Genomic DNA, 70,322 nt, shown 5'->3' with positions numbered 1-70,322 from the left:
GGGTCCCGGGGGGGCAGTCAGGGGACAGGGAGCAAGGGGTGGTTGGATAGGCGTGGGAGTCCCGGGGGGGCCTGTCAGGGAGTGGGGGTGTGGATAGGGGTCAGGGCAGTCAGGGGACAGGGAGCAGGGGGGGTTGGATAGGGGGTGGGGTTCTGGGGCGGGTGGTCAGGGGTGGGGGGTCCCGGGAGGGGGCGGTCAGGGGACAAGAAGCAGGGGGAGTTGGATGGGTCAGGGGTTCTGAGGGGGGCAGTCAGGGGGCGGGAAGTGCGGATAGGTGGCAGGAGCCAGGCTGTTTGAGGAGGCACAGCCTTCCCTACCCGCCCCTCCATACAGTTTTGCAACCCCGATGTTGCCCTCGGGCCAAAAAGTTTGCCCACCCCTGCGTTAGATGCAGTGACAGGAGGCAGAGGAAGGAGTGTAATAGGGCTTATGATTTTTGGTTTTAACCAATAAACACCCATAAAACACCATGATACAAAAAAATTGATACTGGTGTTTAGCCAACAAACACTGGAAATGGTTACTTGTATCTAAGGGCTTGCCTACATGGAGCAGTAATGTCATCTACGGGGGTGTGATTTCTAAAGCACACTAAAGTGTTATGCATTAATTGATACACATAGACCATGCTGGTGTGCACTAAAGGTTCTCTAGTGCTGTGGTTTTCAAACTTCTTTTCTCACGACCCAGTTGAAGACAATTGTTGATGCCCATGACCCAATGGAGCTGGGAATGAGGGGTTTGGGATGTGGGAGGGGCTCAGGGCTGGGTCAGAGGGTTAGGGTGCGGGAGGGGGTCAGGGCTCTGGGCTGGGGGGTGCAGGCTCAGGTGGGGCCGGGGATGAGGGGTTTGGGGTGCAGGAAGGAGCTCTGGGTTTGGAGGTGGGCTCAGGGCTGGGGAAGGGGATTGGGGCGCAGGGCTGGGGCGCAGGCTTACTTCAGGCAGCTCCCAGTCAGCAGCGCAGCGGGGGGGCTAAGGCAGGCTTCCTGCCTGTCCTGGCACCGTGGACTGCGATGCGCCCTGGAAGTGGCCAGAAGCAAGTCCGGTTCCTAGGTGGAGGCACGGAAGCAGCTCCGCATGGCTCTCACCCGCAGGCACCGCCCCCCCCCAGCTCCCATTGGCTGGTTCCTGGCCAATGGGAGTGCGGAGCCGGAGCTCTGGGCGGGGCAGCGCGTGGAGCCCCATGGCCCCCCGCCCAGGAGCCAGACCTGCTGCTAGCCGCTGCCGGGGCGCAGGGCAGTGTCGGAACCCGTAGGCAGTAGCCTGCCTTAGCCGGGCAGTGTGGCTGACGAGACTTTTAACAGCCCAGTCAGCGGTGCTGACCAGAGCTGCCACGACCCAGTGCCTTCCATTCCGTGACCCAGTACTGGGTCACAACCCACAGTTTGAAAACCACAGCTCTAGTGTGCTTTAATATAGCGCCCTTTGAAGTAGTAATATGTTAAAGTGCATTAGGGAATGTTACAAATATTAATCATTACAGCATATACATTATTCATTACAGTACATACAAAGAGAAGCCCTGAACATATTTGGACATCTACACAGTACTCAAAAATAAACCTTGAAAAATGAAATAAACCCTGAAAAACACAAGTCCTAGACTCTAGAGTTTAAGAATGGTGTGGTAATTCAGTCAATTCCAGGGAATGGCCACTAGGTGGTGTCAAAACACCAGAGGCAGCAATGACTTGCTGGGTTTCAAACTGATGCTTCCTGTATCTTGATCCCCTTTTGTTCTCTAAATAGAGAAGCAGGGAGAGGGTTAAACAAAACAATCAAGTCCCTCCCTAGAAATCAACGCTTTCAGGGCAGCAAAGCAGCAGTAAGGTCACTCATGAGTAATCACTGGAAATGTTTCCCATTCCATGTTGGGAGAAAAGAGTTTGATTCGGATCTCTGCAGCTATTTAAACACAAGTCAGATTGTACACGCTCTCTCTCATTTAACACCATTATATCTCTATCTCTTTGAGCTGCAACAACTCAGCAACTGATATTTCAAATAGAACTCAGGCTTGCAATCCAAGAGAAAGGAGCTATGTGACAATATTCTGGGGAAAACACTAAGGAAGTTAGTTGGATTGGTGGGCCATGACCTGATGCAACCTTAACTAACACGGCGGCTACTCGGAAACCTGTCATGATTCAAGGCACTGCATTTAGCCGTATGGAGTGGAAATCTATCAACTTCAAGAAAAAACTCGTACAGATACAGACAGACATCATCTTCCTCTCCAAATGTAAACAGATGGACATCATACCAAAAGGACTGAAGGTAAAAAATCCATTACAATCTACATACCACACAGACTATGCTGACAGCTTGTGCCACACGCTCTCAAAGAAACTGCGGAACCACCTGATCAACATCCTCTACAGCAAACAGGGAAAGATTAAGAATGAGCTCTCAGAACTGGATACTCTCATAAAAAAACAACCTTCCACACAAACTTCCTCGTGGCTGGACTTTACAAAAACTAGACAAGCCATTTACAACACACACTTTGCTTCTCTACAAAAGAAAAAGGACACTAAACTGTCTAAACTACTACATGCCACAAGGGGCCACAACAGTGGTTCCCTTAACCCACCCAGCAATATTGTTAATCTATCCAACTATACTCTTAGCCCAGCAGAAGAATCTATCCCATCTCAGGGCCTCTCCTTCTGCCCCTCCACCCCCACAACATGATACAGTTCTGTGGTGACCTAGAATCCTATTTTCGCTGTCTCCGACTCAAGGAATATTTCCAACACACCTCTGAACAACATACTAACCCACAGAGACCTTCCTACCAACAATACAAAAAGAAGGATTCTAGGTGGACTCCTCCTGAAGTTCGAAACAACAGACTGGACTTCTACATAGAGTGCTTCCGCCGACGTGCACGGGCTGAAATTGTGGAAAAGCAACATCACTTGCCCCATAACCTCAGCCGTGCAGAACACAATGCCATCCACAGCCTCAGAAACAACTCTGACATCATAATCAAAAAGGCTGACAAAGGAGGTGCTGTCGTCATCATGAATAGGTCGGAATATGCACAAGAGGCTGCTAGGCAGCTCTCCAACACCACTTTCTACAAGCCATTACCCTCTGATCCCACTGAGGGTTACCAAAAGAAACTACACCATCTGCTCAAGAAACTCCCTGAAAAAGCACAAGAACAAATCCGCACAGACACACCCCTAGAACCCCGACCAGGGGTCTTCTATCTGCTACCCAAGATCCATAAACCTGAAAATCCTGGACGCCCCATCATCTCAGGCATTGGCACCCTGACAGCAGGATTGTCTGGCTGTATAGACTCCCTCCTCAGGCCCTACGCTACCAGCACTCCCAGCTATCTTCGAGACACCACTAACTTCCTGAGGAAACTACAATCCATCGGTGATCTTCCTGAAAACACCATCCTGGCCACTATGGATGTAGAAGCCCTCTACACCATCATTCCACACAAAGCTGGACTTCAAGCCATCAGGAACAGTATCCCCGATAATGTCACGGCAAACCTGGTGGCTGAACTTTGTGACTTTGTCCTCACCCACAACTATTTTACATTTGGGGACAATGTATACCTTCAAGTCAGCGGCACTGCTATGGGTACCCGCATGGCCCCACAGTATGCCAACATTTTTATGGCTGACTTAGAACAACGCTTCCTCAGCTCTCGTCCCCTAATGCCCCTACTCTACTTGCACTACATTGATGACATCTTCATCATCTGGACCCATGGAAAAGAAGCCCTTGAGGAAATCCACCATGATTTCAACAATTTCCATCCCACCATCATCCTGCCTGGACCAGTCCACACAAGAGGTCCACTTCCTAGACACTACGGTGCTAATAAGCGATGGTCACATAAACACCACCCTATACCGGAAACCTACTGACCACTATTCCTACCTACATGCCTCCAGCTTTCATCCAGACCACACCACACGATCCATTGTCTACAGCCAAGCTCTACGATACAACCGCATTTGCTCCAACCCCTCAGACAGAGACAAACACCTACAAGATCTCTATCAAGCGTTCTTACAACTACAATACCCACCTGCTGAAGTGAAGAAACAGATTGACAGAGCCAGAAGAGTACCCAGAAGTTACCTACTAAAGGACAGACCCAACAAAGAAAACAACAAAACGCCACTAACCATCACCTTCAGCCCCCAACTAAAACCTCTCCAACGCATCATCAAGGATTTACAACCTATCCTGAAGGATGACCCATCACTCTCACAGAACTTGGGAGACAGGCCAGTCCTTGCTTACAGACAGCCCCCCAACCTAAAGCAAATACTCACCAGCAACCACACACCACACAACAGAACCACTAACCCAGGAACCTATCCTTGCAACAAAGCCCGTTGCCAACTGTGTCCACATATCTATTCAGGGGACACCATCATAGGGTATAATCACATCAGCCACACTATCAGAGGCTCGTTCACCTGCACATCTACCAATGTGATATATGCCATCATGTGCCAGCAATGCCCCTCTGCCATGTACATTGGCCAAACTGGACAGTCTTTACGTAAAAGAATAAATGGACACAAATCAGACGTCAAGAATTATAACATTCAAAAACCAGTCAGAGAACACTTCAATCTCTTTGGTCACTCGATTACAGACCTAAAAGTGGCAATTCTTCAACAAAAAGCCTTCAAAAACAGACTCCAACGAGAGACTGCTGAATTGGAATTAATTTTCAAACTAGATACAATTAACTTAGGCTTGAATAGAGACTGGGAGTGGATGGGTCATTACACAAAGTAAAACTATTTCCCCGTGTTTATTTCTCCCCCTCCTCCCCCCCCCCCCGCCCGCATTGTTCCTCAGGCGTTCTTGTCAACTGCTGGAAATGGCCCACCTTGATTATCACTACAAAAGGTTCCCCCCCCCGCCCCCTCGGCCGCTCTCCTGCTGGTAATAGCTCACCTTACCTGATCACTGTGGTTACAGTGTGTATGGTAACACCTATTGTTTCGTGTTCTCTGTGTATATAAATCGCCCCACTGTATTTTCCACTGAATGCATCCGATGAAGTGAACTGTAGCTCACGAAAGCTTGTGCTCTAATAAATTTGTTAGTCTCTAAGGTGCCACAAGTACTCCTTTTCTTTTTACGGATACAGACTAACACGGCTGCTACTCTGAAACCTGTTAATTATAATGTATACATTACAGTAGCACCAGAGGCCAGCCCGATCATGGCCCCCATCGTGTGAGGTGATGTACAAGGAGTGCAGTGAAGGAAATGGGAATGTTGGGAGCAAGGGAAGGGTATGTCCAGCCCATCCATTCCCTTACCTTACAGGGTTAGCTGCAAGTTCATGTGCAGCTATGGAAGGTGTGAGCACATCTGTGGAGCTGGTCAGCTTGGTTCCAAGAGCAGCACAGGGTAAATACCGAGCGGGTCATTTCTGTTACTGATTTCAGGGAAGCAGTTATGATAGGCAGTGACACAATTTTAGAAGTTCAGAGCCCCCAAAACACTTTGTGCAGACACCAGCCGAGAAGCGCTAGAGCTGCTGGGCCCTGCCAACACCACCTTGAAGACAAGGGGCACTCAGAGTGAGAAACCCCAGAGCTCACTACACTGGAGTGGAATGAGGGAGCTAACGACGGGGACCAGATGTCCCGATTTTATAGGGACCGTCGCGATTTTTGGGTCTTTTTCATATATAAGCTCCTGTTACCCCACACCCCCTGTCCTGATTTTTCACACTTGTTGTCTGGTCACCTTAGGGCTAACAAGTGCACCTTCTAATAACCCTAAGAAGCACCAATCGGACCCCTCGCCCGGCTGTTAAATTCTCCCGCATCCCACTGATAACCCTACAGTCCCACACACTGCTGCACATTAAAGTTCAAACTAAACAGAAATATTCCATAACAGCACATACTGTGTGAGCCAATTGGACAAGTTTAACATCTCAAAGAGAGCCCCCTCTTCGGAGCTTCCTGACCCATGGGGTTAAATTCTCCGCCTTAATACTGCAGTGATCGGGGCTTCCCCCCACAGCACCTCCCCACAACTTAATAAAGCTTGTCCCAGTGATGCTGTAACCCCCACCAGTCCTGCTGCGGAAACAAATGGGGCGAGAGGATCCAGGCCAACCAGGCCAGTAACCTCAGAGCAATGAGCAGGGTAGCTGATCTTCACTCAGTGCAGATCAAACACAAGAAACTAGCCTCAGTCCTTTAATCCAAATGTATGTGAAGAAGTCCCCATGTACAAGAGGGAGCAACAGAGTAATACGTCGGCAAGAGTGATTTTGTCCTGGATGACTGGGGCTCAGGAACTCTGGACTCAATTCCAGGCTCTGCATGTGACCTTCGGTAAGCAGACAGAGCTGTAACTACAGATTTTAATGCCTGGGGCGAGCAAACATTTGCACGCCCTAGAGGCAACATGTGCGGGGGGGTGGACGCGGGGGGAGGGGATGAGGGTCACGTGCCTCCCCAAATTCCTACCGCCCATTTAGCACAGGAGTTTTCAAACATTGGGGTGCTGGCAGATTGGAAACTGGCAGGAGCTGACAGGACTGCTTGGGTCCCTGGCTTTCCGCAGTGAGGGAGCAGGGGCTCTGGCTGGCTGCCTAGCAATACTCCCTGCTCTGCTCCCTGAGCCAGCCACCTGTGCAAGGCTGGGTGCTCCCCGGGCAGGACAGGGGGCACAATTCTGAGCTGCACGCCAACACACTCTTGCCGCTGCCCCGAAGGAGCGTGGCGCCAGCAGGCAACACGCTCTAGAGCCTGGCTGCCATGAGATGCTCCCTGCAGTACTCATCCTCCTGGGTGGTGCGTGAACCTCCCATTCGGAGCCCGCCCCTACCCTGGTCCTTCCGGTCTCCCCTTGCCCACAGGAGCCCCGATGGGCCCCCAGAACCAGAGGACCCCTGGCCAAACTGCCCCAAACACCAGCCTGCCCGCCCCAGCTGGCCTGACCCCCAAGCTGGCCCCCGGGCTGCTGCCGGGCCAAATCCTGCTGGGCCACCACCCCAGCCCTGGCGCCCCCCAGACCTCCCCACCTACAGTGGCAGAGGGAGATTTTTTCCGGGGGCCTCAAATCTGCCACTGCCCTCCTGGTGGCATGAGGTTTGGGGAGGCTTAGCCTCCCCCAGCCTCCATTACACACCAACTATGCTGCCATTGCAGCCAGGTCACTCTCCCCACACTCCCTGTGTACAGAGCAGAACAGCCCCTTGCTCCCCTTGGCAGCCCTGTCCCAGCCCCGTGGCTTCCAGGCTCATGGTCACAGCCTGAGCTCTGAACTCGACCACGCAAGCCTGGTGATCAGCCCAGGCACTGGGGGCAGGCAGCTGCTGGCAGGGTGGACTTGCTTCTGCCAGCTCTGGAAACCACGCTGTGAGAACGGAGCGACCTGGATAGTGTTACCATATTTCAAGTTCCCAAATAGAGGACACTGCTGGGGGACAGGGGAAAGAAGAAACTGGAGGGCTATTTAGGGTGTGCTGGAGAGGGTATCTACGTACTTGTAGGGATATCTGGGGGTGCTGGAGGGGGTATTTGGAGGGCACTAGAGTGGGTGCCTGTGGCAGGGGTACCCACTGGAGGTGGGCTGCCAGTGCTGCGGGGATAGGCCAGCTTAATGGGGGAGCCCCAGCTGCTGCCGCAGGGAAGCTGCATGCGAGGCTCCCACTTCCTCCCCATTCCCCTATCTCTTTCTCTTCCCCACTGTCCCCTCCCCATTTCCCTCCCCCCACTCCCACCTCCCCTTCCCCTATCCCATCCCCCTTCCTGCCCCACTGTCTCTTCCCCCACCTCACCCCCCTTCCCCCACATCCTCCTTGACCCCATTGCTCCCCCACAGGGGCACTCACCCTCCTACCAAAAACAGGATGCTAGCCATGCAGGGCACCCAGCACACATAGAAGGGGAAGTTGAACAGCAGTAGGGCCCAGGAGGAGGCATCCAGCTGCAGAGGCACCATTCGCAGGAGGAGCAGCTCCATACCACCACCACTCTGGCCCAAGCCTCTGTTTGGGGGGACAATGCCCCCCCCCACCAATTACACACATGGACTCTGGCTGATGCTGCTAGGCCCAATCCTATGTATGGGGTGGGAGCCTGACACCATTGGGCCCGATCCTGTGCCCCCGCCAGCTCTGCGCCCTGGGTGGCTGCCCCTCTTGCCCCGCCCTAGTTATGGCTCTGCACTTAGGCCCCCATCCAGAAAGGAACGTAGGTATTGTGACACTCAGCATAGCAGCACCTAACTTTGAGGTGCCTAGGACAGGGTCGGGCAAACTTTTTGGCCTGAGGGCCGCATCGGGTTTCGGAAATTGTATGGAGGACCGGTTAGGGAAGGGGGTCGTGCCCCGGCCCCCACCTCCTATCCACCCCCCGCCCCCAGGATTCCTGCCCCATCCACACACCCCCGCTCCCTGTCCCCTGACCACCCCTGGAACCCCTGCCCCTGACTGCCCCCTGCCACCCCATCCAACCCCTCCTCTCATTCCTGACGACCCCCCGCCCCCCGGGACCCCTTCCCCATCCAACCACCCCTTCTCCCTGTCCCCTGACTGCCCCTGGAACCCGTGCCCCTGACTGCCCCATCCAACCCTCCCACCCCCACTCCCTGTCCCCTGACCAACCCTGGAACCCCTGCCCCTGACTGCTGCCCGCCGCCCCATCCAACCCCTCCTCTCATTCCTGACTGCCCCCATTCAACCCCCCTGTTCCCCGCCCTCTGACCGTCCCAACCCCTATCCACACCCCCACCCCCTGACCACCACCCCGAACTCCCCTGCCCTCTATCCAACCCCCCCTGCTCCCTGCCCCCTTACCACGCTGCCTGGAGCACGGGTGGCTGCCGCCCGGCTGGAGACAGCCACATCACCGCGCAGCTCAGAGCACGGGTCAGGCTGGGCTCTGCAGCTGCGCTGCCCCAGGAGTTTCGCAGCCCCGCCGCCCAGAGCATTGCGTCGGCGGCGGGGCAAGGTGAGGCTGCAGACGAGGGGGGAACAGCAGGGGAGGGGCCGGAGGTAGCCTCCCGGGGCAGGAGGGTCCCGCAGGCCGTAGTTTGCCCACCCCTGGCCTAGGAGGTGACTGGAACAACAGTGGTACCCACAAAGCCTGCCTTAGGCGCTCTGGCTCCCCATACAATACAAGCACTACGAACAGACTCCACGAAAGCCAGCATGCTAAGTGGGGAGCTGCCTAAGCCAACCAATGGGAGATGGCAGCCAGAGGGAGATGTGCTAAGCTCCACCCTTCTCATGGAGTTCAGTGCCTAAATCCAGGCTGCAGCAAGGCCCCCAGCTCTGCTAACAATCCACAGCTGGGAACCCCTCTCCTAGAGTTAGGCACCTAAGTCATTTCTTGTGAAAGTGAGTTAGGCAGGCGCGTAAGTCCACACAAAACGGCCCGGGGGAGAGAGAGAAGCTCCCTTGTTACCTTTAGCGCAGTGGTTGTCAGGGCACTCACCTGGGGAGTGGGAGACCACGGCTTCAGTTCCCCCTCTCCCTGATGAGCAGGGATTTGAGAATAGGGGATTCCCACCTCTCAGGTGAGGGCTCTGATCACTGGGCTTTAGAGTGAGTCTAACTCTCTGGTCCAATTAATCGTTAATTATTCAATTAAATATTCAAATCACTGAAATGGAACCACTTCCATCGGAGAGACGGCGGGAGCCCCACATCAGAGTGCCCCAAAGCCCACTGGGCAGAGCGCTCACCTGTTCAAATTCTCTTCTCGGGCAGAGGGGACACTTGAAGTAGGGTCTCCCACATCCCAGGTGAGTGCTCCAAGCACTGCCCTAAGGTTATAAAGGGAGGGGATTGTCCTCCCCCCTATTACCCCACAGCTGTTTGTAAAGGCGGCCGCCTCAGCACACCTACCACATCAGGCCCCCCAGGTAAAACAGGCAACCGGCACCTACAGTGAGGTAGCAGCACGTTCCCAGAGGAAAAAACATAGATGCCAAGGGAACTTTTACAGCAGAGGTGTAATGGCCAAATAAGTTTAGGCACCTACAGGGTCTGGTGGCAGCCAACTTGGAGTTTTGTGGATCACAGTGGTGCCTAAAACTGGGACGTAAATGCCTAAATACCTTTGTGCATCTGGGCGTTGGCTCTCCCTCTACAAAATGAGGATAAAGATACAGAAACCAGGAAAGCCCGGAATGCAGGAAATCTAGAGGGAGGACGCTGTTTCTAGTCCCAATCCAAGTCCAGGAGAGTTAAGCCTTAGCCTGGAGGGCCTGATTGGCACTCAGATTCTCAGATCCAGTGTGGGGAAAGAGGAACTTGCTGCTGTACTTCTAATACCTTCACTGCTTTGCTTTCCTCTAACTAAATCTAGAAGTGTCCTGAGAAAGAACCGTTAGGAAAACGAATGGGTTTGTCCTAGAATCGTTGCCTCTGGGATATCCTGGTATCTCTTCTGGTGACTTATACAAACGCAGCTGTACTGAAGCTGCAAATAAAAATCCTTTGTTTCTCAGACTGGGAAGGGGCTGTGTCCTCCCTGCAAGGGGCATTTTCTCAGATCTTTAGTGTTATTAACCTCAGATCTAGTCTGCTTTTTCTCCTAAGTGAAGCCAAGGGCCGGTCATATGGCTAATACCCCTGACTGGTCTCAGAGCAGCTTGGCTTATAGGAGAGTTGGGTGCAGTTGGGCTTGTGGGCTGTGTGTGGAAGAGTCTGATCCCCTTTGTCCCCCCAGGTAGGGGGCACAGACTGGGCACGGGGCAGAAACTGCAGAGTAACATTGAGGATGAGACACATTCCCCTCCCTTTTGTCGGCTGGGAGCCAGTTGTCTCTGGGACACTCTGGATAATAGCTGCAGGAGAATCTGAGTAGGAGCAATGGGCAGAATTAACTGGCCCTAGTTTCAGAGTAACAGCCGTGTGAGTCTGTATTCGCAAAAAGAAAAGGAGTACTTGTGGCACCTTAGAGACTAACCAATTTATTTGAGCATGAGCTTTCGTGAGCTAGTTGCCCCTTAATAATAGGATCTGTTTAATCAAATTGTAATTGGGCATGCTCATTGATTTGTTGGCACTGGCAGAGCTGATAGCTTTTAGGGCTCTGGACTGTTGCTTTCATTAGTATTTGTCCATATGCCCAGCGTGGACATCTGAGCATTTTAGGGCTTGTTTACACAGACAGTTAGCCCTCTGAAATGGGGTTAGAGCAAAGTGGATTAACAGACAATTAATGTATGTCTGCAAGGTCCACGCAGATTGTTAGGCCGCAGGAGGCTGGTGTGGGGTAAATTCATGCCTCAGATGGCTGCGAACTAAATGTGTAGGCAAGCCCTTAGAAATCAAAATATAAAATGATTTGGCCAGGGGCAGCTCAGAGGTTGATATTGCTAATAACTCTGGTCCCTCCGGCAGCCCCAGGACATTCATGGTTTTCTCTCTTTCAGGGAACGGATTTGGCTGCACCTTAAGATGCTCTGTTATCTGCTTAGTCCTAGTCATAGTTGTCGCTGTTTTAATCATTTTTCTGGCAACAGCTCTGGCAGGTGAGTTCTCAGCCTTCGCTCACACCGTGTGTGTGTCTGTGTCTGCCATTCAACCCTGCTGGTGCTGAAGTCACATGATCTCTACTTCCTGGCCTCTGTGGCTTCACCCGTCAGGTCAAAACAGGTTCTGTCTATTTAGGTTCTCCTGTGGCCCTCATCACCATAGTTATTAGAGTGCCGCACATGCATTAATGGTGTTTTCCTCACTACCTTCCCCCGTGTTACAGATGGGGACCAGAGAAATGAGCTGCCCAAGGTCACACAGGGAGTTTCTGTCAGATCCTTAACCACAAAATTATTGCTCCCAGATTTATAGAAAGGCCAGGTTTTTGTGTGCCTAACTTACTGGTTTCAGTGGGATTTAGGTGCTTCCTTTAAAAATCTGTCCTGAAATTTCTTCTAAACCCTAAACAGTTTTTTTTTTTTAATTAGTTTAGGTCCTACCCCTGAGTCTCTCTACCAGTATTTGTGGGTATGAACTTATATTTCCCTCTTGTTGCTGTTGCTGCATGAAAAGACCCATACAAACAGGAAAAACTATGACACTGACGATGCACGAAAGAGTTGGATTATCAAAAGTGCTTCAAGGAGCAGAAATCCCATTGATATTCAGCAGGACCTTTGCTCCTAAGTCACTTAGCATGGGATTTTAAAAAGAGCCTCAGTGCTGTCAGATGCAACCTTATCAAGTTGAAAACTAAACAGAAATATTTGTTGTTCCCCTCTCCGATATAGTCACTTTGGGAGCTACTTGTATCAATAGTAGGTACAAAATTTTCAGAGAGAAGGGTGATTATTTTAAGTTTCAGGGTGTCTCACTAACCCAACGGACAGTTTGTCACTCAATACAAGCCACCTGTTCAAAGATCAGCTGTTTTAAATTGCGGCAGAACAAAGAGGAGGATAAGAATGGGCTACAATGTAACATGCTGAAATATCTAAAGGAATTTGAATCAAACTCCTTCCTCTTCCCCACACCACTCCAAAATATACAAAGCTAAAATATCCCAAGTGGTGATGATGGGTGACCCCATTGCTGCTCTTACAAACTGGAAAAGATACATTGCAATGAGAGCTTCAGACAGCTCCAGTTTACCCTCTCTCTCTGCTGTATTTGGAGAAAAGTCTCCAAGTAAGAGGCAAATTGAGGTGAAACTGTTCACAAAGCCAGCTGTCATACCAGGCCGCTCCATTTTTGAGATCCTGGTGCCACTCTGTGGCCAGTTCCTGTCCCTGATTTAGAGTGGCCTCTTTTCAGTTTACAAACACCAGAGTTATGAGCTGACTGGTCCACTACACACCAGAAGTACGCAATCAGACAGAAGCAGAGATGGGGGGGGGGGGGGCGGGAGAGGGTGAATATGGTACAGTACTGTGTTAAATGTAAACTATTGGAAAAAATAAAGGGAAAGTTAAAAAAAAGATCTGACAAGGTAAGGAAACTGTTTCTGTGCTTGTTTCATTTAAATTAAGATGTTAAAAGCAGCATTTTTCTTCTGCACAATAAACTTTCAAAGCTCTATTAAGTCAATGTTCAGCTGTACACTTTGGAAAGAACAATAATGTTTTGTTCAGAGTTACGAACATTTCAAAGTTACAAACAACCTCCGTTCCCAAGGTGTTCGGAAGTCTGAGATTCTACTGCATAAGCCAAACTGAAAAAAGCCATTTTAGAAAGGGAATAAGTGTGTCCAAATGTGGGTTATTTACACTGGTTTAAACTCACACCTTAGCTTACACTGAAAAAACTTTCCTGTGTAGACAAGGCCTCAGATTTCATTCACCTGCTCCAACAGACCAACTAATCGTAAAATCAACGGCGGCTGCAGCACCAGTGCAGCAGTCAGATTCCATGGGGAAAATGCCCCCCGCCCAGTTCTGTGCATTCAGTGTTTGTCCCCTGAGGGGAGTCTTGTCCCACCTCCATCTCAGTGCATTTCCTGGAAGAGTAAAGCAAAGAGTACCACTAGCAGGCCAACTGTCCCAGCTGATTATTCCAAAATTGAGCTTATATCAAGTTTCAATATGCTATGTCTGCAGACAATTTGGTAACTGTCCCCTTGAAGCTACCTTAATGCTGCCTCTGGATCGAGCACTGTCCCTACTGAACACTGGTTCATGGGCTGCCTGTTGACTGCATCCTCCCTGAATTCAGTCCCAGGATTAGTCACTGCAATCAGAGGCACGTAAACCTCTCAGTGGCTTTCTTCCCTGGTACTCTCTAGGCCGGGGTGGGCAAACTACGGCCCACGGGCCGGATCTGACCCGCCATCCATTTTAATCCGGCCCTCGAGCTCCCACTGGGGAGTGGGATCTGGGGCTTGCCCCACTCCACTCGGGTAGCAGGGTCAGGGGCTGCTATGCGCGGCTCCAGAAAGCAGCGACATGGCCCCCCTCTGGCTCCTACGCATAGGGGCAGCCAGGGGACTCTGCTCTGCACACTGCCCCCACCTGAAGCGCCACCCCCACAGCTCTCATTGGCCGGGATCCGTGGCCAATGGGAGCTACAGGGGTGGCATCTGTGGATGGGGCAGCACACAGCAGAGCCACCTGGTCATGCCTCCACGTAGGAGCTGGAGAAGGGACAGGCCCCTGCTTCCAGGAACCGCTTGACGTAAGCGCCGCCCGGAGCCTGCACCCCTGAGCCGCACCCCAAACCCCTCATCCCCAGCCCCACCCTGAAACCCGCACCCCCAGCCAGAGCCTTCACCCCCCCTCCTGTACCCCCCTTGCCCCAGCACGGAGCCCCCTCCTGCACCCTGACCTCCTCATTTCTGGCCCCACACTAGAGCCCGCACCTCCATCCAGAGCCCGCACCCTAACCCCAATTTCGTGAGTGTTCATGGCCTGTCATACCATTTCTATCCCCAGATGTGGCCCTCAGGTCAAAAAGTTTGCCCGCCCTTGCTCTAGGCAACTAGCAGAGACTTAAGGAGCCTCTGAAGCTTGGATCTGAAGGAATTATTCCCCTCCATTCCCACCAGATATTGATGTGGGGTTGGGAGGGAAACAGTCTCAGACCTGTATCGTTTTCTTACTTTCAGTACGTAGCTGTAACCCACCAGAGGCTGGACCACTTGCTGCCCACTGCTGCCCAGACGGCTGGATCGGATACCGAGGGAAATGCTACTGTTTCTCAGAGGCCAAAGGGAACTGGACCTTCAGCCTGAGCCACTGCTCTTCACTCAGCGCCTCTCTGGCTGGGATCGACCGTGAGCTGGAAATGGTGAGAGAGATACAGATGCTTTATAGCAGCAATAGATTGGCCCTGACAGGATAGACAGGCTCAGCTTTTCCTGTGCAGAGAGGAGCCCTGCTCTATCATGGGCTGTGTCTACACTGCGCACTGTGGGTGTGATTCCCCTCCTCCGACACACCTGTGTTAGTATAACCCAGGCCTCTGTGGTGCTCTGTCCCCCTCTAGTGGCACCTAGCCCAGATTGAGGAGTCTGCTGCAGCCTTAGCCAAGAGCCATGTGGCTTTTAACTCAGGCAACAGAGGCTCATGCACTAAGCTTCAGAGGTCCCAGATTCAGTCCCGCCTGCTGACGGCAGCGTGAGTGCACTGAACAGTGTAGGTGGGGTAGCACAGGCAGCGGAAGCATGGCTTAGCCATGCCAAGTACCTGCCCACTGGTTTCAGGTGGTGCATTGTTGAATCAGTTTAGAAATCATGTATATCGGTGTAGTTTAAGCCCGTAAGAGTATCCACATGGGGGCTGGCACCTAAGTGTTGCTTAGGCCTCAGGGAAAACGGGGCAGAGCGAACTGGAAGATGCGAGAGAGAGGGGAAACTGTGTGGATGGGGACCATCTGAATTCCGTCCCACGTAAACGTGAGGGGAAGATTTCCCCTACCCTCTGCCCTGGCCCCCGTCTAAAATGTCTCTCTCACACACATACGCACATCCTAATTCGGGGTTCGTCGGGTGCTTTGAATACTCAGGTGCTAGAGACAAATCTTGACTCATGAATAATCCAGCCTGCGCTGTCAGGTCTTGGCATTTGTTACAAGCTCTTTCAGCTCCTTAGAAGGCCTCCCCCTTGGCTGACTTGCACCCGGCTGTTTCCCGCTTTGTGTTAGCACTGCTCACAGCTGGGTGGGAGGGTAAGCAGCAATGGGAGACTGAGGGAGGAAACCAGCTACCCAGAATAGAGGATTAAATGGGAACAGGATGATTGTCTTCTTTCATCCCCACCCCCCTTCTCCTTCTGTTGTCCTGATGCTCCACACTGGTTACTTTCTGTGGCCCTCTTGGGATTCCCACCTGCCAGGGAGGAGCCAGTTGTGGATTCTGTTGCAGGGAGATGAAAGCAGGAGAGCCTGTTCTAGTCTATACAGACAAGGTCTGTGTGTGCAGTAGCTCCCCTAACAGGCACAGCCAGGAGTGTCTCTGATAGTGACCGATGCACGCAACCTCTAGCGCCCTGGCTCTTGTGTTGCAGGTTTCCAATAAGAGGAGGCGGCAACTGCGCATATCTCAATGACGAGAAAGCCATCAGCAGCTGTCAGGGTTCCCTCCCCACTCTGAACTCTGGGGTACAGATGTGGGGACCCGCATGAAAACCCCCTAAGCTTATTTCTACCAGCTTAGGTTCAAAACTTCCCCAAGGCACAAATCCTTTCCTTGTCCTTGGATAGTATCGCTGCCACCACCAAGTGATTTAGACAAAGAGTCAGGAAAAGGCTCACTTGAAGTTCCTATTTCCCAAAAATATCCCCCCAAGCCCCTTCACCCCCTTTCCTGGGGAGGCTTGAGAATAATATACCAACCAATAGGTTAACAAAGTGAGCACAGACAAGACCATTGGGTTTTTAGGACACTAAAAACCAATCAGGTTCTTAAAAGAAGAACTTTATTATAAAGAAAAAAGTAAAAGAAGCACCTCTGTAAAATCAGGATGGAAGGTGATTTTACAGGGTAATAAAAAGATTTAAAACACAGAGGATTCCCCTCTAGGCTCAACTTCAAAGTTACAAAAACAGGAATAAACCTCCCTCTTAGCATAGGGAAAATTCACAAGCTAAAACAAAAGATAAACTAATGCATTTCCTTGCTATTTTACTTACAATTTCTGTAATTTTAGATGTATCATTTTAGTAGGATTTTAGGAGATTTTTTTTTTCTGCCCTGGTCCCTCTCTGTCCAAGAGAGAACAACAAAAAGAGAGCACAAACAAAAACCTCCCCCCACAGATTTGAAAGGATCTTCTTCCCTTATTGGTCCTTTTGGTCAGGTGCCAACCAGGTTATTTGAGCTTCTTAACCCCTTACAGGTAAAGGAGGGATTTTATGCTACCCTTAGCTATATGTTTATGACAAAAATAAATAAATAAATAATGCCCTTTTTTCCTAAAATCAAAGGTTTTGCAAAATCCAAAAGGGTTTTTTGAAACTTTTTGTGTTTCAAACATTTTTTACTTAAACTGTAAATGCAAAAAATAGTCTGTTTTTTCTCCTTTCCCTTTTTTATTTTTGATTCTCTTTTTTTGCTTTTTTGCCCTTCATGCTATGTTGGCGCCGTCCTCAGTCTTTGTGTGCGGTCATCACCATCTTCAGTTATTGTCTTACCTCTTTTCTCTTCTGTGTTCTAGCCGCATTCCTCTCTTGCTCGCTCCCACTCTTGTCATCTATGCCAGTTCCTTTCTTCCCTGTTTACATTCGGTCTTTTTTCTTTGCGTTTGGCTGCTCTAGCTCTTCCTGTGAGTTCCAGGTTTGGTCAGCAGCCTTAGGCTAGGCAGCCCTTCCTGCGGTGCTCAGGTCCCTTGCTCTGGTCACTCTCCCTCATTCTGGATTCTGTGTAGAGTCCTTCAAAGTCAGTGGCCCTCTTGGCAGGAAACCCATTGTTCCAGTATAGGTAGGGAAGAAGCATTCAGCGTTGGTGGCCTTTGATGGGTCTCTCATTGGTGTCCCACACCCAGCAAGAGCAGGACAGGGTCTAGAAAAAACCGACCTTGGTTTTTCAGCACAGGATACAAACTGGCATCTAGGACCCAAAGTAGAAGAGACCAAACAAAAATGGAGTTCGCCAAACAAAACAATGTTCACAATTCGATACAGACTTACTCCCCTCTGTCACAAATACCACTTTTGAACATCATTTATTTCAAAGCTATATAGCAAAAAAAAAAAAAAATAGTTCCAAGGACAGTTTTGAAATATCAGTCTGTTTAGAAAACAAAGTGCACCACAATTATTTTTAAATGCTTTGTGGGGAGGTTTCCCCAACCATCTCTGCTAATTTACTGATACTACTTTTCTGGACGTAGCAGAGAAAGTCCCGGTCCTGAAGGGCTTACAGTCCAGAGACACAGACAAAGGTAACGGAAATGTCTTACAGTTATTGATGAGGTTGGTTATACTCGGGAGAAGTGTGAATTGATTAGGTTAATGTTAAGAAGGATAGAAAGATGGATAATTACATGATCCCATTTTGTGTTAATGGAAAAAATGAGTTTAAAAAGAAAAAGGAACAGACAAGGAAAAGGGGACTAGTCACAGCCCATCCCCTGTCTAGACAGGATCTCAGGCTGAGTTCCGTAGGCCTCACGGCAGAGGTGAGCCTTAAGGAGGGATTTGAAGGAGGATAATTCTAACGTGAATACCGTAGGGGGACACTTTAAATAGATACCTTGGTTTCCTTGGGGATGTGTCAGGGCTGAGTGGTTCCTCTTGCGGAGGTTTAGTACCACGTAACCCTCTTCACCCTCCATTGTCCCGAGCTGCTCTCAGCTTTGATGATCCAGCAGCTGTTCAGAAGAGAAATGACAAAGTGATTAACTGGATTCAGACTCAGCCTGTAGCTTCAGGAGCATGCCTGCGGTAGAAGCTTTATCTTCTCCACAAGAGTGAGTGTGAAACCACATAAGTAAAGACACATGGTCCAGACAGCAGCAGCAGAGTTAGATGTGCATTCTGCACCCATGGTAGTGACCACATAAGCTAAACTTCTTTCCATAATCAACTCTATCTTGTCAGCCCACTCTAACATCTTCAGAAAAGCTGCTTTCTACCAGAAATTTCTCATGCACGTTCTTTAGCCCAAGGAGAATCACCTGCAAAGGTTGAGCTTAACAACTGTAACTTGCCCACAGGGAGTCAGTAACACAGAGGTGGCAATTGAACTCAGAGCTTTGGTGGCCCAGCCCAGTGCCCTAACCACAAGACCAGCCTCCATTGCTGAATTTTTAACTTCATTTTTTTCTCCACACATTGTGTCAAGGTGTAACTGACTCTACAAGGTTCAATATGAACCACACAACTGCAAACTATCCTGATGTGAAGGCAAGGCAGAAAGAAGAGTGAGAGGCCAATATGGCTCCATCAGGAGCTTTTTAATGACCAAAAAAATCAAAAAGGAATCCTACACAAAGTGGAAAAACATGGATGAATTGCTAAGGAGGAATACAAAAGAACAGCACAAGTATGTAGGAACAAAAGTCAGAAAGGCTAAGGCACAAAATGAGTTACACCTAGCAAGGGACATAAAAGGCAGTAAGAAAAGCTTCCTTAAATACATAAGGAACAAGAGAAAGATGAAGAAAAGTATAGGTCTTCTACTGAGTAGGGAAGAAGTGCTACTAACTGATGAAATCAAGAAGGCTGAGGTGTTCAGTGCGTATTTTACTGCAGTCTTCATTAAAAGGGTTAATGGTGACCAGATACTCAACACAATTAATACTAACAACAAAGGGGAAGGAACGCAAGCCAAAATAGGGAAAGAGCAAACTAAAGAATCTTTAGACAAGTCAGATGTATTCAAGTCCAAGAACTTGAGGAAATTAATCCAAGTGTACTTAAGGAACTAGCTGATGCAATCTTGGAACTGTTAGCAATTATCTTTGAGAACTCATGGAGGATGGGTGAGTACCAGACAAATGGAGAAGGACGTAGTACCTATCTGTAAAGAGGGAAACAAGAAAGACCTTGGGGAATTATACCAGTCAGCCTAACCTCAATACCTGGAAAGATACTGAAACCAATTATTAAACATCCGATTTGTAAGCACCTAGAGGATAACAGGGTTACAAGGAATAGTATTTGTCAAGAACAAATCATGCTAAACCAATCTAGTTTCCTTCATTGACAGGGTTACTGGCCTAGTGGATGGGGGTGAAGCTGTAGACATCATATATCTTGATTTTAATAAGGCTTTTGACACAATCCCACCTGACATTCTCATAAGCAAACCAGGAAAATGCTGTCTAGCTGAAATTACTATAAGGTGGGAGCATAACTGATGGAAAGACTGTCCTCAAAGAGTAGTTATTAATGGTTCGCTGTCAAGCTGGGAGAGTGTACCTAATGGAGTCCCACAGGGGGTTGGTTTTGGGCACAGTATTATTCAATATTTTCATTAAAAAGAAATATTTTCAATATTTTCATTAGAAAATGGAGTGGAGAGTATGTTTATAAAATTTGAGGATGATACCAATCTGGGAGGGATTGCAAGCACTTTGGAGGACAGGATTAGTATTCAAAACAGCCTTGACAAACAAGAGAATTGGTCTGGAATCAGCAAGATGAATTCAGTAAAGACAAGTGCCAAGTACTATAATTAGGAAGGAAAAAATCAAATGGGCAACTACAAAATGAGAAATAACTGGCTAGGTGGTAGTACTGCTGAAAAAGAGCTGAGAGTTATAATGGATCATAAATTGAATATGAGTCTACTGTGTGATCAAATCAATCAAACGTACATAATCTATAAAGGACCAGTGCACCAGCCATAGTGACCATGGGTATGGCATCACACCAGATGTTGTATAGGGAAATTCCCACATCTGGCTCAATCCTGCAAATCCACAAAACTCTAGAGCGGGCTCACAGGTGGCTCCACCCCTTCACACATCACTGCAGTGTTTGAGAGCACGGTGTGCTGGAGTGTTTTTATCCATCCTAGCAACATGGCCAAAGAGCATGCAGCCCTGCTTTTGAATGAAATGAGTGACTGGGGGGGAAAGGCAGATCTTTGCAAGATAGTGACATTTTGCACAAAGTCAAACCACTTAATACTCAGGATTTGGTGTTGACAGCACGTATGGAATGCATCCAGCTGCTCCAAGTCTGCCTGTAGGAGGGTCCAGGTGTCTGATCCATATAACACGTACAAGTAGTGCATGGGGTTGGTAAATCCTGAACTTGGCCTCAGCGCAAAGATGTTTTTGCATCCATAAGCGAGATATGGGCTTCATGCAACTGTGTGAGGCAGTTGCAAAAAAAGGGAATATCTTTCTGGGGTGTATTAACAGGAGTAATACACCCCAGATGTCGTATGTAAGACATGAGAGGGCATTGTCCCACTCTACTCAGCACTGCTGAGGCCCCAGCTGGAGTCCTGTGTCCAGTTCTGGGTGCCATGCTTTAGGAAAGATATGGAGAAATTGGAGAGAGAGTCTAAAGGAGAGCAACAAAAATGATGAAAGATTTAGAAAACCTGACCTATGAGGAAAGGTGAAAAAAACTGGGCATTTTAGTCTTGAGAAAACGAAAACTGAGGGGGGACCTGATAACAGTCTGCAGATATGTGAAGGGCTATTATAAAGAGGATGGGGATCAATTGTTCTCCATGCCCACTGAACGTAGGACAAGAAGTAACAGGCTTCATCTGCAGCAAGGGAGATTTGGGTCGGATATTAAGAACAGCTTCCTAACTTGAACCATAGTTAAGCTCTGGAACAGACTTCCAAGCGGGGTTGTGGTATCTCCATCACTGGAAGTGTTTAAGGACAGGTTGGACAAACCCCTGTCAGGGACGGTCTAGGTTTACTTAATCCTGCCTCAGTGCAGGGGCTGAACTAGGTGACCTCTCAAGGTCTCTCCCAGCTCTACCTTTCTATGATTCTGTGATCTTTCCCGCATTGTGTCTGCTGGTTTTTGTTCATGCAGCCGCCGATGTCTGGATTGGCCTTCCTCTCCCAGGGCTCAAAGGAGCCTCTTGAGTCACTGTCAAATCTCTCTTCACACCCCACTTCTCTGGGCCAGCTCCCCACTGCTGGCCTTTGCTCTGCTGCTACCTGCTCTTCCTGCGTTTAATAATCTGCCCTTTCATGTTATACAGCACGTGTTTGGCATCATTTCATCATTACCCTTCTCCCACCCCCATTCCTCTGCAGCCCTCCCTGTCTCACCAGTAGGTGAGGTCTTTGGGACACAGGCAGAGGCCGGGGAGTGGGAGGTGAGAGCATGGCATGGCATGGCAGCACCTAGCTGGACAGGCAGCGCAGACCTGAGCTAGCCCACAGCATGAGAGTATGTTGATGGTGTGAACAACCCCCCCACTCCTACGTGATTTCTTGACCAAAGGCAATTTCCTGTGAGAGCCCGTGGTTCAGGCTCATGCTCATGTGTTTCCAGCTGTTAATCTGACAGTGAGCGCTCTTCTTGTTCTCGTCTGAAATTTTCTCTAGTGTTGAACTGCCTGTATTAATTGTGAAAATCTCTCTATTTACCTGCTGGGTTGTAGCAGCAAAAGCTGGTCAAATACAAAATGTGCTTTGCATGTACATAAGTCACTGATGCATAAACACCCGGGGAATCTCCCCACCCCACCCCACAACACAACCTTAACTCTGCCCTTTTCGGGCAACGTCCCAACACTCAGATAACACACTGTAGCACTTGACCCTCACAGATGCTCCAGGACACCCTAAGCACAAAGCACATGAGCAGTGTAGGACAGAGTATTTTAGGAGTCATGATAGACAATCAGCTGAACATGAGCTCCCAGTGCGACAGTGGCCAAAAGGGCTAGTGCGATCCCTGGATGCATAAACAGGGGAATCTTGAGTAGGAGCCAGGAGGTTATTTTACCTTTGTATTTGACACTGGTGTGACCGCTGCCAGGATCCTGTGTCCAGTTCTAGTGTCCACCGTTCAAGAAGGATGTTGATAACTTGGAGAGGGTTTGGAGAAGAGCTATGAGACTGATTAGAGGATTAGAAAACCTGCCTTGTAGTGATAGACTTTGGATTAATACCCCATCCCTGTGTTACCCACTGTGTTTCCCTTCTTGCCTTGTACACCCTGCAAACTGATTCAAAGCCCAATTACATCAGTTTGATCTATTCCCCTCCCCCGACACTCCAACCCAATGTGCACACCCCCTGTAGCCCAATGCACACCCAGAGGGGCAGGGCTTCCCCAGATTTTGACACACATGGGGGCAGGAGCTGATATGCATACTCAGAGCAGCTCAGAAAGCCCATAGATAGACAAGGCTCTCCAGATCCCAGTATATACACAGGGGGCAGGGAAAGGGGCTCAGGCACCCCAGAGGGGCAAGGCCCCAAGATCCTGGCTCACAGAAGGGGAAGGAGGGTCAGAACTTCATAGATGAGCAGGGATCCCTCCATCCTGGCACACACACAGGGGGTAGGGAGAGGGGCTCAGAACCCTCCCTCCCCCCATGTGACAGCTCCCTCCAGATCCTGGTACAGCCATGGGAGGGGAGAAGGTGGGGATGACAGGAGCCCCACTCCTATTCTCCCCCAGTCCCTCTGCCACTCACCTCCATGTCCCCCCTTCCACTGTCCCACTCCTCTAGCCCCCACCTCTTCCCCCTCACCTGAGCCCCCAACCCCTCTTCCCCTCCTCTACCACCCATCCCCATTTATCCTCCTCCCCATAACCCCCCTTTTCCCTTTTCTCAGCTCCAAACCCCTCTCCCCCTCCTCCCAGCAACCATTTGCATGTGTAATTTATTTTCTTTTCAAAACTAGTTTCAGCACCTTCTGAATGATCTGCCATACTCAGGTTACATTCCCCAAAAGAACAAAACCCCATTGACAGAGGCAGATTTTAGCAACATGGCTCCAGACATATTTCAGATTTCTGCCCTGGGCCTAATTCAACCTGACACTGGCTGGGTTTTGGTCACATTCACTGATTACTGCAGAGTCCCTTGAACCAACCAGCTGCAGTGAGAGCTGGTGGGTGAGAACAGGCTTTCCTGTGGGTCGGGACCCAAAACTGGGGCTCCAGAATGTTTCAAAGGGTCATGTGGCAGCTCCTGTGGCTCCTGTCCCACGGGGCTGGCTGGGTTCACCTCCCTGCTCCAGGCACTGCAACCTCTGGGGTCCCAGCACCACCCAGGTCTGGCCCAGCCATCATGATGACGGGAGTCCCAGTAGGCTGGATTTGAGCGAGTGGCACTGCAACCCCATGAGCCAGGTCACAACTCCACTCCCGCAAATTTGGTCCAGTCTGGGGGCCACGGCCAAACCTCAGTGGTGCTGCAATCCTGGAAGTTGCAAGGTCTGGAGCGGAGAGCCAAGCCCAGCCAGCCCCACAGCACAGGAGCTGCAGGAGCTGCCACTGTGGGGTGAGTGCCGGGCAGGACTCAATCCCCCTGGGGGGGCAGGATCCGACCAAAACCACCCCAGGGCCTCCACCCCCAGGCTATTTACTGAGTCGTGACAGGCCATAAACATTTACAAATGGGTCCTGAGCCCAAAAAGGTTGAGAACCGATGGGCTAGAAAACCCTCTCACCTAGTCTGTCCCACATGGGCAGTGTATCTGCTTAGTGCAGGAGCATTAGGCATGTAGCTATCTATAGAGCTAAACTCCTTCTGCAGTACTGTTTGCAGCACTGCTCCACCGGAGAGGCAGTGGGTGCCGTGCACTAGTTGGGGTAGATGTGCCATGATTCAGACCATGTGGGCCACAATCAGAGCCATGGTTTGATCACTAGTTCAGCGCAAAAAATGTTGATAGAATCGGTCAACCTTAAGAAAAGCTGTTTTTCGGGGGGACTGCATCTCAGGAACCCCTAGCTCAAATGACCCCAAATTTGGATCACTAGCTGTATCCTGCAGCCCCATGAGGCACATCCTATTTCAAATCAATTCGAATATCCATGTGGACTTTAGAGCACTTAGAAGAGTCAACCTTTAAACAGAAAGCTATTCTAGGACTTTGCTATGGAAGAGCTAGCGCTCTGCTGTAATTTCCTTTGTAGGAAACTAACGGCTTGATCCAGCAAACACTTACTGCTACGTACAGGGTTTTCTACTCTAACACCATTGATTTCAGTTCCTACCCTTGAAATGAAAGCTAACTTTTCTGGGACTCGGCAGAAGTTGCAGGAGAGATGCTGGCAGGGTCTAGTGATGGCCTCAGGGGTGTGGGGGAAGGCGGAGGAGTTAGGTGTCACTTGTGTTCAGAGCCTGAACTTCCTGTGGTTTCTCATGAGAAGGGTCAGTGCTGCTGTTGGAGGTGTGAGCCCTGAGTTGCAGAGCCTGGGGGTTAGTTGGTAGCTGGCTCTTTTCCCTTCTCTGAGTAGTTGCTGAAAAGAATTCAAACCCAGGACAAGCCTGGCCAATGGAGGACGAAGAGGGTTACACGGTATTAAACCTTCGTCCAAAGATGACAATATCCGACCGGTCGTGTCAACCTGGGACCCAAGGTATGTGACTTACTGTTGCCCTGTGGTGTCTATTACTGACTGTGCCTTTACATGTTACCTTGCAGGGAGGGGACAAGGGAAAACATCTCGTGTGTGTGGAAATTCTGGATGTGCCATTGTGATACTCTAGTGATGGTGCAGATAACTGCAGAGGGTGGTGGATAGAGATGATGTAGTGAGTGTGGGAGTATATGGGGGAAGAGAGAGCTTGTACAGAAAGGGTGGGCTCTGCCTTAACTAGAGCGGGACCAGACTCTTGGCACATGCAATAAATAGGATTTGGGGTGTTTATTTAACGTAAGAGCTGGGGGAAGCTAACTGGTGCTGAGAAGTCTTCTAAGGTCAGACATCCATCCATGGAAGAAAGCTAGTCATTGCTGAAGAACCTTCTAACATCAGACATCCATCCATTAGGAATGTTAATAATATCGAAGTACAGGTTCCAGTAAACAACAGGACATACATTATAGCTGATCAGGAGGCTGAGCAGGGTAAGATCTAGGGTGACGAGATGTCCCGATAAAATCAGGACTGTCCCGATATTCAGTTGTTTGTCCCGCGTCCTGATGGATGTATGGTCGGGACGCCATTTGTCCCGATATTTTGGCTCGGGGCTGGAGGAGTACACTGGTGAGCCCTTTCTTTTTGCTTCGGCAGTGCTCCGGCTTTTTTTTTTTTCTTTTTTCTTTCTGCCCCCCCATGTGTCCCAATATTTTGTTCTTGTCATCTGGTCACCTTAGTAAGATCACAAAAGTAAATTCTGCAAAAGGGCATCAAAGGAGTTAAATAAAAATAGGCAGATGGTCAAAAATAAAACCTGTACCTGTGTATCTACAAATGCGAGAAGTGTGAAAGCAACAAGCAGGTGAATTGGAATGGATGCTGACAGAAGACCTGACATAGTAGGTGATAGAATTCCCCAAATCAATGGGGTACTGTAGCACCTGACTGTAAACTATACAGGAAGGACAGATTAGATTTGGGAGTCGCATTGTGCCTGTATAATCTGCCTGGCTATAAATCCCAAGTGCTAAGAATACAGATACACTAATATGTACACGACTGTGCCAGCCTCCTGACTTTCAAAGAGCTTTTGACACACTTGTGCATAACAACCTGGACACTTCGTGATCACCAAGATGGAAAAAATACTGCATGAACAATGTAAAGTTTCAGAGTAGCAGCCATGTTAGTCTGTATCTGCAAAAAGAAAAGGAGGACCTGTGGCACCTTAGAGACTAACCAATTTATTTGAGCATAAGCTTTCGTGAGCTACAGCTCACTTCATTGGATGCATCCGATGCATAAATTGGTTAGTCTCTAAGGTGCCACAAGTACTCCTTTTCTTAATGTAATGTTAGAGTTTGATACATGAGCCCCAGGTGATCCAGCTCTCACAACTTCACTATTCAGTATGTGGGGAAAGGAAAACACCTTGTGCTGTCTAAAGAAGAAGATTTTCTCTGTCTCATCCTGTCTTGTTCTATCTCTTTGTCCCAGTTCTGAATTTGATAGCTATGGTGAATAATGGTTTATTGCACACACCCTCATTCTCAGTTTGCTAATCCCTTAGTAGTAGTTTCCGTTCATGCTCATGCACATGCTGTTCTGAAGTTTCTCAGATCAAAGGATCTCTGAATTCACTGGAGAACAAGGATACCAGGGAGAGAATCATCCATCAATCCAACTGCAGCACTGACCTAAAAGATTTCCATTTTTGCTGGAAACAACTTGTGTGTGAATCATTTTACAGCAACTCAGCTGGTAACCTGAGGTCCTTCTCTCTCTCTCTCTCGGCAACTTCCTGCATTGCAGTGACAGCTAGTGGTCAGTTAGGAAAAAGAAAAGGAACACTTGTGGCACCTTAGAGACTAACCAATTTATTTATAAATTTATAAGTCTCTAAGGTGCCACAAGTACTCCTTTTCTTTTTGCGAATACAGACTAACACGGCTGTTACTCTGAAAACTGGTCAGTTAGGGTAACCCTAAGGGGAGAACACAAACCACTTCAATAAGTGCAATAAATACCCAATTTCTACAGCACTTTTCATCCCGAAAGGCTTTACAAACTACTTATAGGGGGAGCTGGTAGTGACCCCCTGTGATTAGGATCCATAATACTTTCCATTGTAAAATGTCCTTGTGACTTTTTTGGGAAGCTCTTGCACTTCCGTTGTTTGCAGCACGCCTTTGAAATATGGCAGGGGAGCTCCTGGGCTGGAGAAGTGCCTTTTCTTTGGCCCATGAAATTTCATTCTGGTTCTGCTGAGATGTGAACTTTGGAAGAGTCGCCATTTCCCTTCTTGCTCATGATACTCAGGAAAACTCTGTAGCATGACAAAATAGTAACATGAAGGAAGTGGGTCTGGAAGAGCGGAGCTCTGTCTGTGGGGGACAGACTGGCAGTTAGTCAGGGACATCGTGGTGGGTCTGGAAGAGCGGGGCTCTGCGGGGCGGGGGACAGACTGGCAGTTAGTCAGGGACATGGTGGTGAGTCAGGAAAAGCGGGGCTCTGTCTGTGGGTTGGACAGGCTGGCGGTTGCGTGTCCCAGTGGCTGGGGTGAAGGAAGCTGCCAGAAGAGCCACTTTCTATGGGGCTGGGCGAGACAGTGTCAGTCAGTCAGAGATGTGAAGGGGGAAGGTTGTGGCAGAGCCGGGGTCTGTTAGTGGGGGACGGCCATGTTCTCAGCAGGGGGGCGCTGGGGGGATGTGTGGAAGTTTTGGGGAACACTGAGTCAGATAGCAATGGAGGAACAGACCCTCGGCTAAAGGGAGACACAAAATGGGTCATGGTGGAAGGTTCCAGCACAGCAGGGTCTGGCAAGTAGAGAATGGCAGTGACCAGGGGTGGAAGGTTCTGGAAGCCCCAGGGTTTCTCTGAGGAGATGGGGGCAGACTGGCAGTTATATAAGGCTGTGAAGTTGGGGTTCTGGCAGGTCTGCGGCAGGTAGTTTTAGGGACCAACCGATGTCCCAGGGAGATGCGGGAAGGCTGTGGAAGAACCAGGGTCTGGCAGTGGGGGGTAGGCATGTTTTCAGCAGGGATGAGTTGGGGTCTGGGAGGAAGGTTTGTTCAGACAGAGCCTGGCACATTGGGGTCCTGGTCCATGCCGAGGGGCCCTAGGTGCTGCAGTGACACAAATAATTACTAATGTTCGTACTAGGTCAGCTAGTGATGTGGGGACCAGACTGCCTGCCAGAGAGACATGGGGCTGATTATTGTGGAGGTTTTGGTAGAGCTGGGGGCTCTGTCTGAGGGGGTACAGAGGCAAAACAGTTACTCAGGATATGGAGGTGGATGGGGTCTGAGGCTCTGGAAGAACCAGGGAAATTACTGTATGTGGGGGTGGGAGGAAGAGTCAGTGGTGACATTACAGGGGCATGTTCTGGAAAACCCAAAGTCAGATAGAGAATGGGAAACAATATTGGGGGGCAGCGGGTTAGGGATGGCAGGTTCAGAGCTGGGACAGCCAGTAAGTAGCAAGGGCAGGGAGGACATCAGAGGATCAGTTATCACATGGGGAGCTCTGGCAATTCACATGCTCAGGATTTAGCGGATTGCCATATATGGGGTCAGGAAAGAATTTTTCCCCAGGTCAGACTGGGAGGGACCTTGTAGGGGTGGGGGGTGTCATTGCCTTCTTCTGCAGCATGAGGAGTGGGTCACTTGTCAGGATTATCTGGGTGTGTCTCACTTAATTATTTCTCTGCCAGCGCGGGGGCCTTGGGCACTGGTGCACCTGGGTCCCTCCTGTTCTGTCTATGGCATAATCGTCTAGTCTCCTAAGGTCTGTAACACTTTGGTCTCATTTCAGCTGTTGGGTGTCGAGAGCGGGTGCTGGGTGGTGTTGGTGGCCTGTGATATACAGGAGGTCAGACTGGATGATCTGGTGGTGCCTCCTGGCCTTGAACTCTCTGACTATGTCTTTGTGAGGGGCAGACAGATTGGCAGTTAGTCCAGGACATCACAGGGGCCTGGGGGAGCAAAGAGGGAGCTGAGGGGAAATTTATAGCAGACTGTGGCAGTTAATTGAGGTGGCAGCCTGGCAGTTTGTCTGGGGATGGTGGGGGAGTTTGTGTCACAACGTTTGTGGAGCAGTTAGTGGGGAGGGGAGGATCAGACTGGCAGTTACTCGAGGGTATTGCAGGGGTCGGGTACTGTGAGAGGGTCCCTATGCCTGTCAGCCCAGCACATAAATCCCAGTTAACTCCCTTGTACCTGGGATGCCCTTCAGGCTGTGGTGACTCTCCCTCCGCTCCCCTCTTTCCGGCCCTGCATCCTTAGGTGACCTCTTTGCCCCCAGCTGTACGTGCACTTCACAGCCGAGAGGGGCAGCTGAAGAGCCGGTCTCTGAACGGCGAGTGGGGAGGGCAGATGGGACCTGGCTCTTGACTGAGGGGTCAGACAGGATCGGGGCTGGGATCTGGAATGGCGCTCGGACTGGCGAGCCAGTATGCAGTGCAGAGTCCCTGAGAAAGCAGAGGGAAGGGACCGTATGCAGCACTGGGGCCCAGTCAGGGATATCAGAAAGAGTGAGGGAAGAGCCAGGAATAGGGTGACCACGTGTCTGGTTTTGGACCAGAACACCCGGTCAAAAAGGGATCCTCGCGGCTCCAGTCAGCACTGCTGACCAGGCCACTGACTGTCCAGTTGGCGGCGCTGCCACGCCGCGCGGCTCCCAGGTCAGGAAGCAGCCGGCATGTCCGGCTCCTAGCCTCAGGGGCGGCCGGGGGGGTCCATGTGCTGCCCCCCCCCCACTGGCAGGCGCAGCTGCCATTGGCTGGGTCAGGGCAGGGGAGGAACTAGCGCGACTCACGAGCGCTCAGCATATTATACTTAGAAAATGAAAACCAGCAGGGTCTTATTCAGGGGATCAGGCAATATGCCGCGTTTATTGTGAATACAGAAAGAATCAGAGTAAGCAATCAGTTATAGCTATAACATCTCATTCACTCACACATTCATTCATTCACACACACACACACAAGTTCTACAAGGTTGTTATTACAGTTACCAGCCTAGGAGTTGCTTGTGCCAAGTCACTGGCCAGGTGGCCTGGACACGAGGGAGGAGCCGGGACTTGTCGGATGCGCATCCGATGCTCTTGGAAGTTGGTTGCAGAACCAGACCCAAAGTCCTCAGTCTTTAGGGTCTGTCTTTATAGGGATCCATCCTCATACAAGTCTATGGGGTTTGCCTCGTCTTGCCGTTCTCACATTTGAAGCGATAATCAATCACGCAGATGGCACAGCAATGACGATTTTCTTCGGTTCTTCGGCCCCCCTGTCCTTGGGACGGTTGGGGGTAGATTCCAGTGTGCCCTCAGGGTTATCGCCCAGCACATTCTTTGGCCAAACGGTCCTATCATTTATTATGATTCTAAGGCTGGCACCTCAACCTTTTATTACCCATCCAAACGTACAGCCGCAATCACACTCTATTTCACTTCACATATTTTCTATCACATCTACAGGCATATTTCAATTAGCACAGACTCAGCAGGCTTAGGGGTGTATTTCTTTCTAATGGTGAGGCCAAATCCAGGGTCTGTTCTGGGCCAATCTTTCTCACATTTTCTCATATCACAGATGTATTAACTATTACTTTAATCCAACAAGCAGGTGGCTGTTGAGGAGTTGCATGGCGCGTGCCTTTCCCGCAGCTGCCTGGCCCTCTTCTCCTCATGCTCATGTGCCTGGGCTCGAGCTGCGGTACATGCCCTGTGGCAAACGGCGGTCTGTCACCCCATCACCAGCACCCAGGAGTTCAAGATATGTGTATCCCCATCTCTGAGTGCTGGGAATTGCATCCCCCGTCATTGCATCCTTCCCTGCCCCAACTCCCCGTATCCCCATCCCCCTTACTGCATCCCTCCCTGTCCCACCCTCTGCACCCCCATCCCCCCATCACTGCATCCCTCCCGTCCCAACCTCCCTGCACTCCCATCCCCCTCAGTACATCCCTCCCCATCCCCCATCCCCCTCACTGCATCCCTCCTCCATCCCATCCTGTCCTGCCCGCCACACTTACCCATCCCAGCCCTGTACCCCTTACAGTGCTCTCCCACCCATCCTCTCCACCTCTCAGAGCCGTTACCCCTGTGTCCCTCACCCCACACAGCCCTGCACCCCATTCACCTCCATACACTGCTGCACTCCCATTATGTCCCTATACACTCCTGTGCCCCTCACATCCTTATGCACCTATAGCCTTCTGCTTCCCCCTGCATCCTCATCCACCCCCACATACCCCTCCACACCCCCTCCGCTCTCCTTCACTGCCCCCTCTCACTCCCACCCTGCTCTCATCCTTGGCCTCTTTCCCGCCCCATCCTCTGTCCTCCACCCCCACCCCATCTTTTCCCCTCCAGCCCACCTTCCTCCCTTCCAGCTGGGTGATTTAGGCAACCCCTGGAAAAGTGTATGAAAAAGTGTCTCTGTGTAGGCAAGTGTGTGCGTGCAGGCATTGTATGTGTGTAAGAGACTGTGTGCCTTTGCCCCATGTGTTCATACCTGTGTGAATAAAATTTGCAGCCTAACTCTTTGACTTTTATTCCTTTTGCTGGCTTGTGCACACAAAAATTAATGACATAAAATATGTGTGTATTCATTTCATAAGAAGTTTTTAAAAGAGAAGGGAACTCTAAAAGAAATGTATTATTTCTTAAAAAGTGACTGTTATTGACTAGTAATTGCAGAAGAGATGATGGATCATACATTTCTCCCCACCTTTGTCTAGCTACATTATAAACTCTTTGTTGAAGACTCTCTCTTTTTATATGTATGTCCAGCACCTACCACCCTGGAGCCCTGATCTTAGTTGGGGTCTCTAGGCACTAAACAACAATTGTAATATTCAATAATGTGGAAGTATCTGTGTTAGTGCATGCTAATGTACACATGAATACACATGTGATCTGCATGTAAGTGTGGGAGTCAGTTTCTACAGATTTATTTATAGAGGTATCTGGACAGGTGCATTTCTGTGGTCGTGCTTCAAGGACTTGTATTTGGGCTTCAGGGATGGGCCTTTAATGGACCTGTTGCAGCTGTGATAATGTGTGGTCCTAATTGCACACATAAAATTACAATAACTTTAGTGAACAAAAAACATGGAGCTGGTTATGAAAAATGGGAAGAGGGGAGGGAAAGAATCATGATTTTTTTTATTTTAAAATGACCCTTTTTTGACTATGTTGCTGCCAGCTCTAGCATCCTGTAACAAATAAAACCTGAACATAGCATAATACATCTGTCAGAACAATAAGTATGGGAAGGAGATAAGAATTGGAGTACTTGTGGCACCTTAGAGACTAACCAATTTATTTGAGCATCAGCTTTCGTGAGCTACAGCTGGTGGGATAAGTCAGAGGGGTAGGGAGCAGGGCATTAGTCAAGTCTTGGGAAGAGTGAACAGAGCAGAAGGAACCTGGGAGGCTCCAGGATCAGGAAGGATTTCATTGTCTCATTAGAGAGGATTAGAAGAAAAGAGGTGGGGAGATATTTAGGTACACTGTGTCATGGAGCCTGTGTCACTAATAAGTGCAGAGTGAAGAAAAGGATTTACTGGCCTCTGGTTAAAGACCCAATGTTTATTTGAGGAGGTTAGGACCTGGGGCTGGAGAAAAAGGGAAATTTGGCTAACAGAGAATTACAGGCAACCAGGTATCATACCAAAACAGTCTAACTTTCTTCTTTGACAAGGTAACTGGCCTGGTGGATGGAGAGAAGCAGTAGACATAATGTATCTGGATTTTAGCAAGGCTTTTGACACAGTCCTACATGACAGCCTCATAAGCAAACAAGGGAAATGTGGCTTAGATGAATTTACTATAAAATGAGTGTACAACTGGTTCCAAGACCATACTCAGAGAGTAGTTAACAATGCTTCACTGTCAAACTGGGAGATCGTATCAAGTGGAATTCCATGGGTGTCTTTTCTGTGTCCAATACTATTCAATATTTTCATTAACGACTTAGACGATGGAGTGGAGACTAGACTAGTAAAATTTGTGAATGACAGTTTCTAGGTAGGAGGGGTGCCAGCATTTTAGAGGACAGGATTAGAATTCAGAACAACCTTGATAAATGGAGAATTGGTCTGAAATCAACAAGATGAAATTCAATAAAGACGTGCAAAGTACTACAGTTAGGAAGGAAAAATCAAATGCACACCTCCAAAATGGCGAATAGCTGGCTAGGCACTAGTACTGCAGAAAAGGATTTGGTGGTTATAGTGGATCACACATTGAATATGAGTCAACAGTGTGATACTGCTGCAAAAACAGGCTAATGTCATTCGGGTTTGTATGAACAGGAGTGTCCTATGTACGAGCTTGTCTACTTGGGATCTTTACAAGCCCTTGTGTGCGTTAAACTAGGGTGTGACTCTACAGAGCACCAGCTTGCTACACACTAATGTCACGTCTGGATGCAGTTTGTCTGTTCTGAAAGTTCTGGCATGTGGTTTGGCTTCACGTTCTTCCAGACACCGGTCAGGGATGGGCTAGGACCTGATATATTTAATCCTGCCTCAGCACAGCTGATAGGCTAGATGATTTGTTAAGGTCCCTTCCATCCCTACATTTCTGTGATTAATCTGTGTTTATACCACCTCCAATGATCAGAAAAAAATAAAATTAAGGGGGAGTATTACCTTTTTTCAGAGCTCTTTTGCAACAAATCTGACTTTCTGAACTTTTTGTTTTGTGTTTTGTGCCTTGCAAATTACTTTCCACATGGCAATTGAATTAATACAATAACAATTATAAATATCTACTTCTGAGCTCAATGTTTTCTTCAAATAGTGGGTGTTACCAAGACAAAAAGAGAACCCTGGAGTCTGATGCTGATAATGTAATGCTTTTTGGCACAAAAGTTCAGAAGACACTCTGTTACCAGCATAGGAGTTGTTCCCACAGAGGATTTTAGGGGTTAAGGTGACACAGTGTTTCAGACATAGCGTTACTGTGGCAGAGGGTTTTCAGCAGAGGATTCACAGGACATGCCTCTTACAAAGAGAACCTGGCACATTTGACTGTCACACAATCCTCACTTGTGTACTACAGACTAGAGGGTAAATGTAAATAAAGGTAAATAAGGGACATCCCTTATTTTTTCATCTCTGTACAAGATCAGGAGTTGCTAAGTTGCAAGAAATACCCCTGGTGAATGCGGTTGAGTGCCAATTATTGTTGTTATTTATTAATAATAACGATAATATTGGGAGGAGGGGTGGGGCGGGAGTGCTAAGAAAACAGTCCCTTATTTTTGAAATACAATTTTGACAACCCTAGACAGAAGAGACATAATGATGGTTGGAGGGGAGTATGAAGGGGACAATGGAGGGGCATGGGGGAAGGAGGTGTGCACACAGCTTCTGGCCTGGGAGGAAAATGGGAGACTCTTGTATGGAGTGTGGGGGGGATGGGGTACAGACCGAGCCCCTGCCATAGAGGGGAGAATGTGAGAAAGGGGGGAAATGGGGGCACATGTAGAGTCCTACATGGAGGGAAATGGGGGTTGCTGGTCTGGGAGGAGAGGGAAAGCAGGTGCACACAGAACTCCTGGCGGGGGTGGGAGATTGGGGAAACATGAGTGGAGAAAGGGGGAAATGGAAGGAGGACAGAGGCCCTGGCATAGATGGAAGTGGGAGGAAGGGGGCATGCGGGTGCACACAACATCCCTGTCATGAGGGGAGAATGGGAATGGGGGGAGGAATGAGGGGAACACAGAACTGCTGACATGGTCGGGGGGAATGGGGGACCCTGGCATGGAAGAAGGACAGCATGGGGGAAAGAAAGGGTATGGGAGATGGGGGAATGGAGGGCACAGATCTCCTGGCAGGGGGAGATTGAGGGAGTTGCAGGAAATCCCTGCAGTACAGGGAGGTGGAAGGGGGCACCCAGGGAGCTTGTGGGGGGAATGGAGGGATGGGAGCTCCTGCCATGTGCAATGAGCTCGGCCGACAGACGCTACAAAGTGTGCGACCCTCTGGTTATATTCAGCTGTTCTATATCACTATGAAAATGCGCAACTATTTGGTATAGATCCAGTGACTCTGACTTCCTTGATATTGTTGCTGTTTTGCCAAGCGTTAGCAGACTTTGGGCCTGGCAGGTCAGTTTCCCATTGGAGGTGAAATTAGTGACCCGGTCTCAAGCTCTTTTCTTAGTGGAGCTTGTTTATTTACAAAACACCGACCTGGCTGTCCTTGAACAGAGGTGGTAACAGACTGAACACAGGTAACTCCTTTGTGCAGAAAGCGGGGAAGGACTTGGAGGTCTACAAGGCTGGATGGGCTCAGTGAGCTGCTCCAGATGTTGTGACTTGCTGCACAGGAGCTAAGCACCACTTAGGCTTGGCCCAGCCTCTCCTCTGTCATGATGATGGGGCTGATGAGGCCAAATTTGCGTGAGTGGCACTACAAGCCCATGTGCCAGGTCACAATGCCACTCACACAAATTTGGCCTACCTGCCCCCCTGTCAGGGAGGCTGGGTCAAAACTGAGCAGTACTTTCAGCCCAGAAGTCACAACACCCAGAGCGGAGAGCTGAGCCCAGCCAGCCCCACGGGACAGGAGCCACAGACGCTGCTGCTCTGGTATGTATGGTTTACTATTTAGTACTTGGTACACTAATGTGTATATTATATGTCGTGGGTAAGATATTTAGTAAGGTGGGTGTTTTTTGCACTCATGCTATATACTAGGTCGTGGCAGGCCATCGAGGTTTACAAATGTGTCCTGACCACAGAAAGGTTAAGAAGCACTGTCCAGGTCAACACAAGGCCTGAAGGGGCTGACTCACAGACTCGCCCTATAGCATGGTCAAATATGCACCATTGTAAGTGGGATATAACTGTGTTGTTAAATAATTGGCAGTAGGGATTTGTTAGTATTGTCTTCACCTTTGCAGTATTTTTCTCTGTTTCATCACAGGGGTGCCCTAAGAGTGACATGGCCCTTAACTGACAGGTTTAAAACTATTCCTGGTATTATATGAGGAGGAACATAACCCCCATTGGAGGAGGCTCCACAGGAACGTCCGTTATTATTTCTTGCACTATGTGCTGAAGGTGTTTCATCAAACACTGCTTCTTACAGCTCACCCTCAGCATCCCCACCGGCATCGGCTCGCTGCAGGCCTTGGAGCAGCTGGGATCCTCGTCCTGCTGGGAGCTGTGATAGCGATGGGGGTTTGGGGTAAGCAGTTTAAAATTAATTCATGCAAAATCCCTGAAATTTCTTCTCCCCCTACATTTCTGATTCCAACACTCTTGTGAATAATATCCTGGACACTTCATTAGCACCACAAAGGGAACAATATTCCATGACCAAGGTGGTGTTAGAGCTTGGTACATGAGCGCCATGTGATCCCGCTCTCTCAATTTCACTGCTCAGTGTGCAGGGAAAAGTGGAAGACACCTTACAATGTGTAATAAATCAGATTTTCTCTCTCTCTCTCTGGCCCGGTTCTGAATTTGATAGCGACAGTATGCAATGATTTGGTGTTGCACACACCCTCGTTCCCAGTTTGCTAATCCCTAAGTGGTAGTTGCTGTTCATGCTCATGCTGTTCTGAAGTTTTTCAGATCAAAGGATATCTGAATTCACGGGAGAACAGTACCAGGGAGAGAGTCATCCATCAATCCAACTGCAGCACTGGCCTAAAAGATTTCCGTTTCCACTTGAAACAATTTGCGTGTGAATCATCTCAGGACAACTCAGCAGGTAACCTCAGCTCCTTCTCTCTCCGCAGCTTCCTGTATTGTAGTGCCATCTAGTGGTCAGTTAGGGTAATGACACAAACCACTTCAATAAGTGCAATAAATAGTCTATTGCTTTACAAACTACTCATAGGGTAGCTGGCAGCAACTACTTTGTTTAGAGTCCCTAACACTTTCTTTGTAAAAGGGTCTTGTGGTATTTCTGAGAAGCTCTCACTCTTCCATTGTTCAAAGCAGACCTCTGAAATAAGGGGCTAGGGGAGTCCTTGGATAAATATTTTCTTTCGCCTATGAAATTTCATCCAGGTTTTGCTGAGATGTGAACTTTGGAAGAGTCGCCATTTCCCTCCTTGCTTGTGATCCTCAGGGAAACTCTGTAGTGTGACAAAATAACAGTCAAAAGTGCTGGGCTTACCTGCCACAGCAACACACCCTGCTCAGGTAGCAGGTGGAGGTGGGAAGGGGGCGAGAGCTGCGCCAGGCTCCCCCTCACCCATTGTTCCCAGGAACACCACACAGGGCAGAAGCTCCTGCTGGAGAGGAGGGGAGAGCTGGCTGGGCTCCCTTGATGACCCAGTCCTATTCCCTGCCTCCGTCTCTCAGAATAACAGACTTTTCCTGTTACCAGCGAGCACAGTTACTCCTGTTGCTGGAGTGGTAGCAGTGTGGTGTGATACTGAAGATCCAGGGTCCAAACCCTGCTGCTGATTCAGGATGGGGAAGTTGTTCCAGTTGCATGTAATAAAATGGTTTTAGATATATTTTTAGAAATAGGACATTACGAGAACAGGAAGGTTACAAAGCCAAGCTCCCAAAAGTTATGAAATGCCAAATTTACAATTACCCACACAACCTTAATTCAGCCCCCATTTGTGTGTGCCTTATGATACGGTCTTTATTGCATGATTACCTACTGTTTTTTCCTCAGGGCTGCTGCCTCATTCAGTGCGCAGGCCTCTTTTGTTCCTATGTCTATGATGGCTCCCCAAACATTCAATGTACAGGATGAACTCGCAATCAGGCTGAAGTCCAGCTGCATGGGCAACCATGAATGTGGCATTTCCAACTTTGACTTTGCAACCTAAATAAAGTTATTTTAACTCTTTTATATGTAGTATTATCTCCCCCCAACTGGAATATAGCCATCTCTAAGAGGAAACGTAATGGCTGTTAAGCAGTGCACACAGGAACAATACAGTAGCTGAGGGGAGGAAATGAAGGAGGATTCCAGTTGAGCCTGACCTGCATTAGCCCATGCTATTTTAGGACTGAGGTACTCACAGCTTCACCAATACCCCTCCCTCCCAGCCTGCAGCACCTGCAGCTACTAGTTGACTATTGGACCTGTCCTCAAACAAAACCAAGACAATAGCTCTACTGGAAATGTTGAGTCTGGAGGTCTGTGCAGGAGTGTAATGAAGTTCAGAACCTTCAGCTCCATTAAATGTTTCCATTTTCCCTCCAGAGGGATCAGGGTGTAAGCTCTGCCCCCCAAACTGGCTGCTGCACAAGGACAAGTGCTACTGGGTGTCAAAAGAAAAACATCCCTGGAACAAGAGCCGCGATGACTGTTCAAGGAGGAGCTCTCGGCTGCTGGTGATCCGGGACCAGGATGAGATGGTAAATAAAACTAGTCCTGGAGATATGAACATCACTAGTAATAATTAATACACAAAACCACTGTGTTGTGTGTCTGTCAGGGTAGCTCTATACATACCCACACAAGCTAAAAAGAAAGGAAATGAAAAGTTAAGGCCAGCAAGAGTACATATCCTGTGCTCTGCCACCCAGCGGTGGACACCTCACCAATAGCATGACCCCCAGACACCACAAAGACTGTACCAAGGCCTTAATTCTGCCCCAGCCAGGACAGAAACTAAACAACTGGCCCATGGTCACAGAGGGAGTCTGGGAAATTGAACCCAGTTCCCAGAGTCTCTAGCGAGCACCTTAACCACTAGCCCCTCCTTCCTGTCACTTCATTCTTCCATGTCATTTACAGACATTCATAAAAAATACTTCCAAAGGCGCAAACCAGATCTGGCTTGGACTCACTGTTACATCCCCCTCGAGGAACTGGACTTGGGTGGACGGCTCCCTGTTCAATCAAACACAGTGAGTGTTTTTATCCTCTGAGTCCATGTAAGATGTGCAGCAGGGGGCACAGGGTTGTTGCTTTCCAGCATTGGTGAGAGCAGAGGCTATGTGTGGGTGTGTCAAGGTTCCTTCCCCACTCTTAACTCTAGGGTACAAATGTGGGGACCTGCATGAAAACCCCCTAAGCTTATTCTTACCAGCTTAGGTTAAAACTTCCTCAAGGTACAAACTTTGTCTTGTCCTTGAACCCTATGCTGCCACCACCAAGCATGTTAAACAAAGAACAGGGGAAAAGCCCACTTGGAGACGTCTCCCCGCCAAAATATCCCCCCAAGCCCTACACCCCCTTTCCTGGGGAAGGCTTGATAAAAATCCTCACCAATTTGCATAGGTGAACACAGACCCAAACCCTTGGATCTTAAGAACAATGAAAAAGCAATCAGGTTCTTAAAAGAAGAATTTTAATTAAAGAAAAAAAGTAAAAGAATCACCTCTGTAAAATCAGGATGGTAAATACCTTAAAGGGTAATCAGATTCAAAACATAGAGAATCCCTCTAGGCAAAACCTTAAGTTTACAAAAAGACACAAAAACAGGAATATACATTCCATCCAGCACAGCTTATTTTACCAGCCATTAAACAAAAGAAAATCTAACGCATTTCTAGCTAGATTACTTACTAACTTAAAGAGTTATGAAGAGCATTCCTGATCTGTTCCCGGCAAAAGCATCACACAGACAGACAGACCCTTTGTTCCCCCTCCCCTCCAGCTTGGAAAGTATCTTGTCTCCTCATTGGTCATTTTGGTCAGGTGCAGCGAGGTTATCTTGGCTTCTTAACCCTTTCCAGGTGAAAGGGTTTTGCCTCCGGCCAGGAGGGATTTTATAGTTCTGTATACAGAAAGGTGGTTACCCTTCCCTTTATATTTATGACAGGGTGCAAGGGATGTTAAGTGCTAGGCACAGTCCTCTGCATAGAGAGGTGAGTCCTGAGCCTCATTCAATGGCTTCCATCAGCAGTTGGGCTAATCCTGAGGGCTGGGTTTTATAAATTGGACAAGTGTTTTCCAAAAATAGACCAAGGCCAACCAGCTGCTACTACAGGATCATGGGCTAGGACGGGGTGGGCAAACGTTTTGGCCTGAGGGCCACATCAGGGTTCCAAAACTGTATGGAGGGCTGGGTAGGGAAGGCTGTGCCTCCACAAATAGCCTGGCCCCCACCCCCTATCCTCCCCCTCCCACTTCCCGCCCCCTGATTGCCCCCCTCAGAACCTCTGACCCATCCAACCCCCCTGCTCCTTGTCCCCTGACCGCCCCCTCCTGGGACCCCTCGCCCCTAACCACACCCCTGGGATCCCATCCCCTATCCAATCCCCCCTGTTCGCCGTCCCCGGACCGCCCCCCCCCAGAGAACCTCCGCCCCATCCAACCACCCCCTGCTCCCTGTCCCCTGACTGCCCCCTGGGATCCCCTACCCCTTATCCAACCCCCCTGCTCCCCAGCCCCTTACCATGCCGCTCAGAGCAGCGGGTCTGCTTTCAGCCCTGCCACCCAGAGCGCTGGCGGCGTGGTGAGCTGAGGCTGCAGGGGAGGGGAGACAGCAGGGATTGGAGCCGGGGGCTAGCCTCCCAGCCAGGAGCTCAAGGGCCAGGGAGGATGGTCCTGCGGGCCAGATGTGGCCCGCGGGCCATAGTTTGCCCACCTCTGGGCTAGGAAGTGTTTTATCATCTAGGGCTCTGTAGGAACAATTCAGCAGTTAAGGAAGAAATTTGAGAAAGGTGTCAGAATGCGGCAAAGCTGCTAAAAATCTTGTTCATAAATTCTAAACAGGGATTCTTTATTTATTTTGTTTCCCAGGTTCAAGGTAGTAGGTCCTCCTAAAGGGAACAGCTGCGGGGTGATAAAAGAAGATGGGATTCATTTTGAAACCTGCAGTGCTGCAGCTAAATGGATTTGTGAAAAAGACACTCTTCAGCTATAGACAGTGACATTTATTATCTGTGTTTTTTATGTGTGAACGAGAAATCTTCTTAAGTTTCAGTATGTCCCATAAATGATGAATATTGAAGGTGAGCTTCAAAGGGAAAAATTGGGCTTGTGCCCTTCCCCCTCCCCCCTGCTTTTATAAGGTGGATAAAGTCGGCACGAAAAGCTTTTCTTGCATTTGAAATTCAGGTCCTGTCTGGGCTGGAAGATTATGGTGAAGGGAGAACTAGTGAAATGACATCACAAGTAGAGCTGGGGGAATATTTTCCACTGAATAGTTTATTTGCCAAAAAAAATGCAATTTTGAGTCGAAGAAGACTATTCACAAACTGATGTTGAATTCACTGAATAGTTTCAGCCAAAATAAAATAATAATAATAATAATAATTAATAAAATTCAGGCTAAGGGTCACAAGGGGACTGGAGAAAACAACAAGGAGTCCGGTGGCACCTTAATGACTAACAGATTTATTTGGGCATAAGCTTTCATGGGTAAAAACCCACTTCTTCAGATGCAAGGGGACTGGAGGAGGAGATAGCAGCTAACCCCACCCAAAAGCCAAGTGGTTAGCGCACCAGGTTTGAATCCTGGCTCTGGAACAGTGCAAATAGATTAACCCTGTATAGTGAGATGGGGCTGTGCTATTTTGAGAGTTTTCTGTCAGCAACAGAATCCATTCCCAGGAAAGAGCTGAACATACCAAATAAACAGATATGAGGAAGACAAATATATTGCAGAGCAGGGTTACACAGTTCAGATACATTCAAGAATCTAAAATGTGGCAGAGAAGGCACATCACTCAAGTAGCAACAAGCTACCCTCTGAAATTTGGAATAATTAGTATTTGTTTAATTAGCAGCCTGGACATTCTAGCACTGCACATTTTTGCACTGCAGTTTCTAATAAAAGACACTTAAGAAAGTCAGTGCCTTACAGAAATCTATCCCTGAAGTGCAGTCTGCGGATGCGAAAATCGGCACTCAGTGACCAGGCGCAGCACAAAAGTTAAAATAAAATAAAGGGGTGGCAAACTGTCTCTAGGGCTACATTTTCCCAAGGAGGCTCCCAGGCTCAGGTTCAGAGGCTGGGTTTGCATGAAGACACCCACACTCTGTCTCTCACAGGGCAGCACAGCTGCATTGCTGGCTGTAGCTAGTGGAGGTGGACAGAACTTGGAAGCACCAACACCACGTGAAACCCAACACCCAGGGGCCCAAGGCCAAAGCCAACCTATGGCACCCAAGGGACTGCAGGGATGGACACCCGTAGACGGGTGAAGAAAAGAACGTGTCAGAGTGTGGATACAGCAAAGAGCCATGAGAACCATGTCCCAGTCTGAAAGGTGCAAACCCCAGAAGGGCAAGAAATCATTAAAGGCACCAGGGAGCAACTGGAGCTAATGGGATGAATTGAGCAAAGGGGATTTATCGGCTGAGAAAGGGCCATGTGCTAGCTTGTAACAGCTGGAACATGCTGGGTATTGGGTTCACAGTGGAAGCAAAGCGCAGGTGCTGGCTTTTAGACAGATTGGCTTGCTGGGGCTATCATGGTGTATGGAAGGCAACAGTTCAGCCTTAAACCCCCGATCACAAGGGAGTGGGACAGGGATCCCTGCCTAGAGACAGGGGGCGGCTGGAGACTCGAGTCCTCACCTGATGGAGGTGGGAAAGAGATGCAGCTATTCTGAAACTGTGACAGTCTCCCCTAGAGAAGGGTCACACACCCCAGCATAGGGTAATTGACAACTAGGACCAGACTGGAGGCAGACTAAGAAACAAGGAACCATGCTGCAGCATCTAGGGGCCATGGAAGGGACCAGAATCAGGCTTTGCCACATCTGGTCTCCAATTCCCTTAATCTTACAAATCCCCTCCCACTACACACTCCTCTTCCTATATAGGGCTATCAGGTTCTGACATTCCCCTCTGGTGTTATCTGGACCTGTGATCTCCTAGGTCACTCCAATCCTTGATCTGGGAGCCAGCCTTACCCTGCTCTGCTGTGAGAACCCCAACTCCTGGGCTGTTCACGCATAGCCTCTGGCATGTAAGCTGCTCCTTGGATTGTGCAACCAAATGACACTAGCCAATATCTCCGGTCCGAGACACAATCCTAGGAAGCTCCGTCTTGCAACGTCCAGTTATGCCCACTGGACGCTGCAAGCTTATAGGAGTTCGTCAATTTAACAAAGAAATTGATATGTACCAGGTTTGTTATCCCAAGGGGCGTCTCTGACACGCTTCAAACCAAACACACTGCTTCAGGTAGAATAAACAAATTTATTAACTACAAAGATAGATTTTAAGTGATTATAGGTCAAAGCCCAAGAAGTCGGATTTGGCCAAATGAAATAAAAGCAAAACGCATTCTAAGCTGATCTTAACGCTTTCAGTGCCCTTACAAACTTAGATACTTCTCACCACAGACTGGCTGGTTGCCCTTCAGCCAGGCTCTCCCCTTTGATCAGTGCTTCAGTTGCTTGGTGGTGATGTCTGTAGATGGAGGTGGAAGAGAGAGGAAGAGCGTGGCAAACGTCTCTCCCTTTTATCATATTCTTTCTTCCCTCTTGGCTTTGCTCCCCGTCTTCAGAGTCAGGTGAGCATTACTTCATCGCAGTCCCAAACTGACCAACAGAAGAGGGGTGACTCACTTGAGAATCCAACAGATCCTTTGTTGCTGCCTAGGCCAGTATCCTTTGTTCCTGTGAAACTGGGCTGGGTTTGTCCCATACGTGTCCTGATGAGGTGTGAACTGCCCCTCTGCTCTTGGAGAGTTTTTGTCTGGGCTTATGTCAATTCCCCAACTCTGGTACTTCGAGTGCAGAAGGTGAGGGCCCGCAAGGACTCTAAAAATGAATACTTGCCACTCCAGGCTTGTATTAAACTCCCAAGGTTACAGCTTTTCTTTGACCTGGAATTGGTAGATGCTGCCACCACCCAAGTGCAAAACCCCTTTGAGAACCCAGGAAGGCGCACTTGGGAATTCCTTCCTGTGGGGTACCCTCAAGCCTTTTCACCCGCACCAGGGAAGAGCTGCGAAGAAAAACAAAGGAAATCAGCTATTGCCACTGTGAAAAAGTGGGACTGTTCTTAATGTTTCCTGTGAATAGTGTGGAGGTGCCTCAGTTTCTCCTATGCAGTTCTTAAGTATCGAGGTGGTAGGATAAGGGTGTATGATCATTGCAGAGCCCTAGCGGTCAGGTGTGTGCAGGGGTCTGGACACAGAGAATGGCCGACACCCTATTTCCTGGCAACTGATGGCCTAGGCCCTTCCCCCCTGCAAGGTGAGAGCTAAGGGGTTGGAGAACAAAGGAATCAGGTGCCCTTCTGGCCCCAGGGAAAGGGACAGAGGAAGAGGGGCTGGAGAGAGTTTTCAGTTTGATGCTGGCTGGGGAGTGGAGTGAAGTGCAGACGTGGTTGTCTGGCTCACTGCCCCCCAAAATGGACCCAGCTGAGGGGTCCCGTTCTCTGCACCTACAAGCTCTGTTTTAGACCATGTTCCTGTCATCTAATAAACCTGTGTTTTACTGGTTGGCTGAGAGTCATGTCTGACTGCGGAGCTGGGGTGCAGGACCCTCTGGCTTCCCCAGGACCCTGCCTGGGCGGACTCGCTGTGGGAAGCGCACGGAGGGGCAGAGGATGCTGAATGCTCCGAGGTCAGACCGAGGAAGGTGAAGCTGTGTGAGCTGTTTGTCCTGCAGACAGTCTGCTCACAGAAAGGAGACTTCCCCAGAGTCCTGACTGGCTTCGTAGGGAGCAGTTCCAGAGCATCGCCCGGGGACTCCGTGACAACTGGTGGCAGCGGTGGGATGTACTGCACCCCGTGGATGGCGCTTCCTGCAGTAAGTGACTGGCGAGCAGTAAAACGAAGGGGGATTGATGAGGACCAGGAGTGCTGAAGGCTCAGAGAGGAGTGGTTTCGGGGGGCGGTTAACCCCTGGGAGTGTGTGACCAGCGAGAAGGACTGTGCAGTAATGGGGTCCCCCTGGGGACTGCGGCGAGCAGTCTCGGGGCGGAGGAGCCTGCGGCTTGGCCCTGGGAGAGAGAAGGACTTTTGCAGTAACAGGGTTCCCCTGGGGATTGCAGCGAGCAGTCCCAGGGGCGGAGGAGTCTGCAGCTCGACCCTGGCAAAGAGGTGGTGACCTCGAGAAGGGCTGTCACACTAGGGGTTCTCCCTGGAAACCATGGGGAGCTGAGAGCACACAGGCCTGGGAGTCCACAACTTGGGAAGAGCGGAGTGATGGCCTGTCACCATCTCCTTAAGAAGGACACTGTAACCCTGTGCAAAAAGAGAGGGTTGAGCATTGGAAAGTTCACCAAAACACAGTTAATCGTGCAGCTGGAGGAGGATGACCGCTCTAAGGAACAGATTTCTGACCCCAACTGGGGCTATAGCAGGATCTGGGAGCAGCTGGAGTGGCAGCCAGGCATCCCCAAGACTCCAGTCCCCGACCAGACGAGGGTCTTCACAATCGGGTTCCCCATCGGGGGATCGGAGACGGACGGGATTGGAGCTGAGTCCGAGAGAGCAAGAGGACTGTGGGAGACAGCGAGAGTCCAAGAAAGAGCTGCAGAAGCAGCAGCAGCATGAACTGGCGGTGGTGGAGCGGAGAGGCATAGGGGACCTCCCACGGGGGAGTGGGGATAGACCCCGGGGTGCCATCTCCGCAGGGAACCTCGAGACTAAATTGCTGCCCCTGGTTAAGGAGTGGGGGGATGTGGATGCCACCTCACTGCCTTTGAGCAGGCTGGTGATTTGAACCAGGGGGACCCTGCGGAAAAGCCCCAGTGTCTAGCTCCCTTGCTGGGTCCCAAGGCCGTAGACTCCGTCAGCCAGATGGGTGGGGTGGTGGACAGGCTCCCACTCCTGGTCCCAACCTATATGTCTGTGTGGACCTCCAGTGGGAGCGGAAGGTGACGGTCAATGGGGAGACATTCCTGGGGTAGCGAGATCCTGAGACAGAGAGAACTGTTGTCAGGCCCTGGGTGGTGCAGCCTCAGATGCTGAGGGGCTGTGTGAGCTGGGTGAGGGTCCCAGGGATGAAGCCCCTCGCCCTGCCTATGGCCCAGATCCCTGTGCAGACCCAGGAGGGGTGGGGCTGGCTGGTCTTTGGGGTTCCCCAGGATACCAGCTGCGCGACCCTGTTGTGGGGTGACTGTGTCTCTTTGGGACAGGATCCAAGCCCTGCTTCTGTAACTGCCAAGGGTTTGAATTTGAATCCAGGGAACCAATCGGTGGAGAGGGAAATGGTCAGTGAAAATGCAAATGACCTGGCTGGCAGCAGGGAGGAGCTGCTAGGATCAGGCTACCTGCCTGCCTGTAACCAGACCCCTGGAGCTGGGTGGGACAGAGAGATGCTCCCCGCCCCCCTTGCACACCAGAGTGGGGACTCTCACTGGCTCTGATGCAGTGGGAAAGCAGTGGCCTACCCCCACTGGGACTGCAAGGGCAGCGCTGAGCACAGTGGGAGCTGAGACCCCAGCTGAGTGGGGGGAGACACAGGCAGGGCAGGGCATCTGTTGGGAGTGGCAAGGTGCTTGGTAAGGGAAGTTTGGATGAGCCTAGGCAGCCTTGTGAGCTGATGGCTTTGTCTAGTCAGCAGTGTGGGAAGGTGAGGAGAGTGGAAGGTGAGTGTCCCTGGACCTTACCCGTTAGCTGCCTGGAGAATTGTGAGTGAAGGAAACGTGCCTGTGTCTGTCAGGGGTATTGACTTGCCTATGGAGGGAGCTACCCTGATCTCCAAGCAGTTGTCTGTGACCAGCCTTGTGTGCTGGGACAAGGGGAATGAGATCCCAAGCTGTGGGTCTGGGAAAGCAGAAAGTGTGTCCAGCTCTTCATAGAATCATAGAGTATCAGGGTTGGAAGGGACCTCAGGTGGTCATCTAGTCCAACCCCCTGCTCAAAGCAGGACCAATCCCCAATCAAATCATCTTCTTTGTCTGTGGAGCAGGCTGTGATGGTTGAGACTAGTGCAGTTGTCTCAGAGTTGGTTCTGGATTCAGCTAAAGCCCAGGAAGGGAATGGCCCTAAGTTTGTGTCTGCTCAGGAGAATGGCCCTGTAACTAGGTCACATCCAGTCAGTGTCTATGTAAAATCCCAGAGCCCAGACAATTCTGGTGCTTGTATTTTGCCTGTTACTAGTGTGTGGCAAAGGGAAGGAGAAGGCTTCTGACCTTTTATCTAGGAAGTCTGTAAGTTTGCCTGAAAGGGGATTGTGTAGGAATCCGCCTGATGGGCCAGAGGTAATTCTGGATGTAAGTAAGACCCAGAAAGAGTCTGTTGTTGCTCAGGAAAGTGTTCCTCTAGAGCAAGCCCTAGGTAAATAGGGTAAGAGCAGAATTTCTGTGAGGGGTGAATTGTTGCATAGACAAGCCCTAGGGAAAGGAATCCTCATGGAGTCTTTGCAAGCAGTTGACTGCAACTGAAGGGTGTGAAAGTGATTTAATCAAGAAAGTCTCCGTTCCTAACGGCCAGAAATTTTCTGTTGTGAATGGATCCACTGACTTTCCTGTTGAAAGATCCAGTGTGGAGAGCTTTGCGAAGGTCTCAGATGGAATGAAAGCTGTTAAGAAAGTTAAACCATCCTATAACCAAGTGGCTGTGTTTGACCAGCTTGTTGGGGAGACAAGGTTGTTGAGAAAGGGATGTCTCCATGCTAGTTCTGTAAGTAAACAGTATGTGGCCCAGGTCAAGAGGGGGGCTTTTAACCAAGAGAGCCCGAATTGCAGGCCTCCAGACTGGAGCACTGGGAGAAGACCCAATCCCAGTTTGACCCCCTGGGGTTTTGGGGTGGCCAAAGGGCACAGGCCGCATAAACCTTCCCATATGCGGCCTGCGAGTGCTATCGACCACCCCCGACCTCAGGGAGGGCGTGAAATTGGAAGGCTCTGGGGTAACTCCCACCAAGGAATGGGAGAGATGCTGGAGCATCCCTGGGAACATTGGTGGGTTCGAACTTCCCCAGGTCACCGGCTAAAGTGACCCCGCTCAGTTCGATCTCGAAGGGGGGAGAGGTGTGACGAAGTGGGACTGTTCTTAATGTTTCATCTGAATAGTGTGGGTGTGCCTCAGTTTCCCCTATGCAGTTCTTAAGTATCGAGGTGGTGGGATAAGGGTGTATGATCATTGCAGAGCCTTAGCGGTCAGGTGTGTGCAGGGGTCTGGACACAGAGAATGGCCAACACCCTGTTTCCTGGCAACTGGTGGCCTGGGCCCTTCCCCCCTGCAAGGTGAGAGCTAAAGGGTTGGAGAACAAAGGAATCAGGTGCCCTCCTGGCCCGGGAAAGGGACAGAGGAGGAGGGACTGGAGAGAGTTTTCAGTTTGATGCTGGCTGGGGAGTGGAGTGAAGTGCAGACGTGGTTGTCTGGCTCACTGCCCCCCAAAATGGACCCAGCTGAGGGGTCCCGTTCTCTGCACCTACAAGCTCTGTGTTAGACCATGTTCCTGTCGTCTAATAAACCTTCTGTTTTACTGGCTGGCTGAGAGTCATGTCTGACTGCGAAGTTGGGGTGCAGGACCCTCTGGCTTCCCCGGGACCCCGCCTGGGCGGACTCGCTGGGGGAAGTGCACGGAGGGGCAGAGGATGCTGAATGCTCTGAGGTCAGACCCAGGAAGGTGGGAGCTGTGTGTCCTGCAGACAGGCTGCTCACAGAAAGGAGACTTCCCCAGAGTCCTGCCTGGCTTCGTAGGGAGCAGTTCCAGAGCATCGCCCAGGGACTCCATGACAGCCACCAGCTAAACAACATGCACACAAACCTCTTAAAAACACAAAAATCCAATTCTGTTCTTTAAAAAGGTCAATTTTATAAATAAAAAAAGAAGAAAATACATTTGGGACTTTGGCTTTTGCTAAATTTAAAAAAACACTACAAGGATTAAGCATTAAGAATAGCTCTCTTAAGGTCCAGCTTAAAGGTTACAAGCAAAACAAAAGCACTTGGGGTTAGCACAAAAAAATTGAAAGCCATAAAAAAAAATAAAAGGGATAAACCTATTAGCATCTTCCTAAACATTTCCTAATCTATTTAACTATCTGAAGTTTTAAATGAGTAGTTTCTAGGTATGATACTGATGATTTTTCATGCCTGGCCAAGCTTCTCACAGCATAATTGCTCCCTGTCTGCCTCTCCCTGAAAACAAAAACAGACAAAAGGGAAGTCTTTGTTTCAATTTAAAAAGTTCTAGCCTTCCCATTGGCTCTTTTGGCCAGTTCCCCACTCACTTCCTTTTACCTATGCATGGCAGTAAGATTTTTTAACCCTTTACAGGTAAAGCAATTAAATAACAGCGGCTAAAAGGGATTTTATAGCTACTGGCATGCTGGGTGTCCATAAAAGGGAGCTACCCCCCCACTTTCATTTACCACAGCTTGTTTTAGGCCACGAGGACACATTTTCAACCTCATAACTATATACATGAAATTACAACCTATAACATTATATAACAACAATGATCAGTGCATCATGAGCCTTCCGAAGACACCCGACATGACAAACTTTGCACTGGATACCACACAATCATAAGGATGAACATGGGGGTGTAGGGTGTTCCCCTAAGGTACAGAGTGTCACAGGTTTACTGCAGATCCATTTTCTCAGAGAGCTGCAGCTGGAGCTGCTGACTGTGAGGTCTTCGTCCAGGTACGTGCAGTCTGCTCCTCCTTGTATTTCAAACCTGTAACCCAGAAACAATTGGAGCTAGAGTCAGTGTGTGCCAGGCACAGACCAGGGGAGACACCCCAAGTCAGGGAGGGGAGCTGCTGCACTCACAGCCCCTCAGGATCCCCCTCCCTGCAGCAGCACCGGGCCCACTCCCAGCAGGAGGGGAAGTTAAAGCAGCAAGTGGGGCATTTCCATCGCATCTGACCCAACATGGAGAAAAAGACTCACCGATGGTCAAACTCGGTCCCGTTGGCCCATTTCCAGACCTGGCCCGCGTCCTTCCAGAGGCCGATCCAGTGGTCCAGTTTGCCTTTGTAGGGCAGCAGGGAATCCTTAGAAACCCAATAAAAGCAATCAGCTGTGTTAGACCCTGACTCTGCTGCTCCCCACCTTGGGCAGCAGGGGATTCACAGAATCATAGAATATCAGGGTTGGAAGGGACCTCAGGAGGTCATCTAGTCCAACCCCCTGCTCAAAGCAGGACCAATTTCCAACTAAATCATCCCAGACAGGGCTTTGTCAAGCCTGACCTTAAAAACTTCTAAGGAAGGAGATTCCACCACCTCCCTAGGTAACGCATTCCAGTGCTTCACCACCCTCCTAGTGAAAAAGTTTTCCCTAATGTCCAACCTAAACCTCCCCCACTGCAACTTGAGACCGTTACTCCCCGTTCTGTCACCTGCTAGGTAGTTGAAAGCAGCTATCAAATCCCCCCTCATTCTTCTCTTCCGTAGACTAAACAATCCCAGTTCCCTCAGCCTCTCCTCATAAGTCATATGTTCCAGTCCCCTAATCATTTTTGTTGCCCTCCGCTGGACATTTTCCAATTTTTCCACATCCTTCTTGTAGTGTGGGGCCCAAATCTGGACACAGTACTCCAGATGAGGCCTCACCAATGTCGAATAGAGGGGAACAATGACGTCCCTCGATCTGCTGGCAATGCCCCTACTTGTACATTCCAAAATGCCATTGGCCTTCTTGGCAACAAGGGCACACTGTTGACTCATATCCAGCTTCTCGTAGACTGTAACCCCTAGGTCCTTTTCTGCAGAACTGCTGCCTAGCCATTCGGTCCCTAGTCTGTAGCAGTGCATTGGATTCTTCCATCCTAAGTGCAGGACTCTGCACTTCTCCTTGTTGAACCTCATCAGATTTTTCTTTTTGCCCAATCCTCTAATTTGTCTAGGTCCCTCTGTATCCTATCCCTACCCTCCAGCGTTTCTACCTCTCCTCCCAGTTTAGCGTCATCTGCAAACTTGCTGAGGGTGCAATCCACGCCATCCTCCAGATCATTAATGAAGATATTGAACAAAACCGGCCCCAGGACCGACCCTTGGGGCACTCCACTTGATACCGGCTGCCAACTAGACATGGAGCCATTGATCACTACCCGTTGAGCCCGACAATCTAGCCAGCTTTCTATCCACCTTATAGTCCATTCATCCAGCCCATACTTCTTTAAGTTGTGGGCAAGAATACTGTGGGAGACCATGTCAAAAGCTTTGCTAAAGTCAAGGAATAACACGTCCACTGCTTTCCCCTCATCCACAGGAGCCAGTTATCTTGTCATAGAAGGCAATTTGATTAGTCAATTAGATTTCTAGAGGCCTCTTCCATTGTTATTGGGTGAAGGGATCAGATAAGTATTAATCTTTCACCCTCCCTCATCCTCTTTTGGGGGGCTGTGGCACCTACTGGGTGAAGCAGGAATTAAGCTGCAAAGTCACTGTCCGCCCAGCAGCCCCTTCTCAGAGCACAGCAGGGCCAGGAGGGAGAGGGAGATGCAGGGGGAGGGCAGACAGACCCCTGCCACGAAGGGCGGGTAAGTTGAGGGGAGGAGACAGAGCAGGCCTCTCCTTCAGCTGGATTCCCCCCACCACCCCCATGAGGGAACCCTGGGGCTGGGCTGAGCTGGGGAGGCAGGTTCTCACCCCCTGCAGCCCCAGGCAGCCCATCAGCTGGGAGCTGACTGAGCTGGCCCAGCCCTGCACAGGGCGAGTCTCCCTCTGGGGCTCAGGCAGATGCAGGGTCGAGGTAGCTGGAGCCCCGGGCCCAGCCAGGATTCAGCTGCCAGAACCGCAATGACTCTGGCCAGCCGCTCCTCTCTACCCTACAGCGGCTGACCCCAGCCTGACTCTAACCCTGTCTGTTGTGCCGGCAATCGGTGGGCTTGGCACAAAGCATCTGTGCTCTCACCAGCTTCTGCAGATTGTCAATCCCAGCCAGGGAGGCACCCTGTGAAGAGCAGAAGCTCCGGCTGTAGGTCCAATTCCCTGAAGCTTTAGAAAAATGGTAACATTTCCCCTGGATCCCGATCCAGCCATCCGGGCACCAGGAGGCAGCAGGGGGACATCGAGAAGAGTGCTTAGATTTTTCCACTAAAAAATAAAAAAAAGAGAGAGAGAACCCAGGGTGAGAGATCGTCCCTTCTCTTGTCTCTCTGTGGAGAACAAGCAGGAACAGAAACACAGGAACTGCCAGACCGGATCAGACTAGTGGAACAGACGGCTGATCTCTGAGAGCAGCCAGCACTACCTGCTTCAGAGGGAGGGCAAGACACCTCGTAGTGGGCAGTGGTGGGATAGCCGGCCCCAGAGAACATTTCCCCCAAATGCGCTCAGAGGGTGCCTAGGCCCCAAAGCAGGAAGGTTCATATTCCTTCTATTTGTATCTTGATTCAGAGAGAATAACCTACACGGAGGGGTCAGGAGGACACTTCTGTGTGTCAGTGGCCGGCTCACGGCCTGAAGCAGGAGGGTTCGTACCCCCTAGACACTGAACCCTCTCCAGGATTACTCTGGATAGTCTCATTACCCATGTCAAGGGCCAGTCTTTTTATGAATCCTGCTGAGCTCTGGGCCTCAGTAACATCTTGTGGCAGTGATTTACCTTGGGCACAAGGCTGCTAGTTACAGATTTAATGCAACTGGAGACAGAGAAAAACGTTTAACAGTGGTGTGGTATTTCAATCAATTCCACGGAATGGCCACTAGGAGGAAATCAGACACCAATGAGTGGGAGTGACCTGCCAGATTTTCTTGCTCCCAAAGACCATTTCAATCTTAAATCTGTAACTAGAATACTTTGAGGGTCAACAAGTATGTGGACAAGGGGGATCCAGTGGATATAGTGTACTTAGATTTTCAGAAATCCCTTGACAAGGTCCCTCACCAAAGGCTCTTAGGCAAAGTAAGCTGTCATAGGATAAGAGGGAAGGTCCTCTCTCGGATCAGTAACCGGTTAAAAGATAGGAAACAAAGGGTAGGTATAAATGGTCAGTTTTCAGAATGGAGAGAAGTAAATAATGGTGTCCCTCAGGAGTCTGTACTGGGACCAGTCCTATTCAACGTATTCATCAATGATCTGGAAAAAGGGATAAACACTGAGGTGGCAAAATTTGCAGATGATACAAAATTACTCAAGATAGTTGAGTCCAAATCTGATTGTGAAGGGTTACAAAGGGACCTCACAAAACTGGGTGACTAGGCAACAAAATGGCAGATGAAATTCAATGTTGATAAATGCAAAGTAATGCACATTGGAAAACATAATCCCAACCATGCATATAAAACGATGGGGTCTAAATTAGCTGTTACCACTCAAGAAAGATCTTGGAGTCATTGTGGAGAGTTCTCTGAAAACATCCACTCAGTGTGCAGCGGCAGTCAAAAAAGCAAACAATGTTGGAAATCATTAGGAAAGGGATAGCTAATAAGACAGAAAACATCATATTGCCTCAATATAAATGCATGGTACACCCACATCTCGTATACTGCATGCAGATGTGGTTGCCCCATCTCAAAAAAGATATATTGGAACTGAAAAAGGTACAGAAAAGGGCAACAAGAATGATTAAGGGTATGGAACAGTTTCCATATGAGGAGAGATTAATAAGACTGGGACTTTTCAGCTTGGAAAAGAGACAATTAAGGGGGGGATATGATAGAGGTCTATAAAATCATTATTGGTATGGAGAAAGTAAATAAGAAAGTGTTATTTACTCCATCTCATAACACAAGAACTAGGGGGTCACCCAATGAAATTAATAGGCAGCAGATTTAAAACAAATAAAAAGGAAGTATTTCTTCACACAAGGCATAGTCAACCTGTGGAACTCCTTGCCAGGAGATGTAGTGAAGGCCAAGACACTAACAGGGTTCAAGAAAGAACTAAATAAGTTCATGGAGGATAGGTCCATCAGTGGCTATTAGCCAGGATGAGCAAGGATGGTGTCCCTAGCCTGTGTTTGCCGGAGGCTGGGAATAGGTGACAGGGGATGGATCACTTGACAGTGACTTGTTCTGTTCATTTCCTCTGAAGCACCTGGCATTGGCCACTATCGGAAGACAGGACACTGGACTAGATGGACCTTTGGTCTGACCCAGTATGGCCGTTCTTATGTTGATTCAGGTTTTTTCCTCCAGGTAAAGAATACTCCTGGGGGAATTCTGCGCCACTGCGTGTGCACAGTGTACCCCCAGGGTTCAGTGGCAGCCAGGCAGCGGGTTGGCAGATCACAGGGTGCCTGAAACAGGGACTTCGGCCCTTTAGTGCCCTTTGTGGAACCAGCCCCGGTGCCTTGGCTCCCGCCACCATAAAATGGGGACAAGGACAGATCCCTGCCTCACAGGGGATGTGAGGAGAAATCCGTTGTGTCTGTGATGCTCTCAGGTATGACAGTGATGGGGGATGGAGGGGACATGAAATAACCTAGAGAGACTCCGGTCTGACCTGACTGCTAAAGCAGAGAGGCCAGGGAGAGTGGACGTGGAGCTGTGAGCCATAAAGGGAAAAACTCCCCCACACCCAGAGAGTGAATCATCAGGGGTTGGGAACTTACCTCCCAAAGCTGCTGCTAAAGCAATGATGATTACCACCAAGACCACGACTATGGCAATGAATACAGCTCGACCTTCAGATACAGCTGCTTTCCTCGAGTTGCTGTTAGCTGGATCATCTGGAAGATAAAAACCCCTTAATGCTCCTGGTGCTACGAAGACCAGAATTATTTGCCATCAGGCTCTGATCTGACACACACCAGGTATTTATTTTCAGGTCTTAAATGGTTCTGTCCCAGCTCTGGACAAAAATATTAACTCAAACTCCCATCCAGACTGCAAAGGACAACATCACTCCCCAAATCACCACTGTGTGGTTAATTAGCTCAATTAATCCCCAAAAAGGACCCTGCAGATATGAGAGAGATTCAGATATCAGAGGGTGGAGGATGATCAAGGGCCTGGAAAATCCATGACAAGAGTTTGAAAAGCCTGGGATTGTTCACCATGGAGAGGAGGTGAATGAGGGGCGACAGGATAAACAGTCTATCCAATAACAGACGGGACAGAAAGCAGACTGGGAGCTTTTGCTGGTCAAGGTGTGGGCAGTCCCTGCATGTCCCCTTGTGGCCTGGTGTGGCACTGTGGGTGCACCCTCCTTAATTTCCCTTGATTGGCAGCAGTACATTTGCTTTAACAGCCCAAGGCAAGGAGAAGCCAATACTCATTAACAAAACAGCACTTCCCTTTTCAATAAGGCTTCAGGAGAGGAGCAATTTCAACAAACAGTTCATATGGTCCTCACTTCAGGACCCTGGGTCAGAGATCCCAAAGTTAACATCCATAAAATCAAGTCTCAGGCTGATCAGGTTGGTCTCCTGTAGCCGGAGAGGATCCACCACCTGCTGCAGCCATCCTGACTTCTACTCCCCTGTCTCCTTCAGCTCCCTCTTGCTCTTCAAATAGCCCAGGCCTATGGTGGGGCAGGGCTGCCTTGAGTACACCTGTCCCAGATGTAGCCTCTTGCCTGTCCCATAAAGGGGTAGTTATCCCCTTCCAATTGTTCTCCTTGTCTTATTACACAAGAACAAGGGGATATTCAATGAGATTAAAAAGGTGGGAAAAGAACTATTTTTTCCAGCCAATGTATAAGTAGACTGTGGAACTCACTGCCACAGGAAATCAATAAAGAGAATTTAGGAAAGTTAAAGGGATTGAGCATTTATATGGTTAACATGAATATCCAGAGTTGTCATAATTAACAACCAAAGGTTGGCAGGAACTTTGGAGCAGCGCCTGCATCCCAGGGAGAGTAAATCCAGGGAACCCCTGCTGTAGTTCAATCTTAGCAACTCCTCTTCCCTAGCACCCAGAGCCTACATCTGAGGGCATGTAGCAGGGTGGTCACTTGCTCCAGCCGTAAAGGGCTTAAAACAGCCCAGGAGAGGGCTGTGGCTGGGAGCAAGCAGTTCCCAGGCTGATTGGGGAAGCAGGCTCAGCTGTGGCCACGCCCCAATCAGGGCTCCACTGGCCCTTATAAGTGGGCAGTGGGCCAGGAGCAGTGAGTCCCTCTACCTTGGGAAGGGCCTGGCTGCTTAGGAGCTCACAAGCAGAGCAGCGCTCTGGCCTGGAAACCCCCCAGGCTGCAGGCCTTGTTAAAGGTCCAGAAGGGTACTGCAGTTGCAGGGGCAGCCCAGGGGTGGGCTAAGGCAGCAGGTCCAAAACCCCCTTGCCTGTGATGAGTGACATATACACTGCAGTCTGCCCCAGTGAATGGGGGCTAGATGGTGACTGGCAGTAGCCTGGTCCTGAGGTGAGGTGGGGATAGTGGGTGGGGGGTTCCCCTGGGTGGGGAGACCCAGAAACTGGGGATACTGCCAGGGGGCAGCCCCCAAGAGAAAGGGGCACTGGGGTCCAGGAGGGGCACAGGGCCCAGTGGCAAGAGGGTGCTCTGGAGGCCAGCGAGCTAATTCCCAGGAGGGCCAGAAGGAGGCACTGTGGAGGTGAGCATTGCCCCATTACAGGACATGATAAATTCACTGGCAAAACACAAATGAATGTGTAGTGGCCACAGGCTGCTACATCTGCTCCTTGCATGTGTTATGAGTGCATATACCTCAACTCTCACACTGGAAGGACAAACAAACAGAAGGAAAGAGCAGTGACAGGAGCGACCCAGGGAGACATGAGCCAAATGTTTTCCGGGGGCAGAACATGTGCAGTCCTAAAAACCATCTGTGCAACTGCCACACAAGAGAGCATGTGCGGCAGGAGCTGAGTCCATTGGAGCAATACAGTCTCTGCTGCACAGGGCGGGTGCTGGGAGAGGAGGAGGAAAGGCATCTCCTCTCTCCAGCCTTTCCTAGGCAGGGAAGCTCCAGTTACCTGGTTCTCCTCCATTCTCCATCTTTATGCAGCCGTTAAGAGGCTGCTCAGAGGGATTTGCTTCTGCTCCCTCCGGCATCTCTTCGCTCAGTGAGGCAGCGGTGGGTGCTGGGCTCTGATCAACTTGGAGCCAGCTGCAAGAAATGGCTCTTTGCAGCTATGGCAGAGTCAGTTCCAGTCAGCTGCAGTGTCCCTGGCTTTGGCTCCTGTCATAAAAATAAAGGAAAGGGTAACCACCTTTCTGAATACAGTGCTATAAAATTCCTCCTGGCCAGAGGCAAAACCCTTTCACCTGTAAAGGGTTAAGGAGCTAAGATAACCTTGCTGGCACCTGACCAAAATGACCAATGAGGAGACAAGATACTTTCAAAGCTGGAGCGGGGGGGACGGACCACAAAGGTTTGTCTGTCTGTGTGATGCTTTTGCCAGGAACAGATCAGGAATGCAGCCTGACAACTTCTGTTAGTTAGTAAGTAATCTAGCTAGAAATGCATTAGATCTCCTTTTGTTTAATGGCTGGTAAAATAAGCTGTGTTGGATGGAATGTAGATTCCTGTTTTGGTGTCTTTTTGTAACTTAAGGTTTTGCCTGGAGGGATTCTCTATGTATTGAATCTGATTACCCTGTAAGGTATTTACCATCCTGATTTTAGAGGTGATTCTTTTACCTTTTCTTTTAAGAACCTGATTGATTTTTCATTGTTCTTAAGATCCAAGGGTTTGGGTCTGTGTTCACCTGTACAAATTGGTGAGGATTTTTATCAAGCCTTCCCCAGGAAAGCGGGTGTAGGGCTTGGGGGATATATTGAGGAAAGACGTCTCCAAGTGGGCTCTTTCCCTGGTCTTTGTGTAAGACGCTTGGTGGTGGCAGCATACTTGCTCAAGGACAAGGCAAAGTTTGTACCTTGGGGAAGTTCAGAGTGGGGAAGGAACCTTGACAGCTCCTCTCCCAGCTGACCTAGAATCTGCAATGACGCAGTCAGGACAGCATAAGGGTCAGTGGGTCTGTCTGTGGTGTCCCATCTTCCATTCATCATAACAAAAGCCCAGAGCTAAGAACAGTGTAGTAACCAACACCCTCCTCTGTCATCAGGCCCCTCATAGAAGATTCCCCATTTCCTCTCACTCCTCAATTCGGAGTTGGGCAGTGGAGGGACGCACTGACACTGGGTGTGGTGTGAAGGCAGGGATGTGCACATGCCTTCTATGTCTGGAGCGCACGGGAACACAATGCAGAAGTGCACTGGCAACTCTGGGAACTTGGAGGGGGGGTGAGTTTGAGATGCAGCTTTGGGAGGGGCACAGACACAGCACCTTGGAAGGACTCTAAGGGACAGAGTCTCCCCTATCCCGCCCATTGGATAAAAATCAGTGGTTTAAAATTTGATTTTATTTAAATACTGTTTTAAAATTAAATGTCAAATAATGACAATCTATGTTAAGGCCTAAACCTACTATAATCCATTAAAATAATTTACATTTAATTAAAAAGAATAATATTCCAGCAGAACATGTTTGCTGATGAAGTCTTGAAGAAAGTCAAACCACTGAACTGGTGACAGTCACTGGCTAAGCACCGGTGACAGAGTTTGTTAAAACAGCTTTTGACAGCAGTAGCCTCTTGTGCAAGTACAGAGAGACCACTTTCTTCATTTCAGTTTATTCAAAGTTAAGAAACTGATCACGTCAAGGGATGTGATCGTTCCCCTTTGTTCGACATTGGTGAGGCCTCATCTGGAGTACTATGTCCAGGTTTGGGCCCCACACTACAAGAAAGATGTGGAAAACGTCCAGCGGAGGGCAACAAAAATGATTAGGGGACTGGATCATATGCCTTATGAGGATAGGCTGAGGGAACTGGGATTGTTTAGTCTGCAGAAGAGAAGAATGAGGGGGGATTTGATAGCTGCTTTCAACTACCAGAAAGGGGGTTCCAAAGAGGATGGATCGAGACTGTTCTCAGTGGTAGCAGATGACAGAACGAGGAGTAATGGTCTCAAGTTGCAGTGGGGGAGGTTTAGGTTGGATATGAGGAAAAACTTTTTCACTAGGAGGGTGGTGAAACACTGGAATGGGTTACCTAGGGAGGTGGTGGAATCTCCTTCCTTTGAAGTTTTTAAGATCAGGCTTGATAAAGCCCTGGCTGGGATGATTTAGTTGGGGATCGGTCCTGCTTTGAGCAGGGGGTTGGACTAGATACCTCCTGAGGTCCCTTCCAACCCTGATATTCTATGATTGGGAGCTGAAAAAGCAGAAAAACTTGTTTTGCTCTTCCAATCTATGGATGAAAACTAGGTGTGAGAAGATGAGCTCTATAGCTGTGGCTCTCAACCTGCGGCCCAATCAGCACACAGCTGCGGCCCATGTGACATCCTCAGGGCCATACAGGTAGTGCTGGATGCGGCCCACAATGGTAAATAGGTTGAGAACCACTGCTCGAAAGTCTTAACAAACATGGAGCGGGAACCATAAAGGACTCAGGCATTGCATCACAGCTCCTAGCTTTTAGCTGGCTAGAAAATCCAAGAAACACCATTGCGATCCACGAAGCTGATTTAGGCACACAGGCTCCTATAATATGAATGGGGAGCCAGGACGTTAGGTGGAGAGTCACCTAAGCCAACCAATGGGAGATACTGACCAGTGGGGTGTGTCCTAAACCCTGCCCCTCTCTCAGGGCAGGTCTACACTACAGCAGGATCAACGCTCAGATCAATCCACCGGCGGTCGATTTAGTGGGTCTAGTAAAGACCCGCCAAATCGACTGCAGATCACTCTCCAGTCAACCCCTGTACTCTACCGCCAACGAGAGGAGTAAGGTAAGTCCACCGGAGATTTTCTCCCTTTGACCCCCGTGGTGTAGACCCCACGGTAACTCGACCTAAGATGCATCGACTCCAGCTACGTTATTCACATAGCTGGAGTTGCATAGCGTAGATCTACTTACTGCGGTAGTGTAGACGTAGCCCCAGAGATAGCCTCCCTGTGGTCTGGATTTAGGTGCCTATTCACCACAAAAGCCAGAGAAAGAGGAGATGCCACATTATAACGTTTAGCCGAGTGGTTAGATCACCACCTGAGACGTTCAGATGACTCACATGAGGCAGCAGTACATGTTCTCAAAGGCTAAAACAGACACCTAGAAAACTTTTACTCTTATAAACTTAGGGGCCTAGTTTAAGTGCCTATCGGGTTCGTCAGAAGTTTTGTGGATTGCAGCAGAGCTGAAACTGGGATTTAGGCATCTAAGTACTTTTGCTGATCCCATCCATGGTGACTAAAAACAATCAGTTCAATTCACTAACTACAGGTAATTAATCGTTAGGCATAGGCAGCATACAAGGCTGCATAGGGCACCAGAAAATTTGGGGCACCCCTGGGTCTTGGTGTCCACCTCCTGCAGGCTCCCACCACAGCTGGCTGCTGCAGCCTGGTGAGTCTTCCTCTGGAGGGGGTCTAGTAACTTAAAAGTGAACAAGCCTCCAGCCTGCCAGACCTATTAGCACCACATTGAAACTGTTAACGAGCCATTCAAGTGGCAAAGAAGCCATTTAACAGGCATTTGCCAACCCCCAGGTATCTACTGTCAGTTTCTGAATTTACTGACCAAAACAGTTGTGCATTACGGTCATATTTACTCAGAACATGTTCGTCTACAGGACCTTAGTTTAAAATTTGCTTTAAAAATATTTCATTAGTGTGTTGCTAAAGATTATAAAATCACATCTCTAAAAAAATCCTTGCATAGATTTTTAGATGCACAATCTGAGTATTCACCTTTAGCCTTAAATGCTTGGATCTTCAGACATAGTTTTTTAAATAAATCCTTCAAAAGACCACCCTTATCTAAAATATACATTTTATTTTAATTACTATAGTACAAAAAACTTGCTGCCAAAGTCTGCCTGTCCTTTCTGTCCATCCCGTTCTCCCTTCACCCCCCCGTTCAAGGGAGCCCTTAAAGGGACAACACCCCCTTTCCTTCCAGATAGCTGGACAAACGAGTTTCCCTTTCTTTACTTCTGACTATTTGATGAACTGGTTCTAAGAGAACCCTTCAGCAAAATCAGTACCTTCATAAGATATAAAATCCTTTGTTATGCCTAAAATCTTTGGAAACATTTTTTAAAGTTGGTGAAGTCTCATAAACATGTCTGTTGTTATGGAGATCACACAAAGTAAATTAATGTTCCCTTTTTCGAAAAGCAATGAACAGGGCAGGGGTAGTCCGTTATTTTTTGTCAAGCTCCACATTTCTTGGTCAAGGTATAGTAAAGATCCAGACGCCAGAGAAAATAATACCAAAAAAATTAACAATAATGATAAGAAGAAAATAAAAAGATTTCACGGTCCATTCAAAAGTGTCTGTTGGTCCAGATTTGGCCTGTGGTTCACCTATTGACTGTCCTGGTGTAGGCCGTGGAGGGACTTCAGCCCACCCCCATGCATTGAGAGCTCTGGGGCCTAGGTGCGGAAGGGGGCTCTGCATGGGGGTAGGGAGTCAACCCAACCCCCCCCCCTGCAGTGACAGCTCTGGGGGCAAGGTGCAGGAGGGGGCTCTGCATGGGTTTGGTGGGGGGGCAGACTCCCCCTCTCCACACTGAGAGCTCTGGGACCGGGCAGGGTGTGTGTTTGGGCTCCCGGTTACACACACCCAGGGCTACAGCCGCACGTGCTGTCCCGGGCTGCTCCTCCCGCCAGTCCTGGGCTGAGTTCCCCGCGGTCGCCGCAGAGGTCGCTGGGCCGGGTCCGTGTTCCTCCGCGGGCGGCCCGGGGCTTTTCCCCTCCCTCACCAAGGGCCGCCATGGCTCGGGAAGATCCAGCGCCCCACAGAGAGCCCGCGTCCGCTTCCCTTCCCCGCTTCCGGCCCCGCTCACTGCCGCCATGACAGGGGTGAGGGCAATGGCCGCAACCCCCCCTCCAACCGCCCCTTTTCTCGTCTCTGGCAGGGCCCTGCTCCCCCGCACCCCAGGGAAACCAGCACCTGCGGCGGGTGCCGCAGCCCCATCCCGGCTATCTCTGGCCGGCTGCGCCGCCTCCCCCCCCAACGGCAGCTTCCGGAGCCAAAGGTTCAGCAGGGCAGGAAGTGCCTTGGGGTAGCCGCATCCCGGGAGCGGACTCCGCGCTGCCCTGACCCGGCTCGGAGACACGCGCTGCCCGGCCCTCACCTGAGACCCGAGCCGGCAGCACGAGGCCTGGCACACGTGGAGCCCTGCACCTGCAATCCCAAGAAAATGGAAGGAGCGGAAGCCAGGCCAGACCCAATCACTCTCCCCTTCTGATTGACGCGGCTCTGACGTCGGAGCGAAGACACACACACACACACCCCCGCCCCCGCCGAGAAAGGACGTCCCACTCTCACTCCCTGCCAGGGAGAACCTGACCCAGGGGACAAGCCGGGGACCACGCTGCCGGGTGCACGTGCAAAACCTGCCTTCCCGGCCCCCAGCCCTCTGGGCACGCTGAGGAAAAGGAGGCATGTTGGAAAACAATCCCAGCTACACATATCAAATGCTGGGGTGTAAATTAGCCGTTACCACTCAAGAAAGAGATCTTGGAGTCACCATCTGAGTGGATGTTTTTAGAGAACTGGCCACGACATGCCGTGGCCCTCAAAACAGCTAACAGGCTGTTAGGAACCATTAGGAAAGGGAGAGAGATTTTCTGTCTTCTTATATAATTCCAATATATAAACCCAGGGTACACCCACACCTTCCATAGTGCATGCAATTCTGGTAGCCCCATCTGAAAAGCAGAGACTGAGAAAGGTCCAGGTGCAGGAGTGCCCAACCACAGATTACCCAACAAACAGAGGGGAAGCGCTGTGACAAGAATGACACTCCACACTGACACACACACACCCCCACCCCCAAATAACAGACCAATACTCTGAAACAAACCAACCAACCAGTTCAAAAAAGTGAAACAACCTACCCCATGCAGAGTTTTTACCTCAAAAGGTAAGAGTGCTGGAGTCTCCAGGAAGACCATAAGGGGCTTCACAATTACTATTGATTTTACATGGGAGGCACCCAGATCCTATGATGGGGGCCAAATCTTCCTTTTCAAAAAAGCCCTTTCCACCATTACAAGAATGACACTCAGAGCATTAAACCCTCCATCTTCCATAATACACCCCAACTTCAAAAAGACCCTGACACAAGCCAGCCAACCAGCCCCAAAACCCTGAACACCTTACTCCAAGCAGAGATTTTACCCCATAAAAGAAAGACATGCCAGAGACTCCTTGAAGACCACTAGGAACTTAGCTATTGATTTTACATGCAAGGTACATAGATACCAGAGCGAAGAGTGTCTATACAGAACACTAAAGTAAAACAGGCAGTTCTCCTTCTGGGGAGAGGAACAGAGACAAAGGAAAGCACTCTGGTTTACATGGTGTAGCCCATAGGGTTAGCTTGCCTTTATTATATTCACAGCTTTGCATTATAGTCAGTAGTAATGCAAGGAACTTACAGGCCTGTATCCTTCAGCACGCTAGCACAAGGCTTGAGGCCTATGAACAGATAAACAGCCCAACGGAAAACTCCAAGTACTGGGGAGCTGAAAATAGGGTGTTTAAGGGGAATTTCTCATCACAGGAACATGACCCAGCCACAAGAGGGCCATGGTAACAACTTGAAATCACTGATATACTAACCCAGGGGTGGCCAACCTGCGCCTAAGAAGGAGCCAGAATTTATCTATGTACATTGCCAAAGAGCCACAGTAATACGTCAGCAGCCCCCCATGAGCGCCCCAGCCCCTGCCTGCCAGCAGCCCTGCTGATCAGCACCTCCCCCTCGCTGGGGGGAGGGGAGGGCAGGAGGAGCGAGGGCACAGCAAGCTCAGGGAGGGGGCTGGAAGGGGTGGAGTGGGGGCAGGGCCTGTGGCAAAGTCAGGGGTTGAGCAGTGAAAACACACACACACACGCACACACACACACACACCCCGGCACACTGGAAAGTTGGCGCCTGTAGCTCCAGGCCTGGAGTCGGCGCCTAGACAAGGAGCCGGATATTAACCTCTGAAGAGCCGCACGTGGCTCCGGAGCCATAGGTTGGCCACCCCTGTACTAACCTATAGGAGAAGGACACGCCAACATTAGTAAGGTGAGGATGTACAAATAAGGAAAAAGGGAAAAACCCCTACTGAATATGCATCAGACATAGGGGCGTCAGCGTATCATACTATAAAAGTGGCATCCCAGCCTAGGGGCAGTAGGAGGAAGATGTAGTCCTTGGGAGATGCCAGAATGGTGGCCACTGATGAGGGGGAAATGATGGACAAGAGGAAGATGATGGCTAATATTTCAGGTTGTTCTACGAGGGATGATGTGAGTATACGGGATCTCGGTAGTACCTATAGCTCCCTCACTGAGTTGGGGTGTTTGTGACTGTGCTAAATGTATTAATGAACTATTTGTAAATAGAGAAGAGTTCCTATAGTGTAAGTGTTGCAAGTGTGCACATCGGGGTTCCCAACTATACAATAGTTTGAATAATACTGGGCCTGATCTTGGGACAAGAACCTGTCAACCCTCAAAGTGATGACTGGGGATTCTTAAGTAATCTATCTATCTATCTATCTGTCTAAAATCTATAGATTGGGCTACAATGGAGGACACTCAGATATTGTGGGGGATGGGCAGCAATACAAAACCCAAAAACTGAACCATGCACGACTGATGCTCGTCACACCACTAGAGCACTGGACAGCACTCAGATACCATGGGGAAGGTGTGGTATAAACCTGAATAACCACATATAAAATCAGAGCTTCATGCTACAAATAGCTTTAGGTAACAAAAATCACCACCACCACCACCTTCCAAAGCAGCATAAAACTGTGCATCAAAAACTCCAAACAGCCACAAGTTACCAAAGAATGGGTTCTGTAAGAAGCCCTTACCTGGCCTGGCATCCAGTCAGTCTGTTCCTCAGTTTAACTTGGGCCATGCCTCAGTTTCCCCTCAGCAGTTGGATAGAAAATTCAGTTTAGCTCTCCATAGTCACCATGCCAACCAGTGTCCTCCCTCCTCTTCCAGGGTAAGCAAGAATTCAAACAAAATAACACAAGCCCTTCACCCTTCCTGGGCCATAGTCCTCTTCTCAGCATTTTCCCTTGGTTGCGGGGTTCACAGAAGTCCATAATTCCCACTCCCGGGTCTTTGTGCCACCTTTTCCCCAAGATGCAGGGGAGCGAAGGGGGCAAGGAGATGGTGCGGGACTGGTGTCTTTACTTGGATGGGGGCAGGGGAACTGGGCCCACTGCACTCTTCCCCTCTTGCCACATGCAGGGTCCTTTACTGGAATGATCTTCATGGGGGTCCTCCACAACAGCAGATTTTGGGGTTAACACCCCTTTGAGATGCATGGGGCAACTCCCCCCATTTCAGAGAATGGTCTCAGGCTCTCTGCAGACTCAGGCAGATGTTTCTGCATTGCTTACATTCAAGTCACAGTTCCAATCTTTTCTTCCCAAGGACTCAAAACTTTAACAAAAAACAAAAACAACCAAAAACCAGTCTTTGGTAATCACATGACTCCAGGAGCCACGGTCCTAATCAAGGCTGATAATGTTTATGCCCTAATCTGACCCTGATCAATCCCATTCAAATAGACTCACTCCTGATCTCTCATTACTTGGACAGATGCGTCGTTATAACCATGACAGGTTTCAGAGTAGCAGCCGTGTTAATCTGTATCCATAAAAAGGAAAGGAGGACTTGTGGCACCTTAGAGACTAACAAATTTATTAGAGCATAAGCTTTCGTGAGCTACAGCATCCGATGAAGTGAGCTGTAGCTCACGAAAGATTATGCTCTAATAAATTTGTTAGTCTCTAAGGTGCCACAAGTCCTCCTTTTCTTTTTTCATGACAGGTTTATAACTTTTTCCTTGCCAGGGCCCCCAACCCTGTCTAGCTTAGACCCCACTCTCAATTAAGGAGGTACAAATGCAGCTGTTTGACACCCGTTCACAACCCTTCTAGGCTGAGAACACTTGAACCGTAAGACCAGCTGTAGCTTCCCATCATGCTCTCAGCTACTCATGGAGAGAGGAGCCCACAGCCAGAGAACCTCTTTACAACGGGAGGGCCCCACTCCATCTACTAGGCAGTATACTTATCTGATCAGTCAGTGCTCAGTGAGAGTCTGTCCACAGGCCCCAGGAACAGTCCTGCAAAGAAAGTAACAGAAAGTTGTTAAGCAAAGCTCAGACTTTAAGGCCAAAAGGGACCATCATGATCCTCTAGTCTGACCTCCTGCACATTGCAGGCCACAGAACCTCACCCACCTACTCCTGTGATAGACACATCTTCTGAGGATCAAGTCAAATAATCCATTGGAAGGAGTTCTGCGGTGTTTTTAGATGCAACCTGGAATGAAAGCGTTGTTTTAAGGTGTTGAGCATGAAGTAATTTTATCCCCCAAATTACTAATAATTTGGAGAAGCATGGATTGGTAGGCCGAACCTTACCATTGCTCTTATTAATGCTAACTCAGGAGAGTGACCCCTAGCACCGCTCCTTACACACTATTTTAGTCATAATGTATCCTTGCTGGAGCTAAGTATGATCCAGAGTAGGCCTTGGCAGAATACTAACACAGTCAGTGTCAGCTAACCAAGTAAGCATGTTCCTGACCTGAGCAGATGATGCAGAGACAAGCGTTCTCAAGTAACTATGTAAACACATCCCTAAGATGGTCCAGGAACACCCCGACCTCTCAAAGATAACGAGGGGATGGCAGGATAGTGAATGAGGATGTTTTGTTCGATGCAGAAGGATAAGGATGGTAACTAACGATATCTAGGGTGTAATATGTAACTTGTTTGTATCAATGCTGAGAGTCTCCACTAGGTGTCAGCACTACACAGCACACGCCCCTCCTTAATCAAGAGCAGAATTATGTTTTACGTAACTCCAAGTAGTTGCAAGGACACTGCGAACACTAATGGATTATCAATCCTTTGCACTTATACAAAACCAGTCATTCATAGATCCCAAGGTGCTTTGGGTGAGCCCCTCTCCTCGTCCCTCCCCCCCCAGGCCACCCCTCTTCCCCCCTTCCCTCCCCCCTGATGGCCCCTCTCCCCCTCGCTCCCCCCCAGGCCACCCTTTCCCCTTCCCCGCCCCCGGACGGCCCCTCTCCCCGCTCACTCCTTCCCTCCTCCCTTCCCTGTGGCCGCCCCTCCCCACAGAGCCACCCCTCCTCTCAGGGCTGCCCCTCTCCTCCTCTCCTGTCATGGCTCCCCCTCTCTCCCTCCCTCCCCTCTGGGGCCACCCCCTTCCCTCTGCCTCCCTCCCTCCCCAGGGCCACCCCTTCCCTGAGGCTGCCCCTCTCCTTCTCCCCAGCACCACTCCTCTCCCCGTCCCTCCTTCCCCTCAGGGCTGTCCCTTCTCCCCCCATCCCCAGAGCCGCTCCTCTCCTCCCTCCCTCCCTCCCTCCCCAGAGCTGCCCCTCTCCCCCTCCCTCCTTCCCGCCACTCCTGGGGGCCACCCTTCTCCCCCTCTCTGCACCCCGGGGGCCGCCCTTCTCCCTCTCTCCCCCACAGGCCACCCCTCCCCCCCAGGGCCACCCCTTTCTCCCTCCCTCCCCCCTCCCGGGGGCCACTCCAGGACTGGGTCTCTTCCCCCACACCCAGGCCTGCCTTCCCGCTCCTAGTATCTGTGGGGCTGGGTCTCAGACTAAGCCAAAACATCTGCTTACCGACTCTTGGCGCAGGGGAGGACGTGGCAGTGGGGGTTTGCTGCCTTTATAAAGCTACTTCCCCAGTGCACCTCCCACAGCTCGTCATCCTCTTGTCCCGGGAGTTTCTGCCCTTTCCCAGCAGTTTCCGTTCCTTAAAATTTTCCGTCCTTATATGGCCTGGCCAGCTCATTTCTGAGTCGCTGTCCTGTGGGGTTTTCAGGTCTCTGGCCTGGTTCCCTGCTCCCTGTGCACCATGGTACTGTCCCCCCCATCCCTCTGCTATGTACTGTATACACACACACACGCGCGTACACAATATACATAAGGGGTTCTCAAACTGGGGGTCGGGACCCCTCAGCGGAGGTTGCGAGGTTATTACATGCTGGGGTCCTGAGCTGTCAGCCTGAACCTCAAGTCCCGCTTTGCATCCAGCATTTATAATGGTGTTAAATATATAAAAAAGTGTTTTTAATTTATGAGGGGGGGTCGCACTCAGAGGCTTGCTATGTGAAAGGGGTCACCAGTACAAAGTTTTGAGAACCGCTGGTATACGTTTTAAACAAACAATTTAATACTGTACACAGCAGTGATGAGTGTGAAGCTTGGTTGAGGGGCTGGAGTCAGAGGGTGGAAGAGGGTGGGATATTTCCCAGGGAATGCCTTCCTGCTAAATGATGAACCAGCACTCGGCTGAGCCCTCAAGGGTTAACACGTTGTTGTTAATGTAGCCTCACACTCTACAAGGTCGCACAGATGGAGGGAGGAGGCACAGCATGGCAGAGAGAGAGACAGAGACACACACCGTGTGTGTGAGTGTGTGTGTGAGAGAGAGAGAGAGACGCGCATTGCCCCTTAAAGTACGTTGACCCCACTCTAAGTACATTGCCTTTTTAAGTAGATCAGCAAGTTGAGACTGCAGCTGCTACCTGCAAGCTCCCTCCGTCCTGAGCCCTGTTGTGTCTTCCCCCCCGCCCCACCACTCTGTGGAGATGGGGGTCAGGAGCGGGGGGAGCGGGACACCCTGACATTTGCACCCCTCTTCTCTCTCCGCTGCACAGCAAGCGGGAGGCTCCTGGGAGCAGCTCCAAGGCAGAGGGCAGGAGCAGCCCAGGGCAGTGGGAGGAGGGACAGCTGAACTACCTGGCAATTGACAGCCTGCTGGGCGGCTGCCCCATAGGGAAAATAGGGGAGCCAATTGGGGGCTGCCGACCCACCCTGGTTCCAAGCCCCCACCAGCTCGCTTCAACGGGCTGCTCTTCCTGCAAGCAGCAGACAAAGCAGGCGGCTGCCATACAACGTTATAAGGGAGCGTTGCACAACTTGAAACGAGCATGTTCCCTAAATCAGCAACAAAATAACATGAACCGTTAAGTGAGGAGTTACTGTAACAGAAAATGTGGAACTGGAAGCATTGCTTAATAACTTCTTTGCTTCAGTTTTCACCAAGAACGTTGGTGGTGATTGGACGTCTAACATAGTGAATGCCAGTGAAAATGAGGTAGGATTAGAGGCAAAAATAGGAAAAGAACAAGTTAAAAATGACTAGACAAATTAGATGTCTTCAAGTCACCAGAGCCTGATGAAATGCATCCTAGAATACTCCAGGAGGTGACTGAGGACATATCTGAGCCATTAGCAATTATCTTTGAAAAGTCATGGAAGATGGGAGAGATTCCAGAAGACTGGAAAAGGGCAATTATAGTGCCCATCTATAAAAAAGGGAAATAAGGACAACCCAGGGAATTACAGAGCAGTCAGCTTAACTTGTGTACCCGGAAAGATAATAGAGACAATAATTAAGCAATCAGTTTGCAAACATCTACAAGAAAATAAGGTGATAAGTAACACTCAGCATGGATTTGTCAAGAACAAATCTGTGTCAATCCAACCTGATAGCTTTCTTTGACAGGGTAACAAGCCTCGTGGATGGGGGGAAGTGGTCGACGTGGTATTCTGAATTTTGTAAAGTTTTTGATACTGTGTCGCACTGACCTTCTCATAAACAAACTAGGGAAATGCAACCTAGATGGAGCTACAATAAGGTGGGTGCAAAGCTAGTTGGAAAACTGTTCCCAGAGAGTAGTTATCAGTGGTTCACAGTATGTGGGAAGGGCATAATGAGTGGGGTCCTGCAAGGATCAGTTTTGGATACGTTTCTGTTCAATATCTTCATCAATGCTTTAGATAATGGCATAGAGTACACTTATAATTTTTGCGACTGATACCACGCTGGGAGGGGTTGCAAGTGCTTTGGAGGATAGGATGAAAATTCAAAATGATCTGGACAAACTGGAGAAATGGTCTGAAGTAAATAGGGTCAGGTGACTGCGGGAGTAAGTGCTCTTTAAAGAACATTAATGGCTTTGTTAAGTCAACACATAGACCAAACCCTGGAATCATTAAAGTGTTTCACAAAGTATGGACTAAGTTTTTGGCTGGGGCCAAAGCATGCCTCAATAATTTCGCCTTAAAAAGAATTCAACGTAAACATAGTTCGTATCAATGTTGGGAGATCCTTGAGGTGTATCCAGGAGCTCTAATTTCGCCCTTCCACACCAGTCTCACGTTGGGGGTGTGACGCATGGCTAGAAAGGGTTAAACATCCTGCAAAATAAATAACCCACAGAAGACATGTGGGGAGAGCATGTTTGTGTTTTTGTGTATTTACATATGAATGAGTAGGATGGACAATGTAATCAACAGTCCCTGTCTATGCTGTATTCTGATATCATTTAAATGAATTGTAAACATGGGATATCTTGGTATTCATCTCTCTTTGAAATGTACTGTGAATGGTGGAGGAACAAGCAGATGGCCTTATGTTAATTCATATAGTTAAGTACCGGTGATGGACCTCCTTCAAAGTCATCCTAATTACCTTTTGTTCCCCAAGGAAATCCCAACTTGTCAAAGAGGACATGAAATTGTATAAAAGATCCTTGGGTCCTAATTCTGTCACCTCAGATCTGCTGAGACTTCATCAGGGGAAGTTTGAGTCGCAAGACTGAGGTCCCAGTTATGCTGGTATGCCCTGCATATGAGATTTGGACACTGGACTATGGCCTATGAACTGAATG

General features: G+C 49.5%; 2 protein-coding genes across 5 annotated transcripts; one reads left to right on the top strand and one right to left on the bottom strand.

Annotated features, from left to right (window-relative positions):
* The first annotated feature begins 24,716 nt into the window (after positions 1–24,716).
* On the top strand, positions 24,717–43,189 carry LOC102938733 (killer cell lectin-like receptor subfamily F member 1). The gene is made up of 6 exons (XM_027829364.3): positions 24,717–24,913; positions 36,019–36,117; positions 36,499–36,645; positions 38,107–38,261; positions 38,644–38,756; positions 40,597–43,189. The coding sequence occupies exons 1-6, from the start codon at positions 24,829–24,831 to the stop codon at positions 40,718–40,720; spliced, it is 723 nt and encodes a 240-aa protein (XP_027685165.2). The 5' UTR covers positions 24,717–24,828; the 3' UTR covers positions 40,721–43,189.
* A 202-nt stretch (positions 43,190–43,391) lies between these two features.
* On the bottom strand, positions 43,392–67,384 carry LOC102938954 (C-type lectin domain family 2 member D-like). Of its 4 annotated transcripts, XM_043528291.1 has the most exons (9): positions 67,264–67,284; positions 65,849–65,930; positions 64,461–65,731; positions 56,551–56,756; positions 54,228–54,344; positions 51,584–51,765; positions 49,616–49,719; positions 49,288–49,400; positions 43,392–43,758 (listed from the first exon to the last, which is right to left on the bottom strand). In XM_043528291.1, the coding sequence occupies exons 4-9, from the start codon at positions 56,627–56,629 to the stop codon at positions 43,739–43,741; spliced, it is 615 nt and encodes a 204-aa protein (XP_043384226.1). In that variant the 5' UTR covers positions 56,630–56,756; positions 64,461–65,731; positions 65,849–65,930; positions 67,264–67,284; the 3' UTR covers positions 43,392–43,738. The 4 variants fall into 4 exon arrangements, with proteins under 4 accessions (XP_043384226.1, XP_043384225.1, XP_037770998.1 ...); XM_043528290.1 differs by lacking the exon at positions 43,392–43,758 and having other exon boundaries at positions 48,648–49,400; positions 67,264–67,340; XM_037915070.2 differs by lacking the exons at positions 43,392–43,758; positions 65,849–65,930 and having other exon boundaries at positions 48,648–49,400; positions 67,264–67,384.
* Between the last annotated feature and the right edge of the window lie 2,938 nt (positions 67,385–70,322).

The sequence above is a fragment of the Chelonia mydas genome, chromosome 14 (genome assembly GCF_015237465.2).
Source record: "Chelonia mydas isolate rCheMyd1 chromosome 14, rCheMyd1.pri.v2, whole genome shotgun sequence".
Taxonomy (NCBI): domain Eukaryota; kingdom Metazoa; phylum Chordata; order Testudines; family Cheloniidae; genus Chelonia; species Chelonia mydas.
This window is presented reverse-complemented; position numbering and strand designations above follow the sequence as displayed.

Bases quoted from the DNA above. Each gene is read 5' to 3' on its own strand.
- LOC102938733 (XM_027829364.3), top strand. From the start codon at position 24,829: ATGGAGGACGAAGAGGGTTACACGGTATTAAACCTTCGTCCAAAGATG. The intron at 24,914-36,018 runs GTATGTGACTTA...TGCTTCTTACAG, and splicing joins GTGTCAACCTGGGACCCAAG to CTCACCCTCAGCATCCCCAC. The intron at 36,118-36,498 runs GTAAGCAGTTTA...GCTGTTCTGAAG, and splicing joins GATAGCGATGGGGGTTTGGG to TTTTTCAGATCAAAGGATAT.
- LOC102938954 (XM_037915070.2), bottom strand. From the start codon at position 56,629: ATGCCGGAGGGAGCAGAAGCAAATCCCTCTGAGCAGCCTCTTAACGGC. The intron at 54,345-56,550 runs GTAACTGGAGCT...TTTATCTTCCAG, and splicing joins GGAGAATGGAGGAGAACCAG to ATGATCCAGCTAACAGCAAC. The intron at 49,720-51,583 runs GTGAGAGCACAG...TGGGTTTCTAAG, and splicing joins TTGACAATCTGCAGAAGCTG to GATTCCCTGCTGCCCTACAA.